This window comes from Euphorbia lathyris, chromosome 2 (genome assembly GCF_963576675.1).
Source record: "Euphorbia lathyris chromosome 2, ddEupLath1.1, whole genome shotgun sequence".
NCBI classification, from domain to species: domain Eukaryota; kingdom Viridiplantae; phylum Streptophyta; class Magnoliopsida; order Malpighiales; family Euphorbiaceae; genus Euphorbia; species Euphorbia lathyris.
In genome coordinates, this window is record NC_088911.1 from 123613757 (window position 1) to 123674704 (window position 60948).

Sequence of the window (60948 nt, forward strand, 5' to 3'; positions counted from 1 at the left end):
GAATGAAGATACAAACATGGACATGAATGCACCCGAGGGTTATGTTGCCGAGACCGTGAGCCACTTGGAAGACGTTCATCGGACGTCAATGCCACAACCGGACTTCAACGCATTTTTTGCGAGACAAGAGGCCCATATGCGCAACATGGAAAGGCTTGTAGCCGAGATGTCGTAAAATGTTAAAGCTCAAACTGAGATGATGCAAGCTTGGAGACAACCCAATTTGGAAAACATGATTAATAATCTCACCGATGAGATGAATAGAATCCCAGATAGGTGTGCTGAAATTTATGCTAAAAATTTGAATTCTCACAATGTTTCAGATAACACAAGGGAAGGCACTCCCCAAGGCAACCGATATAGGCCACCGTCTAGTCGGGAGGAAAACATGAGATTCAATGAGCGAGGTGATCGAAGAACCTCGGAACAATTTTCAATACCCCCAAATGCACCTCATTTCAGGTCAAACACCGGACCTAATACCCACTCGGAGCACTATGGTGACATCAACGCCCGTGGTTTGGGGGGCATGTGGAGAAATCAAGACCGTGATCATACTCGCGAATATACTCGTGAAAATATTCGTGAGAATTCTCGTGATAATAACAACATATCTCGTGTTTCAGGTGTGAGGAGCGAAATGTGTAATGAAGCGGAGGATAGGCAATGTATTCGGAATATCGTGCAAGAAATTTATGGAACTACAGTCCGTGAAGTATACCGTCCGGAGTTTCAGAAAGCTTACCCTAGGGAATACGACCATCGATACCCATTTCCTCACAATTTTAGAATTCCGGATTTTTCTTTATTTTCAGGTGAAGATGTACAATCTACCATCGAGCACGTTGCTCGATTTTCTTTCCAATGTAGCGAGATTAGTGCAGAGCGAGACTTCGATATGCTTCGTTTGCGTTTATTCCCTGGATCACTAACTGGACCGGCTTTCACATGGTATATGACATTACAACCTGAATCTATCAGAAGCTGGGGTCGCATGGAACAATTATTTCATGCTCAGTTCTATCGAACTGAGCCGAAGGTATGTGTCGCCGAACTATCTCGTATGGTTCAGCGCTCAGGTGAGTCCGTTGAAAGTTTTATTAATCGTTTCAAGAAAATGAGGCATAAATGTCGAGTTAATATTCCTGAAATAGAGTTTGTTAAAATTGCTCAACGTGGCTTACAGTTTGAAAATAGGAAGAAATTCCAGGGCATTGATTTTTGTGATTATTATGAACTTGTTGCTAAAGTGTCAGAATATGAAGAATTAATGCGCGAGGATAATCGTAGGAAGAAAAACTTTGTAGGTAGTTACCATTAGGATATAGAAACCAATGAGGCACATGAGGTAGCTATAGCCGAACTAACTAGAACAAGATCCCGCGTTTGTCCAATGTTAGCAAAAATTCCAAAAACCCCTGAAGTGGTTAAGCGGAATACAAATGTGCAATACACATTTGATGTTTCTAAAACTGGAGAATTGTTTGATTATTTGCTAAAAGAGGGTTTTATCACCTTACCACATGGACACATTATTCCATCGAGAGATGACACCAGTGGAAAAACTTATTGTAAATATCATGATAGTTGGAGCCACGACATACAATCTTGCTTTGTTTTTAAGAATGCGGTGCAGGATAGAATAAACAAAGGCGTGCTTAAATTTCCTGAAAAGAAAGAGAGCATGTTGATTGATGAGGATCCATTTCCAGCCGCTACAATGATAAATGCAACTTCCATCGAGATGCCACCTCCTAACCGTAATGTCCATAGCAACACGTCGAGTCAGAGAAAAGGGCGCTCCGACCATCCAAAGACAAAACAAATTTGGGTACCAAAAGGCACCTTTCAACCCGTCGAGGAGAAGGAAGAAAAGCCTTGGAGAAAACAAAAGCCGAAGGATAAAAATGGCACAAACCAAGGCCAGTCGCGTTTCGTCACTCCAACAGCGCAAGTTTCTCTCGAAAAATGGTTCGTCAACCGACATAAAAAATTTGCACAACCTCTCTCAAAAAATGCAAAAAGAAGAATAAGAAAGAGAGAGGCGGAAAAAAGAAGGAAAAGTGAAATGGAGTTGTCTAGTGTCGATTCTAGCAACGTTTCGAAAGAAAAAATAAAAGAAAAGAAAAATGTGAAAATTCGTGTTGGAGATTTCATTATCCAAGCTGGTTGTGCTGCTACTTCTTTAATTTTACCAATAAATTTTCGAAGTAAATATCCAAACGGGGAGGTACACGAGATTCAAGAATACCGACGAAGTGGCGTCACAATTAAAGCTTCATCGGAAGATCAGATGAAGCGGGTTTATTTTGATAAACCCACTTCAAAAATGACACAACACATCAAGCCATTGTACGTCAAAGCGCACGTTGATGGAAAGCCTTTGTCGAGGGTTCTCGTTGATAATGGATCAGCCGTTAATATTATACCATTAAAGATGACACTAGCTCTCGGGAAATCTGTAGGTGACATAATAACGTCAGAAATTTCTGTTTCAGCTTTTACCGGTGAAGTTGCTAAAACCTATGGGGTTTTAGCTGTGCAACTTACCATCGGTACCCAAACCACTACGGTGGAATTTTTTGTGGTGAACTCTACAGCAAGTTATCAAGCTTTGCTCGGTCGAGATTGGATTCACTCTAACTCATGCATTCCGTCATCTTTGCACCAACTTTTACTACTTTGGAAAGGGGATGACATTGAGGTGATTCGGGCAAATGAAAAACCATTTGAGACACATTTGGATATGGTGGAGTCTCGATTATACGAAGATAGCATTGGTCCAATCAAGATCAAAACCAAAGGCAAGAAAAAGTCAAACACTATTGTGCCTTATCGTAGGCCGATTGGCAATGAGCCTCTCGAGGTGCCTTTTATTTTTTTGTTTTGTTTCATTTTTGCATCAGTTTACATTTTAGTTTTTCTTTTAAGCTGTTAATTAGCATCATTGATATTTTTTAGCATGCTTAGAGATAATAAAGTATTCATAAAAAAAAAATTGAAGCGTAAAAAAAATGAAATGATAAAATACATAAATGAAAAGCAAAAAAAAAATAAAGAAAAACAATAAAAGTCCATTTACATGTTCCAAAAAAAATTAAAAAAGAATTAAAGAGCTGTGAGAAAAAAAAATCGCTACAAAGAAGCTCGGTGTAGCCTTTTCCACCTGATCCGTCGTCCACTCGCTCAGTTTTGTCCCCATCAAATTTGAGACAACAACAAGTGCAGCACCGATGGCATCCAAGCTCGAAGACGTTGGGGGGCAAGTTCCGTCATGTACGATATATCCATATCATCAAATGGATTCTCAACTCCAACCTCAAGAGGTTCAAGACGGATATTACCCAATCATGATTCTTGTGAAAAAGAAGTGACAATTCAATTTATTTCCGCCAGTTAGTAGCTCAAAGAAGTTTATTAACAACGGAAGTGAAGTCGCGACTTCATAGATGGAGTTAAACAAATTTCAGCTTCAACAAATCGGTACTGACGGGTAAAGAAAAATAAAAATAAATAAAAGACTTATTTTATGTGCAAAATTCATTTTCAAATCTTTTACACATAAAATAGGGGGCAATTGTTGGGGGCTAATTTAATTTTTGTATTTTTAGCATAGGTTATAATTTTACTCTATAGGTTTTTTTAAATTCATTTTGCAACAAAATAAAAATGTAATAAAAAATAGAAAATAATATCAAAAGATGATTATAAAAAAGAAAAGAAAAAGAAATAATAAAAATCAGGGGCAAATTTGTACCATTTTTTCAGTAACCCGTCCAGCAACTTCGACGATGAAAACGGACCCCGAAACAACAAGATATCTGATAGCTATTATTTTTTCAGAAAGCTCGGGATGTTAGCTTTCCGGAATGTCAAAAACGGAGCAAAATGGAGCTAAAACGAAGCCGGTAGAATTTTTCAAAGAGAAGTAGTGCAGAAAAACGGGTTTGAACTTGTCTTCACATCCCAGGACATATTCAACGACATTACCTCCATATTTCCAACTCCCCACTCACCCATTTTCTTTCTTTAACTCATAGGAAGGTAGTGGGATCATGTTTGAGAAAAATAAGGGCCACTAACATGGGATTTATTGCTCAAAATCCTATAAATAGAGCTCAAATCCTTCATTCCAATCCCCACTCAAAAATCAATCAAAATCAATCAAACACAGACAACTCAAATTTTTCTCTCAAATTCTCTGCCAAAATCGGCCTCTTTATCAATCCTTAGATTCGTAGAAATCGTTCTCTAGCATCTATTTAGTCTAAACAAGGTCTCAATTCCCAGAATTAGTTCTTTAATCTTCAGTTCCTCAAAAAAGCTTTCAATTTTCAGAAACTTCAAATCCGAAATTCTCTTAGTTTAATCAACCAATTCTCAAATCGTTTTTTGCAATCTCTTAGTTAAGTCAGTAAAATCATTACCCAATCCTCGGTTCAAGCTTTCTTAGTCTAAACCAAATTTCGCCATTGTTAAGTTCTTCAAAGCTTCAAGCATTTTCCGTGAAACCAAGATCACCGAAACCGCATTTTCGAGTCATTCTTAGTTTACACACCTATTCCAAATCATATTTGGGAACTTTTTATTGATCTCAATCAATTAAAAAGACCCAGAAATAAGCTTTTGAGTTTTTCATCATTGAAAAATTCATCAAACAATGGTGAGCCGTTTTCCAAATTTTATTTAGAGTTTGTTAGCTGATCATTTTAGCCCAAATTAATTTTAGTCTCTTTATTGACATCAATTCTAGAACTCTCAATTTTTATTTCGTAAGAAACGACATCCTATAGTCTTCTAAATCGCCCCTAAAGTACCCTCCACGAAACAGAATCAAGCTTTTGGTTTTTTTCGACCATCAAACAATTATTCTGTCGCCCAATTTTCAATAATTTATTCCGACTCATTTACTCGATCTTTTTCTGAAAGTCCCACTAAAGCATCAATTTAGTCCCATTTTGCTGTTGACTTGGTGGTAAATTTCTATTCAAGTCCCTGAACTCTCCGAATTACTTCAAATTCGCCCAGCTCTACCCGGACAACGCAACAGCACCCGAACCGATTTTCTGGAGGTCCAATCCTCAATTTCACGCATCCCAACGACATCAAAGAGATCGGTTAATTTTATTTCATCCTGTACATATTTGTTTTTGTGACTTATTTACATTTATAGAGTTAAAGTTGTTATTTCTTTTTAAGTTGTAATGTGCATGCTTTAATATTATTTGTAATACAAAAACATTGAGAAATATTTACAAAATCAATAAAAATATAAAAGAAAATTAAAAAATTTATATCTTTGTGTTGTTTTATTGCCTTATTTATTGGTACTTATCTTAAAAAATTGTTTTTCCGACCGACCTGTCAAGTAACGTCAGGGCCCAAGACCGTTGTTTTTATTTTCAGTCCTTGTAACGGTCGCCAATCGCTTTTCGTTTAGAATTCAAGTAATTTAGGCGCACTTTATTTATTTATTTTATTCAATTACCCTTTTACCCTTTGAGAACTAGCTTCTCTGGCACGCCCGCATTATTTTTACCATTTTTAATCCTCGCAAACGCGTATCAAGGTTGAAAATTGGGATATTTCGAAAATATCGCCAACAGTTTGTAAATGTCGTTATTTATCAATGAAAGATCTTAATTTATTTTATTTTGCTTCCAGCTTCCATCTAATGGTTTGATTTAGATAATAATTATTAACTCATTGGTCATTAAATAAGTTTGAAAATAAAATATATTCTGAACATGTAAAGGCTATGCTTACTTTGTTTTTAACAAAGTAAGCCTTACTTTGTATGTTTTCACCATTAGATTAATTTTATACTCCATCATCCAGGGTTAGGCTATGCTTACTTTGTTTTTGACAAAGTAAGCCTTACTTTGTTTTTTCCACCATTGGATGGTGATGAACTTTGTCAAAGTAAACTCATCCGATGGTGGAAAAAACAAAGTAAAACTTACTTTGTCAAAAACAAAGTAAGCATAGAAGGCACCCATCATCCAATGGTGAAAATACACCAAGTAATGATACTTTGTCAAAAACAAAGTAACGATAGAAGGCGCCATTCTGAACATAGTATATAATAAAAAAAATCATTCTTAAAGTTACATGGGTAACTTTAACAAATAATTTTGTAACTATAATTTACATTTAGACTATATACATTTCTAACATAATTTCACAACTAATGAATTAAAATTGGAAAATTAATCTAACCAATTAGATACAAGTTGAATTTAACTAATAAATTTGAAGCATAACAATTTCAAAGACTATATTTAGAATACAACATATTATATCCCAAATATAATTTATAACTTTGGAAAAATGTATTTTCAACTTCAATGAATTATACCTCTAATATAATTTGATAATTATATTGAGATATAATGAATCGGTATAAAAAAAATCTAATTTTCCTGATAAATTACATGTGTGATAGAAAGTTTGTATTTCTAATATAATTTACGGATTTGTTAGGATTTCAAACATAATCAGTTAAAGTTAAAAAAAATGTCCAGACAAAAATGAGTATCTACATATAAATTAAATCATAATGAATTAAATGACATTTCTGGGTTAATTCGAATCGTTTCTTTTTGCTATTTAAAATCTAGGATGACCTCCTCGATCAATTTATTTTTTTTAAGTAGGACATTCGCGTGTTACAAATTAATTTAATTTATTTGAATAAATTTTATTCCACTTATTTAACCTACGCGATAATAAAGAATTATAATGCATTATTTGTCGCTTGGATAATATCATCTTAATTAGATCCAAAATCACATCTCGGATTAATCAATTTTGTCATTCATATTATATGCGTACGATGTTATTTATTGACTAAATTCCCTTTAGGATTTGCGTACATGATATATATGCGAGATAGTGTAAAAAAGATTTTTATCTTAGAATTATTTACATGTATTATGGTATAAAACGACTATTAAATCTGAAATAAAATTTCAGATTAATTTTCGTTTCTTTTATTCAAAATCGCATGTAGAACATACGCTCAATATTATCTATTTACTGAAATTCTTAAGAATGATCGTATTTAGTACGTACATAGAAACTACGCTTGTATGTGGCAAAATTTGTTGCATAAGTGTATGTTTGCCCCGAAAAATAATATTTGTGACATAATTCATGGAATAGGTGTATGTTTTCCACCAAAAAAAAGTACTTGTATCATAATTATATCAGGTAACCATAATTTGTTGTAGAATATATTATTCCCGTGGCTAAATGGAAATGTGCCATGAATTTTGAATTTCATTCGCATGATTCGTGGCACAAGTGGTGACTTGTTACGGTGAAACATTTATTTTTTAAGTGATCTTCACGGGTTAACAAACAATGTCTCAATCTTTCATATATAATATTCAATGATATTTTCATGTGAAAAATGAGAAAGTGCCTGATGGAACGTTGTTCACTTTGAGCTGTTTGTTTTAAAAATTGATCATTTTGAGCTTTAATTTCTCATTTATTATTTATATGTTTTCAATTTATAACATACTGTTAGAAAGACCACATGGAGTAAACAAACAATTCACTCTTTATTTAAAGCTTCATCTATCCATTAAATGTTTAAGGTTCAAGTTAACAAAGAATAACAAATTAAATTGTCATTTTTTCCAACAAATATTTGTGTCTTATTCTTCTCTCTTTATATGGGTTATGAGAATATTTGTCCATACTAACTTGTTGATTGAGTTTGAATATTGATTCTCCACCAAGCTCATTACATTCGTGTCTTACAAATCAATGAATGAAAATTCACATTTGTTGATGATGATGTTGGCCCATATGGAAAAGAATAATAAAGGTAAAATTTTGACTTAGTTTGATGAACCCCATTAAGTATAGGATTTAAAGATGATGATCTATTAGAATGAAATTGATGATCAAAAGAGTGAAAATCTAATTGGTTAAATGATGATTGTGATGATTTTAACAGGAATCTCTCCTTCGTGGTTGAGGAATTGTGAGATGAAAATTGTAGAAAAATCGGTAATCAGGTCCAATTGCTCAAAACTGTAGATCATCATCAATAGTTTTCACGAATTGGATCCGAGTAACGATTTTTCTATCGTTTTCATCTAATAATTCGTCAACCATGAAAGAGGGATTCATGTACGGATCATCACCTTAATCATCAAAATCAATTAGAGATGTGATAGTAAAGAATTCTAATACATTATGCATCACTGGGATTATATCATCATAATTAAATCAACAATCACATCTCGTATTAATCAATTTTTCATTCATATTACATGCACGTGATGTTATTTATTCACTAAATTCACTTTAGGATCTGTGTATATGACATATATATATATATATATATATATATATATATATATATGCAATAAAGTATAAAAAGAATTTTTATTATAGAATCATTTACATGTATTATGGTATAAAACGATAATTAAATCTGAAATAAAATTTGAAATCAATTTTCGTGTCCTTTATTCAAAATTGTATGTAGAACATAGGCTCGATGTTATTTATTTACTGAAATTCTTAAGCATAATCATATTGAGAACGTATGTAGAAACTACGCTCGTACGTGGAAAAATTTGTGTTATACTTATATGTTTGCCCCGAAAAATAATATTCGCGACATAATTCATACCATAGGTGTACGTTTTCCATGAAAGAAAAGTACTTGTATCATAATTATATCATGTAACCATAATTTGTTATACAATATATTATTCATGTGGCTAAATGAAAATATGCCACGAATTTGATAGAATATATCAAACAATGTCTCAATCTGTCATATATAATAATCAATGATATTTTCATATGAAAAATTAGAAAGTACTTGATGGAACGGTTTCCCTTAATTAATTCAAATTTTATTTCACTTGATGGAAAATTGATCTTACAAAAGTTATTGGAGTCAATCACAATTAAGATCAGTATAACCACTAGAATGTTTTAAAGAATTAAGAATGAACAGTAATTCCATGTAATTCCAATAATGTGATTTAATTCTCTAGTAACCACTACTTAAAGTTGTTCACTTTGAGTTGTTTGTTTTAAAAATTGGTCACTTCGAGCTTTAATTTCTTATTTCTTATATATCTTTTTTGAATTTATAATATACTGACCTCATAGAGTAAACAAACACTTCATTTTTTTTATTTAAAGCTTCATCTATCTATTAAATGTTTAAGCTTCAAGTTAACAAAGAATAACAAATTAAATTGTCATTTTCCAACAAATATTTGTGTCTTCTTCTTCTCTCTTTATATGGGTTACGAGAACATCTATCTATACTAACTTGTTGATTGAGTTTGAATATTGATTCTCTACCAATCTCGCTACATTCGTGTCTTGCAGATCAAGGGATGAAAATTCACATTTGTTGATGACACATATGGAAAAGCATAATAAAGGTAAAAATTTGACCTAGTTTGATGAACCCCATTAAGCATGAGATTTAAAGATGATGATCCATTGGAATGAAATTGGTGATCAAAAGGGTGAAAATCTAATTGATTAAATAATGAGGGTGATGACTTATACATGAATCTCTCTTTTATGGTTGAGGAATTGTGAGATGAAAACTGTAGAAAAATCGGTACTCGGATCTAATTGCTCAAAACTGTAGATCATCATCAACAGTTTTCAAGAATTAGTTTCGAGTAATAATTTTTCTACAGTTTTCATCTAATAGTTCCCCAACTATGAAAGAGCGATTCATGTATGAATCATCACATTGATCATCCAATAAAGTAAGAGTTATGCTTACCCGATTATAGGGTTTGGGTGAAGTTACCGAGCACAAGACCTTGCTCTAAGTTAGGAAGATATGCTTGTAATAGATTTCCATCTCTTATGTTGGAGATATTCAAATTCCATTTCGACAAAAGGGTTGCATAATTGTCAATTAGCTGCTCAGTGGTTGGTACAGTGAAGGAACCTGTGCTATTTGTACAAGGCTGATTTTTGAATTGCTCAGCTACTTCCTCAGCGAAGCATTCTGCATTATCATTCTTTCTAAGGATAGTTCTTGTACTTGTTAATGCCTTCAAAAAGAGTTGTCAATTAATTCCCTCCACATCTATCTGATTCTAGAGTTTTACCAAACTTGCATGTCCAGAAATAAGAGTATTTTAGTTATGTTATGTAATGGTTCAAATGGCGTTCTCGGGTTAATTCGAATCGCTTCTTTTTGCTATTTAAAATCTAGGATGACATCCTCGATCATTTTTTTTAGTAGGACATTCACGTATTACAAATTAATTTTATTTATTTGAATGAATTTTATTTCACGTATTTAACCTACGCTATAATAAAGAATTCTAATGCATTATGTGTCTCTTGGATAATATCATCGTAATTAAATCCAAAATCACATCTCGGATTAATCAATTTTTTTATTCATATTACATGCGCATGATGTTATTTATTCACTAAATTCTCTTTAGGATCTGCTAATATGACATATATGCGAGATAGTATAAAAAGAATTTTTATCTTAGAATTATTTACATGTATTATGGTATAAAACGAATTAAATCTCAAATAAAATTTCAGATTAATTTTCTTTCCTTTATTCAAAATCGCATGTAGAACATTCGCTCAATATTATCTATTTACTGAAATTCTTAATAATAATCGCATTTAGAATGCACATAGAAACTACGTTTGTATGTGGCAAGATTTGTTGCATAAGTGTATGTTTGCCCCGAAAAATAATATTTGCGACATAATTCATGGAATATGTGTATGTTTTCCACCAAAGAAAAGTACTTGTATCATAATTATTATTTTCAGTTTTTACAGTATACAGAATATGTCAAGAACAAGTACCTCTTGATAATGTTGGCTCCATGGGAGTTTTCTCGAAGCCATCTCAATCACAGTACATCCAACATAACATATATCAGTAGAGCTAAGAAAATGAATGTCACAGTTAATCCATACCAACAAATAAAAAGTTTGTATCACCATATGAATTTACTTTAAGCTAAAGAAAGAGGTAAAACCATGCACTGCATGTACTTAAGGATTTTTCTTTCGAAATTCTTATGCTTTGAAACTTGTAAATGCAAACATGGACACTAAAACCAACAAGTTATAATGTATTGTTGATAGGCCACTAAAAATTATGACGTTACTTCCCATGTGCTTTATCCAAGGAATTTCATGCTACAAAATTTAGACTAATTCTAAACGAAAAATTGCAAATTATTGCCAATAGTATCCAAAAATCAAAGCAAGAACACAAGTCAATATGAAACCTGAATACTTCTCTATGTTTGAACTTAAAATGATATCCAAAAGCATATAACCTTCAGCATTTTATTAGTGTCATTATCAACTATAAACTCTAAGGCAATCAAACAACATCAATTTATTTGATGTTCAATCGTAATAGAACTAAAAACTTCACAAAATGTTTTGACAAGAAAAATATGAGTTAGAGTGAATATCAATGAGTAGAGACTATAAAATGCACTTACAAGCTTTGCCCAGTCTTGAGAATAACTTCAGGAGCCATCCAGTATGTAGTACCCTTCATTGACTTTGCATTATCTATAGTAGCCTGTAGAAACATAACAACCTCAATAATGAGGGAGACCCACCAAAAGAACCCGAAGAATACAAAACCTTTAAATGAAAAATAACGGTATGGATAATGCTCTACTACTTTCTTGGATGCTCCAAAGTCAGCAAGTTTAATTCATCCATTGTTATCAACAAGAATGTCTGCCCTCTATGGAGAAAGAAATACTGACAAATTTGAAAGAAGCGAACGATAATTTCTTAAATATATAAAACTTACTAAAACAAAGCAATATTTTGATGTCCCTGTGCATGATTCCATTTTTGTGTAGGTATTCTAATCCAAATAGCAATTGTTTTGTGTACATTCTTATAACCTTTTTGTTAAACAATTTTATGGAGTGAGATCAGTCTTTCAAATACTTGCATTCAAAACATTCAGAGTTAACTTTCACTTACTAACTTGGAGAAGGATCCAAATTTCCCCAGAAGTGATGATATGGATCCACCATGAACAAATTCCAATAGCATGTTTAAAGATTCATCTTCTCTAGCAGTTCCCAAATATCTCTAGCAATCAAAATGGGGGGGGGGGGAGTTTAATAATTCAGCAATACTCAACCGTAATCACTAACAACACAAACTTGAATATCATACTCATAACAATGTTTTTATGTGAAAGATTCTTAAGAAGTTTTACTTCTTCTTCAAGCTCCCTTATGTGAGTCTGTTCCAAATCCAAAGAGGTAAGTAAAATAGGAAACAACTATTTAGCTTCTCAAACTTAAAAGTGAAAGTAAATCAAATTATAAGCTAAAAATTTAGTTTTGGCATCAAATTAACCATTAATCAAACAAATAAAATGATCCAAAGTTCAATCCATACCTGCGTTTTCTCTTTCGAAGCACTATTGATAACAATCAAAACCTATAGAAAATAAAACGAAACAAAATTAGTGCATGTTCAACAGAAAATCAACATAAATTATAGGCATAAGGCATAAATTAGTCTCCAACCTATATTCAAAAAGTGAATTAAATCCTTATACTTCAAATATAGTTAATTAGATCTCTAACTTATTAAATAATCAGCAGTTGGCTCCCTTCTCCTAATATGCATATAACACCGTTAACTTTCTCCAACTCCTTTAATATTATTTTAAGAAATTCAAAGGTCCACAAGTTCAAAATTGATCAAATTTTAGGAAATGAACTTGATTTTTGGGTTACTAAGTAAATTAGTTGCACAAAAAAATGTCTATACATCTTTCTTTGCAAAGCTTTAACATCTTTTACTTTTGCTTATATCAATATATCAGGAAAAAAAAATCAAATTTATGACATTTTCTTTTACTTTCAGTTTCTCAAGTCTCTTATATTAGTCTTTAATAATAATAATAATAATAATACCAATTATAGTAGTACTAAAGAAATTAACCCTATTCTGTTGATGGCTAAATAATTTATTAGTCACTACATTTTTACCGTACACATTGTTGATTGTTTAGTTATATGTTTTGATAATACGCTATTAAGTCCTTAACTTTTGTTCTATTCTAAAGTTTAGTCCTTTAAATATTTGAACCATTAAACAATTAACCCCTCTATAAGGAACTATACTGTTGAATAGAATAAAAATTACGAACTAAACAGTATATTATTAAAATGTAATAACTAAAGAATGTATTAGATAAACATGTATGGACTAATAGATTATTTACCCTCCATTGGCTTCTAAATCTATATTAGATATATTTAGGGGATAAAGTGCAAAAATACTCATAACATTAATAGTTAGAAGTAATTTTACCTCTAACGTCTAGAATGATGCAATGTTACTTCTAACATTTGCAGCCAATAGCAAATTTACCCACATGTTGACAAGTTGGATCAATTTCAGACATCGGATATTATGTTCTTTATTCTCCATTAGTTGCCTTTCAATTGGTTCTAAAAAAAGGTTTCACATTTTTTGTGATTTAATAATAGAATTTGAGATTAATATTTTTAAATGTGAACTGTGGATAATATGATTGATTCGTGATAGAGAAGATAATTTGATGAATTATTTTTCAACTTATCAATGTTAAAGAGTAAATTTTCTCTTTACTGCAAACATTAAACGTAAAAGTACACAATTTTAAATGTTAGGGGTAAAATTGCCTAATGTTTGTCAAGGATAAGGGTATTCACCTTATCCCTATATTCAGCTATTGAGTATTTCCTTTTACTAGTATTTAATAAAACAAAACCTCTAACATTTGAATAGGCACAAGGAAGCAAATTAGCAACAACAGAGTTTGGAAAATGTTTAGTTACCGTGATAAGTGCGAACTGAGGTAATTGTAACATTTTCATTAACAGAATTCCAATATGATTTCTCTTTTCTATTTGTCTTATGTTTCTTATTTGTTTGAAACTGAACTCTCTCTTTCTCAACTCATTTTCTTTCCTTCCAAAGAAAATGTTCTTATAAATTATAATATTAAACTAACAATGTTTGTTGTAGACTTGAGAAATGGATCCAATTGGGGATTTCAATATAGATTGGGGACTTGATTGACAATTTTAGAAGGTTAGGGTTTTAATTCATTTTCAGGATATAGGTTAGGTGTTAATATGGGCTTTAAACCTAAATTATATAAGTAAATGTATAACGTAAAGTATTTCTCATAGCAATAATCACTAAACCTGCTTAACAGCAAGAAGCTCTCGAGAATCAAGATTCATCCCTATATAAACCTTACCAAACCTACCACACCCAATCAACTCTCCCTTTCGCCACCGGATTGGCGAAGTATCATCTTTTTTAAACATGGTTTCTCAAACTACAATGCCAATATTTTAACCAATTACGAATTTAAGACTAAACTTCCCAATCAAACACTCCCCCAGAAAAACTATCATTCCCAGTTAAATTAAACTATCTCTCTCATTAAAACTCTATTTATTATACTCACAATAGCTAATCAAGAAAGAAAGCAAAAAGAAATTGAAGAAAAGAAAGAAATTGAAGGACATAAGTGAGAAGAGAAGAGAAAGTACTACTATGCCATTTTCCCTTTAACATGACACAAAATACATGACAGACATTTGTTTTCGTGTCATCTGATTGTTTTTCGTGATAGTATATGTCATCTGAAAGCTTAAATGTAAATTAGTTCAATTCACATGTGACCTTTCGATGACACAATTCTATCATCTAAAGAAAACGCGTGTTGAAGTCAAAATTTACTTAATCATCAGATGACATATTATAAATTCATGCCATTGTATTCAGAAAACAAAAAAAGGGCAATGAAATTTCACTTATGTGGCCAACTAAAACTAATACCAAATTTAAGGCGCTCAATATGTTTGACCGAAATTTCAGCTCATATATAAACCATCTCTCTCATTGCAAATCCCTAACTAGGTTTCGCCTATAGCTCAGGCTTCATCTCTCTCACCCCTCTCTTTGGTTATCTCCGGTTTCTTTATACATGCAAATCACTGGGTTGAAACACGATAATGGTAAGCCATATTTACTTCGTTCATCAATGTATTGGAGTTTCATTGTTCCTTATCTTTTCCTCATCTGATTTACTCTTGCGTATGTGGATTTCAACAGTTGGAATAAGGATCTATCAATTTTCAGACTTATTTTTGAAAATGTTAGATCTCTCACTTAGATACACTGATTTTATTATATTCATTGTTAGATTCACTAATGAAAAGCTTGGGTCTTTATCTTTTTTAAGCTAGGGTAACATACTTTGTGAAGCTGTTGTGGGTGATGTTGAGATAGATAGATCTTGCTCTTTCTATTTGCAAATATTATTAACATTAGGGATTATGAACTCATCTCATTCCTTTTTATTTGAACATTATATTTGCAGGGATGGTAAGAATGCTTAAGTACATGACAGGCTGGTTGAAAAGATGGTCAATCAGTTCATGCCTATAACATATGAGAAGATTTCTTTTAACTTATTGAGTATATATATTGTTATGTTGGTTTGAATTGATTGGTTGCATGTATGATGTTGTTGTGGGTGATGTTGAGATAAGTATAAAGCATATATAGTTGTTTCACCCACATGTTAATTTAGGCCAATTTCATAATTAATCTACTTAATTTGGCCAAAATTAAAATAATTGATGGAGTTTGGGGCAATTAGGCAATTTAATTTGGCTTGGATTTGGTATTATTTTGCCAATTGTACATTTTTTCGTTAAAATGTGTGAGGAATTAGAAGTATTAGGCCTATTTGGTAATTTACCAATTATTCTGACTGAATTAGGTAATTAGCCCATTAAATAAATGATGGAGCTACTACAAATTCGTGGAAGTTGGGAAGTTGGGAAGTGGAGATAGTGGGGAGGTAGTGGAGCTGAAACATAGGTTAGTGGGGAAAAGCAGTTATGGAACTTCCTTGCTGAAACGTGGAACTTACTTGCTGAAACGTAAAACTTACTTGCTGAAACATGGAACTTTCTTGCTAGGTAGTTTCCAACATGTTTTTTACAGCAGCAAAATATAATTCAGTAGCAAAAAAAACAGTTAGTGGAGGAGAGCAGTTACGGAACTTATTGGAACTGTCTTGCTGAAACGTTGAACTTACTTGATGGACAATTACCAACTTATTTTTACAGTATAAATACAAGTTTTGGCAGCAGGAAGAGGGATCCAACTCAATCAACAATCAAAACAATCAACAAAACAATGACTCAAAAGTCTTAGCAAAATCTCTACAACAATCTTGTCAATCTCTTTTGATTTTCAATTTGCTTTAGTTCTACAAACTTTCTTGCAATTTTAAATTCCAAGTTCTTCCAATTCAATTCCTATATCTGTAATCCTTTCAATTTCAAAATCTCAATTCCAATTATTCAAGCATTTCCTTTTATTATCAATTTTAATTTCGGCATCGTTTGCTTCAATTAATCTCGATACCCGTAAGATATAATTGACAAACTTTAAGCTTTTTTATGTCCTTTAAGCTTTCGGCATCGTTTCCTTCAATTAATTCCGTTTTTTTTTTCAAATACAATTGATTTAAAAAGAGGTGGAAATTCAATTGATTTTAGAGAGAGAAATTAAACAAATAGGAGAGAGAAGAGAGAGAAAGAAAAATAAGAAAAATAAGAAATTAAAGAGAGATGAAGAAGATGGTGCATTTGATTTTTATTTTTTATTTTGGGGTTTGTTTGTAATAATTAGATAATAAAGAGGTTAATTTATAAAATAAATAAATATAAGGACCAAATGAACTCTTTTTCCTTTGACTTTTAACATCGTTAATCAATTTGGTATGCATTTGCTAACAGAATGAACCTCAAAGTACCGTTTTGTAAACTTTTAAACCACAAGGGTAAAACCGATGTAACCACAATGTTTATTTTTGTACTTTTCCCTTAAAATAATTGATGGAGTTTGGGGGCAATTTGGCAATTAGACAATTTAATTTGGCTTGGATTTGGTATTATTTTACCAATTGTACATTTTTTCATTAAAATGTGTGAGAAATTAGAAGCATTGGACCGATTTGGTAATTTACCAATTATTCTGGATGAACTGGGTAATTAGCCCATTAAATAAATGATGGAGCTACAAATTCGTGGAAGTTGGGAAGTGGAGATAGTGGGGAGGTAGTGGAGCTGAAACATGGGTTAGTGGGGGAAAGCAGTTATGAAACTTCCTTGCTGAGCAGTTATGGAACTTCCTAGCTGAGCATTTACAGAACTTCCTTCCTGAAACATGGAACTTACTTGCTAGAAACCTGGAACTTTCTTGCTGGGCAGTTTTCAACATATTTTTACAGCAGGAAAATATAATTCATCATCAAAAAACAGTTAGTGGAGGAGTGCAGTTACGGAACTTATTGGAACTGCCTTGCTGAAACGTGGAACTTACTTGATGGACAGTTACCAACTTATTTTTATTGTATAAAGTTTTGGCAGCAGGAAGAGGGATCCAACTCAATCAACAATCAAAACAATCAACAAAATAATGACTCAAAAGTCTTAGCAAAATCTCTACCACAATCTTGTCAATCTCTTTCGATTTTCAATTGCTTTAGTTCTACAAACTTTCTTGCAATTTTAAATTCCAAGTTCTTCCAATTCAATTCCTATATCTGTAATCCTTTCAATTTCAGAATCTCAATTCCAATTATTCAAGCATTTCCTTTTATTCTCAATTTTAATTTCGGAATCGTTTCCTTCAATTAATCTCGATACCCGTAGATATAATTGACGAACTTTAAGCTTTTTTTATGTCCTTTAAGCTTTCACACAATCTTTTGATTTAGAAGTCAGATTTCCAATTTTTGTAAGTTTTCAACAAACTTTCTGGCACACTCGCAATCCGATCCAATCCACACAAGAAAAGCAACAAATAATAGTAAAGGGATATATATGTTTCATTGACATATTTGTGAGTAATATTGCTCTGAACTGATCCTATTTATGGTTGATGTTCTGCTTAGGAAGCTAGAATTGACTATGAGTATGTGTATGAAGCATGATACTACGAGTTATACTGCTATGAACCGATCCTGTTTATGGTTGATGTTCTGTTTAGGAAGCTAGAACTGACTATGAGTATATGTATGAAGCATGATCATGTTTATGGTTGAATATGCATGAACTGATTTCGTTTGAATAATGATGTTGTAACTAAATAAAGAAGGGTTGTGTATTGTCTATAATGATTTTGTTTGTATTTACTATGTACCTTCCACTTGGCTTGTTATATTATAAAAGCAGCATGGTGATAGGTTTTTGCGATGCTATCAGCACAAGTTTTAAACTTATGGTGATAACATCGCAAACTTCATCACCGTGCTCACTTTTCAACGAGTACAATCCAAGTGGCAGGTACATAATAAAGGAGATTCGAGTTATGGAACTGCTTAGTGCTACTTGTATAAAGCATGTGGTCAAAGGTTGTGAACTTTTATGGTTCATTGAGCATGTATGAAGCATGTAGTAAAGGGTCATGAGTGAAATTGTAGACATATCTTGTTTCCCTCACTTGAATAATGATGTTGCAACTAAATAAAGAAGGGTTGTGTATGTGTATTGTTATGAACTGATTTCGTTTGAATAATGATGTTGCAACTAAATAAAAAAGGGTTATGTATGTGTATTGCTATGAACTGATTTTGCTTGTATATCGTAGTCAGATATGAGTATGTGATAAAGAAGGTTTGTGTATAGGAATTGTTATGAACTGATTTCGTTTGAATAGTGATGCTGCAACTAAGTAAAGAAGGGTTGTGTATGTGTATTGCTATGAACGGATTTCGTTTGTATACCATAGTCAGACATGAGTATGTGATAAAGAAGGGTTGTGTATAGGAATTGCTATGAAGTGATTTCGTTTGAATAATGATGATGCAACTAAATAAAGAAGGGTTGTGTATGTGTATTGCTATGAACCAATTTTGTTTGTATACCGTAATCAGACATGAGTATGTGGTAAAGAAGGGTTGTGTATGTGTATTGCTATGAATTGATTTCGTTTGAGTAATGATGCTGCAACTAAATAAAGAAGGGTTGTGTATGTGTATTGCTATGAACTGATTTCGTTTGTATACCGTAGTCAGACATGAGTATGTGATAAAGAAGGGTTGTGTATGTGTATTTCTATGAACTAATTTCGTTTGAATAATGATGCTGCAACTAAATAAAGAAGGGTTGTGTATGTGTATTGCTATGAACTAATTTCGTTTGAATAATGATGCTGCAACTAAATAAAGAAGGGTTGTGTATGTGTATTGCTATGAACTGATTTTTTCGGTAAACCGTAGTCAGACATGAGTATATGATAAAGAAGGGTTGTGATTGTGTATTGCTATGAAATGATTTCATTTGAATAATGATGCTATGAACTAATTTCGTTTGTATTTTCTAAATTATGCTACTTGTATATACCTTAATCAGATATCAGTATGTGTATGAACCATGATCATGTTTATGGTTGACGTTCTGTTTAGGACGGTAGAACTGACTAAGTATGGCCATGCTCTAAATTGGGTATGTATATGTAGCTTGCATCTATGACTAAGTATGGCCATAATGTTGTATTTTTACAAAAAAAAAAAGCAGTAACATTGCAAAAAATCAAGTTTTACGTAAAACATTTGAATTTTATATAAATCTTATATGTTTAGGTAAGATGACGTAACGTAACGTGACGTAAGCTCAATTTATAAATCTTTAGGATTATAAGCTCAATTTGTAAATCTTTCGGCTTTTATTTTTATTTTTTCAAACTTTTATTCATAAACAATCATTGAACTTACAATCCTTAATGCAACGTAATGTAACATAATGTAAGTAACGTAACATAACATAATAAATATAAGCTCAATTTATAAATCCTTAGGATTGGAAGCTGAATTTGTAAATCCTTAGATTTTTTTTATTTCTTTAAACTTTTATGGGATAAGGTACCAAAATAGGCCTAAGGTTTTTGGGGAAGTACCAATTTAGGTTCAACGTTCAAAATAGCACCAATATAGGTTTATCGTTTACAACATAATATCAATTTAACCTTAATGTTTACAATATAGCATCAATTTAGGCATCACGTACAAAATAGCACCAATATAAGCTTAACGTTTACAAAATAATACGAATTTAAGCTTAACGTTTACAAAATATATCTAATTTAAGCTAAACGTCACAATTAAATTAACCATATTATATTCTTTTCCTATTAACTTTATATGTTATCTTTTTATTTAGTTCTATTTTCTTATTTATTATAATACAATTTATTAGTTTTCTTGCCCATTAAAACCTTATATTTATTTTTCATCAACCATTCCATGACTCCGAAATTCCATGGCTCATGTAATATATGCAAACTAAAAGTAATTGAATATCCACAATATTTTGAACACTGACATGTATCAATATTGTGGATATTGTGGATATTCAATTACTTTTAGTTTGCATATATTACATGAGCAATGAAATTGTGGATATTGTGGATATTCAATTACTTTTAGTTTGCATGTATCAATATTGTGGATATTGTGGATATTCAATTACTTTTAGTTTGCATATATTACATGAGCAATGAAATTTAGTAGTCATGGAATCATTTATGAAAAACAAATATAAGATTTTAATGAACAAGAATACTAATTAATTGTATTATAATAAATAAGAATATAGAACTAAATAAAAGATAACATATAAAGTTAATATGGAAAGAATATAATATGATTAATTTAATTTTGATGTTTAGCTTAAATTGTATATATTTTGTAACACGTTAAGCTTAAATTCGTATTATTTTGTAAACGTTAAGCCTATATTGGTGCTATTTTGTACGTGAGGCCTAAATTGATGCTATATTGTAAACGTTAAACCTAAATTAATATTATGTTGTAAACGTTAAGCATATATTGGTGTTATTTTGAACGTTGAGCCTAAATTGGTACTTCCCCAAAAACCTTAGGCCTATTTTGGTACCTTATCCCAACTTTTATTTATAAACAATCATTGAGCTTACAATCCTTAACACATCGTAACCCAACGCAACGTAAGTAAAGTAACGTAATAAATATAAGCTCAATTTTGAAATCCTTAGAATTGTAAGCTTAATTAATAATTGAGAGGTCACCGATGTTAAAAAAGTGTAAAGTTCAGTGACCATATCGGAAAGAATTGAAGTTCAGTGGTCATAATGTGAAAATTGGTAAAGTTCAATGGCCATAGGTGTAATTTACCCAAATAAAATCATTCACCAAAGTTGGAGACAACGATTTTTTATTGATTTTATTTATTTATTGATTTTATTTATTTTTAATGTTTTATGAATTTATTATAGAAAGAGTAAGTATTTTTGGAAAATGTGGACAATCATTTATTATAGAGAGAGAAATATGCATTTAAGTAACCTGATAACTTATTGGTAACCTGCTATAGCAGGTCATTTATTTAGAATATAATAGTCGCCATGGATGGAGACTCACCATTGAGAACTCTTCCATATATATATATATATATATATATATATATATATACACACATAGGGGTGAGATCCAGTGTGACAAGGGCTTAAGTTGTGACAATGAGCTTATTGTGTGACATAACAAAACTACGTAGTTTTGATGATAATTAAAAGGGTAAATTCCAAAAAAAAAACCCTGTGGTTTCACCGATTTCCAAATAAACCCCTGTGGTTTGTTTTTACCAAAAAAAGGAGCGTGTTTACGCCGTTACCCGAAAAACGGAAAATCGGTTAACGGCGTTAAAAATGCTGACGTGGCGAAGGGTAAATTTGGAAAATTCAATTTTTTTTTATTTTCCTTTCTTCTTCTTCTTCTCTTCTTCTTCTTCTTCCCGATTTCTGGAATTTCCACTCTTCTTCTTCTTCCTGATTTCACTCTTCTTCTTCTTCCTGATTTCTGGAATTTCCAAGACAAATTAGTTAATAATTTCAATTTATTTTGTTTTCTGGAATTTCCATGGATTTCCAGATTCCTGGAATTTCGATTTCTAGAATTTCCATGGATTCCGTTTAACTCCACCGTCGATTTCGTTTTTAGCTTTCTTTTTCTTCTTCTTCTTCTTCCAGATTTCTGGAATTTCGATTTCAGGAATTTTCATTTCTGAAATTTCCATGGATTTCCAGATTTTTGGAATCGCCGATTCCGTTTAACTCCACCATCGATTCCGTTTTTAACTTTCTTCTTCTTCTTCTTCTTCTTCTTCCAGATTTCTGAAATTTCCATGGATTTCCAGATTTTTGGAATCGCCGATTCCGTTTAACTCTACCATCGATTCCGTTTTTAACTTTCTTCTTCTTCTTCTTCTTCTTCCAGATTTCTGGAATTTTAATTTCTGTCATCGCGGTTTCATGAAGAGAGGAGTAATGTTATAAGGAATCTGGAAATTGGAAATCTGGAATTTCCAGATTTCTGGATTCCAGAAATCTGGAGATTCCAGATTTCCGAAATCGGAAATCTGAGATTTCCGATTAAAAAAAACGAAGAAAGCGAGGAAGGAGAAGAGAGAGAGGAAGAAGAAGGAGAAAAGAAGAAGAAGAAGAAGAAGAAGAAGAAGGAAGGAAGGAAGGAAGAAGAAGAAGAAGAAGAAGGAAAGAAAAAAAGAAAAAAGAGAAAAGAGAAAATTAAAAAAATTCGGAATTTCCAATTTTACCCCTCATTTTTAACACTGTTAACTGATTTTCCGTTTTTCGGGTAACGGCGTAAACACGCTCCTTTTTTTTGGTAAAAACAAACCACAGGGGTTTATTTGGAAATCGGTGAAACCACATGGGTTTTTTTTGGAATTTACCCTAATTAAAAAGGGCAAGGTGGCAAATTGGTAAATAAAATGAAAGAGATGATAGAGAAAAATGTTTTATTTCTTTTCTTTAAAATATATTTTCCCGACATCTCTAACATTGTTTTTTGAAAATTTTTATACTATTAGACTCGTCTAAATTAGACGGTCATTTTAAGATCCCTGAAGCTCAAGTAAAAAAATTTCCGGTGAACGGAATCCGGGTGGGCGTTTTTCGGCAAGAAAAAAAGTACCCAGAAAATTCTCAAAAAATTCCAAAAAATGTAAAACATTATTCTAAGAAACTTTAATGCTTGAGTTGAAATAGTATTTCTTACGGTTTAGTCCCAATAAAACGTTTTCCTTAATTTTATCCATTTTACATGCTTTAACAATTTTTTGGGACTATACCGTAAGAAATCCTGCTTCGACCCAAGAATTAAAGTTTCTTAGAATAATGTTTTACATTTTCTGGAATTTTTTGAGAAATTTCTGGGTACTTTGTTTCTCGCCAGAAAACGTCCACCCGGATTCCGTTCACCGGAATTTTTTTTACTTGAGCTTCAGGGATCTTAAAATGATCGTCTAATTTAGACGAGTCTAATAGTATAAAAATTTTCGAATAACAAGGTTAGAAATGTCGGAAAAATGTATTTTAAAAAAAAGAAATAAAACATTTTTCTGTTGGAACAATGCAAGTATTATGTTGGAACAAATGGTACACTGATTTGGAACAAATGGTACACTGATTTGGAACAATGTAAGTAGGACAAAAAACGTGCCCAAAAAATTATCAAAAAATTCGAAAACATGTAAAACATCATTTTAAGAAACTTTAATTCTTGGCTCAAAGCAAAATTCCTTACAGTTTTGACCCAATAAATTATTGAAGCATGTAAAATGGATAAAATTAAGGAACAAGTTTTTATTGGGACTAAACCGTAAGAAATCCCGCTTCGACTCAAGAATTAAAGTTTCTTAGAATAATGTTTTACATTTTTTTAGAATTTTCAGGGCATTTTTTTTCTTGCCAGAAAACCCCCACTCGGATTCCGTTCACCAGAATTTTTTTTACTTGAGCTTCAGGGATCTTAAAATGACTGTCTAATTTAGACGAGTCTAATAGTATAAAAATTTTCGAAAAACGAGGTTAGAAATATCAGAAAAATGTATTTTAAAGAAAAAAAATAAAACAATTTTCTGTTGGAACAATATAAGTATTATGTTGGAACAAATGGTAAATTGATTTGGAACAACGTAAGTAGGACAAAAAAACGTGTCCAGAAAATTATCAAAAAATTTCCAAACATGTAAAACATTATTTTAAAAAACTTTAATTCTTGGCTCAAAGCGAGATTTCTTACAGTTTTTACCCAACAAATTGTTGAAGCATGTAAAATGGATAAAATTAAGGAAAAAGTTTTATTGGGACTAAACCGTAAGAAATCTCGCTTCGACCCAAGAATTAAAGTTTCTTAGAATAATGTTTTACATGTTCGAAAATGTTTTGAGAATTTTCTGGACACTTTTTTGCTTGCCGAAAAACGCCCACCCGGATTCCGTTCACCGAAATTTTTTTTACTTGAACTTCATGGATCTTAAAATGACCGTTTAATTAAGACGAGTCCAACGGTATAAAATTTTTTGAAAAACGAGGTTGGAAAAGTCAGAAAAATGTATTTTAAAGAAAAAAAATAAAACAATTTTCTCTTTCCTTTTATTTACAAATTTACCACCTCCTTTTGGTTAATTACAAAATTGGTCCTTGTCACACAATAAGGTTTGTCACACCAATAAGAGATGTGTCACACCTGATCTCTCCTCTCTATAAGAGTATTTTAGCTGTGTTATGAAATGGTTCAAATGACATTCTTGGGTTAATTCGAATCGTTTCCTTTTACCTTTTAAAATCTAGGATGACATCGTTGATCAGTTTGTTTTTTTACTTAGGAAATTTATGTATTAAGATTTAATTTAATTTATTACAATGCGTTTTATTCCACATCTTTGACCTATGTGATTATAAAGAATTCTAATACATTATGTGTCATTTGGATAATATTATTTTAATTAAATCTAAAATCACATCTTGGATTAATTAGATGGGTCAATATGTATCTCTCTCTTTATGTATTTTTTAATGTTGATGTGATATTGCCACTGTATTGACATTTTTTAGGTGATTTTTTACAGTGATAGCTTCGCTATTCAAAGAAAATTAAATAAACGAATAAAATTACTGAAATCTTCATCTTTTAGGAAGTTTGTGTCGACGTTATGGCGGAGTAGGATACAGGGCGGTGGGGACAAAAGAAAGAGAAGAAAGGAGAGGAGACAAAAGGTTCTTCAAGTGTGTAATTTATAATTTAAAATTAGCAAGAAAATATAAAAGAGTTAAGGAATAATAGTAGAGCAAAATCGGTGAGAAATTGAAAAATAGACATAAATAACGTAACGGGGGGAGACGGAGCTAAGCTAACATATGCAGGGTTTGTAATTGCGCATATCTTGTATACTCATCACACGTACAACACAGTTATAAGACGAAGGTTGATGAACTTACGACATAGTTTGTGATAATATTGAAAAAGAGAGAAACAGATGTGAGAAAGACAGAGAAACACAGAGAGACATATTAAAGGAAAGAGAAATATAATATTTTTTAAATTTATTTAAAGGTATGATAGTCTTTTTAGATTAGTAAGTTTATAGTAGGTTGGTTATTTGTGTAAAAATGGTCAAACATTCGTTGACCAATCATTTACCAGAGAAACGCACATAAAGGTCCATATGATGAAAACCGGATGAGAATATTTATCTATACTAATTTGTTGATTGAGTTTGAATATTGATTCACTACCAAGCTCACTACATTCATGTCTTACAGATCAAGGAATGAAAATTCACATTTGTTGATGCCGATGATGACCCATATGGAAAAGCGTAATAAAGGTAAAAATTTGACCTAGTTTGATGAACCCCATTAAGCATGAGATTTAAACATGATGATCTATTGGAATGAAATTGGTGACCAAAATAGTGAAAATCTAATTGATTAAATGATGAGGGTGATGACTTATACATGAATCCCTCTTTCATCGTTGATGAATTGTGAGATGAAAACTGTAAAGCAATATGCATATTTAGTAATCTCATGATTCGAATTTCGAGTGTTTTTATAATTGAACTTTACTTTAATGTTTCATTATATATATATATATATATAACCACATTTATTGATTTATAAATCGATTTTATTTTTCGTATATAACATACACAGAAATAAGATACGAATTTTAAATAAGAGTGTTTTAGATGTGCTATGAAATGGTTTAAATAACGTGTTCGGGTTAATTCGAATCGTTTCCTTTTGTTTTTCAAAACTACATCCTCGGTCAATTTGTTTTTTTTAATTAGGGCTTTCACCTATTACAATTTAATTTAATTTATTAGAATGAATTTTAGTCCACGTATATAACCTACGTGATAATAAAGAATTTTAATACATTATGTGTCATTCGGATAATATCATCGTAATTAATTTCAAAATCACATCTTAGATTAATCAATTTTTTCATTCAGATTACATGCGCGCATTTATTCGCTTTAGGATCTGCATATATGATATATATGCGAGAAAGTATAAAAAGGATTTTTATTATAAAATTATTTATATGTATTATCTATAAACTGATAATTAAATCTAAAACAAAATTTCGGATCAATTTTCGTTTCCTTTTTTCAAAATCGTATGTAGAACATACACTCGATGTTATTTATTTATTGAAACTCTTATGCATAATCATATTTATAACTTACATAGAAATTACGCTTGTATGTGGAAAAATTTGTTGCATAAGTGTATGATTGCCCCAAAAAAATATATTCGCAACATAATTAATGGCATAGGTGTATATTTTCCACGAAAGAAAAGTACTTGTAGCATAATTATATGAGATTATCATAATTTGTAGTAGAATATATTATTCTCGTGGCTAAATGAAAACATGTCATGAATTTTGAATTCATTTAGCATAATTCTTGACACGGGTGATGATTTGTTATAGTGAAATATTTATTTTTAAATCATCTTTTTGGATTATCAAACAATGTCTCATTATATCATATATAATAGTCAATGACATTTTTCATATGAAAAAAATGAGAAAGTACCTAATGGAACGTTTTTTCCTTTAATTAATTCAAATTTTAATTCACTTCATGAAAAATTAATCTTAGTGAACTTATTCGAGTCAATTACAATTATAACCAATGTAACCACTATAATGTTTTAAAGAATTAACAATGAACAACAATTTCATTTATTCCAATAATGCGATTTAATTCTCTAGTAACCATTATTTAATAAAGTTCTTCACTTTGAACTTTGCTTTAATGTGTCATTATATATATGACATATACATAACATAATTTATTGATTTAAAGTTCGGTTCTATTTTCGTATATCATATACGAAAATAAGATACATATTTTAAATAAGAGTATTTTAGTTGTGTTATGAAATGGTTAAAATGATATTCTCGGGTTAATTTGAATCGTTTTCTTTTGCCTTTTTAAAATCTAGGATGACATCCTTGATCAATTTGTTTTTTTAATTAGGAAATTTACGTATTACGATTTAATTTAATTTATTACAATGCATTTTATTCCATATATTTGACACTACAAAAAATTCCTAATATTGTGACTAATTATGTTGTGACGAAATTACTTTTGTCACAATAAATATGCTTATTGTGACAAAATGAAATATTTGTCCTCATAGTTTAATTAGATATAAAAGAGTGTAATTAAATACTTCTTTTGACTATTGTTTGTCACTATAAGTATATATACTGGGACAAAATCAGTTTGTCACTACTGTTCGTAGCTAGATATAAAGCAGAAAATTTTGACGCAAAAATGTAAACTTATGGAGACCAATATTTTGTCGCCAAAAGTTTAATTCTTTTGTGACCAATAATTTTGTCAAATAACATACTTTAATTTTTTTTAATTTTTTCATCATATATGGTAACAAATGATGTTAGTCGCAATAGACATCAAAATTATGACTAAATATTTTTATAATGATTGTTTGTCATTACAAAGTATTTATTGAGACAAAATGCGTGGTCACAAACTTTAATTATAAAAATATTTGTCTCAATAAATACTTTGTAAGGACAAACAATCATTATAAAAATATTTAGTCATAATTTTGATTTCTATTGTGACTAACATCATTTGTTACCATATATGATGACAAAATTAAAAATAATTAAAGTATGTTATTTTGACAAAATTATTGGTCACAAAAGAATTAAACTTTTGACGACAAAATATTGGTCTCTATAAGTTTACATTTTTGCGTCAAAATTTTCTGCTTTATATCTAGCTACGAACAGTAGTGACAAACTAATTTTGTCCCAGTATATATACTTATAGTGACAAACAATAGTCAAAAGAAGTATTTCATCACACTCTTTTATATCTAATTAAACTATGGGGACAAATATTTCATTTTGTCACAATAAGCATATTTATTATGACAAAAGTAATTTCGTCACAACATAATTAGTCACAATATTAAGAATTTTTTGTTGTGTATAAAGAATTCTAATACATTATATGTCGTTTGGATAACATTATCATAATTAAATCTAAAATCACATCTTGGATGAATTATATAGGTCAATATGTATCTCTCTCTTTATGTATCTGTTGGTGATGGTGATGTGATATTGCCAGCTGTATTGACGTTTTTAGGTGATCTTTTGCACTGTCAACTTCACTATTCTGATAACATTCAAAGAAATTTAAATAAATGATTAAACTAACTAAAATCTTCTTCTTTTTGGAAGTTTGTGTCGATGTTACGATGGAGTAGGATACAGGGCGGTGGGGACAGATAGAGAATAGAGGAGAGAAGACAAGATATGCTTCAAATGTGTAATTTATAATTTAAAATCAGCAAGAAAATATGAAAGAGTTAAGAAATAATAGCAGAGCAAAATTGGTGGGAAATTGAAAAATAGACATAAATAATGTAAGAGGGGAGAGGGAGCTAAGCTAATAGACACAGGGTGTGTAATTGTGCATATCTTGAATACTAATCACACGTACAACACAGCTATAAGAAGGTTGATGAACTTACGACATAGTTTGTGACAATATTGAAAGAGAGAAACAAATTTGAGAAAGAGAGAGAAACACAAAGAGACATATTAAAGGAGAGAGAAACATAATACTTTTCTAAATTTATTTAAGGGTATAATAGTCTTTTTAGATTAGTAAGTGTATAACTAGTCCTGGTTATTTGTGAAAAAATGGTCAAGCGGTCGTTGACCAGTCATTTACTGTTTTCATCTCATAATTCCTCAGCCATGAAAACAGAATTCGTGTACGAATCATCACATTGATCATCAAATCAATTAGATTTTCACTCTTTTAATAACCATACCCCGCTCAATAAATCGGTACTATTGATGATATTATGTGTGTTTTAATGTTATCTTATTATAAAGTTTGGTATTAAGAGCAAAATGCATGTGTTATTAATCTTATGATTCGAATTTCGAGTCTTTTTATAATTGAATTTTGCTTTAATGTGTCATTATATATATGACATATATATAACCACATTTATTGATTTAAAATTTGATTCTATTTTTCGTATATCATATATACGAAAATAAGATAGGAATTTTAAATAAGAGTATTTTAGTTATGTTATAAAATGGTTCAAATGACATTCTCGGGTTAATTCGAATCGTTTCTTTTTGCTATTTAAAATCTAGGATGACATCCTCGATCAACTTGTTTTTTTAAGTAGGATATTCGCGTATTACAAATTAATTTAATTTATTTAAATGAATTTTATTCCATGTATTTAACCTACGTGATAATAAAGAATTCTAATGCATTATGTGTCGCTTGGATAATATCATCGTAATTAAATCCAAAATTAAATCTCGGATTAATCTATTTTTTCATTCATATTACATGTGCGCGATGTTATTTATTCACTAAATTCCCTTTAGGATCTGCGTATACGACGTATATGCGAGATAGTATAAAAATGATTTTTATCTTAGAATTATTTACATGTATTATGGTATAAAACGACAATTAAATCTAAAATAAAATTTCAGATTAATTTTCGTTTCATTTATTCAAAATCGCATGTAGAAGAACGTACGCTCAATGTTATCTATTTACTGAAATTCTTAAGAATAATCGTATTTAGAACATACATAGAAACTACGGTTACATGTGGCAAAATTTGTTACATAAGTGTATGTTTGCCCCGAAAAATAATATTCTCGACATAATTCATGGAATAGGTCTATGTTTTCCACGAAAGAAAAGTACTTGTATCACAATTATTATTTTCAGTTTTTAAAGTTACATAAAATTTCAAGAACAAGTACCTCTTGATACTGTTGGCGTGGTAGTTTTCCCGTAGGCATCTCAATCATAGTACATCCAACACAATATCAACAGAGCTAAGAAAATGAATGTCACAGTCGATCAATACCAACAATAAAAAGTTTGTATAACCATATGAATTTACTTTAAGCTAAAAAAAAGAGGTAAAACCATGCACTGCATGTACATAAGGATTTTTCTTTCGAAATTCTTATGCTTTGAAACTTGTAAATGCAAACATGGACACTAAAACCAATAAGTTATAGTGTATTGTTGATAGGCCAATAAAAATTATGGCATTACTTCCCATGTGCTTTATCCAAGGAATTTTATGCTACAAAATTTATACTAATTCTGAACGAAAAATTGCAAATGATTGCCAATAGTATCCAGAAATCAAAGCAAGAAGACAAGTCAATATGAAACCTGGATACTTCCCTATTCTTGAACTTGAAATGATATCCAAAAGTATATAACCTTCAGCATTTTATTAGTGTCATTATAACCTATAAACTCTAAGGCAATCAAACCATTTCAATTTATCTGATGTTCAATCATAATAGAACTAAAAACTTCACAAAATGTTTTGACAAGAAAAATATGAGTAAGCACGAATATCTATTAGTAGAAACTATAAAATGCACTTGCAAGCTTTGCCAAGTCTTGAGAATAACTTCACGAGCCATCCAGTATGTAGTACCCTTCATTGACTTTTCATTATCGATAGTAGCTTGTAGAAACATAACAACTTCAATAATGAGGGAGACCTACCAAAAGAACCTGAAAAATACAAAACCTTTGAATGAAAAAGAACGGTATGGATAGTGCTCTACTACTTTCTTGGATGCTCCAAAGTCAGCAAGTTTAATTCATCCTTTGTTATCAACAAGAATGTTTGCCCTCTACGGAGAAAGAAGTAGTGATAAATTTGAAAGGAGAGAACGATAATTTCTTAAATATATAGAGCTTACTAAAACAAAGCAATACCTTGATGTCCCTGTGCATGATTCCATTCTTATGTAGGTATTCTAATCCCAATAGCAATTGTTTTGTGTACATTCTTATAACCTTTTTGTTAAACAATTTTATGGAGTGAGATCAGTCTTTCAAATACTTGCATTCAAACATTCAGAGTTAACTTTCACTTACTGACTCGGGGAAGGATCCAAATTTCCCCAGAAGTGATGATATGGATCCACTATGAACAAATTCCAATAGCATGTTTAAAGAGTCATCTTCTCTAGCAGTTCCTAAATATCTCTAGCAAGCAAGGGGGGAATGAGTTTAATAATTCAGCAATACTCAACCATAATCACTCACAATAATGTTTTGATGTGAAAGATTCTTGAGAAGTTTTACTTCTTCTTCAAGCTCTCTCATGTGAGTGTTCCAAATCCAAAAAGGTAAGTAAAATAAGAAACAACTATTTAGCTTCTCAAACTTAAAAGTGAAAGTAAATCAAATTATAAGCTAAAAATATAGTTTTGGCATCAAATTAACCATTAATCAAACATACAAAATGATCCAAAGTTCAATCCATACCTGCGTTTTCTCTTTTAAAGCACCATTGATAGCAATCAAAACCTATAGAAAATAAAACAAAACAAAATTAATTTATGTTCAACAGAAAATCAACTTAAATTATATGCATAAGGCACAAAAGTTGGTTTTTGTTCATCCACTTTTATGTTTTTGTCATTTTTATTTGATAGAAAAGAATTAATAATTAAAAGGTTCCTAGTTACATCTTAAAATCTTAAGCCTATAAATGAACCATTAACTATTATGAAAAAGAAAGTGCGATAGGATGAAATCAAATCATTAAGAAAACATTAAGATAGCGAACAGTTTATTATTTTTTTGATTCCAAAACTGAAGTTTATGTTATTTATCATGTAACAGCGAAAGGTTTGACAATGATTAAATTTCCGGGGTTCCTGATTTCTTTTTTGCTATTTTTGTTACATTATTTTGTATTTGTATTATCTGGAGCCTAAGTGAAAAAGCATAAACAATGAGAGTCTTGGAGGCAAAAGGTGAGGGTATAATAACGGCTACATTTCGTGATAATTCTAAACTGGACCTGTAAACAAAACTAAATGGGGGCTAACAATAACTATGTGATTCTCTATTTCATTATAGTAAATAAGTAGGAATTTACGTAATATAAAAGACTAATTAGTAAGCAGAACAACCATATATAAGAGAATAAAAGAAGACATTCAGAATAATCAAAAATTTAAGTAAATGTTATAAATTTTAAATTTTTAAATGAGACTTGTAATAAGGTAATATAAATAAATTGTATACCAACCTCACAAGAAAATCTGAACACCAAGCCTGAATTTTTTTGATATTTAATTGTTCTTTAATTACAATACAGTGAAATAACTGGAACAACTCAGCCCAAAATTTGATTTCTTTTCTAAAAGAGAAAAATAGCTCAATTGAAACTCTCTATTACAATTTTTTATGAATTTTTCTATCTTGATTTTCTGCTTGTTTCACTCAATCTGTTGTGTCCTCTTTTTGCTGGAGAAAGCCCATTTTTATAGATTGACTTCATCATGGGTGCAGCTGCCTTAGTATGGGTGTGACTGTTCCCTTGCCTCCAAATTGGGACACTTTTTCAATAATATATTTGTCTCTTGTGTTTTGAGAATGGATTTTTGCAGGATCTGCTCTATATAATTGAAAAGGGTCAGCTTGACTTTACTTCATAATTGAAAAAAATGTGCTTGACGGAGTGGTCTCTTTTGCAGCAGGATTGGAGAGCCCATAGTGCTGTCTAATTAGATGATTTCTCCTCCAGCAACTTCGACGATGAAAAGGATCCCGAAACAACAAGATATCAGATAGCTATTATTTTTTCAGAAAGTCGGGATGTTAGCTTTCCCGGAATGTAAAAAACGGAGCAAAATGGAGCTAAAATGAAGCCGGTAGAATTTTTCAAAGAGAAGTAGTGCAGAAAAATGGGTTTGAACTTGTCTTCACATCCCAGGACATATTCAACGGCATTACCTCCATATTTCCAACTCCCCACTCACACATTTTCTTTCTTTAACTCATGGGAAGGTAGTGAGATCATGTTTGAGAAAAATAACAGCCACTAATATGGGATTTGTTGCTCAAAATCCTATAAATAGAGCTCAAATCCTTCATTCCAATCCCCACTCAAAAATCAATCAAAATCAATCAAACACGGACAACTCAAATTTTTCTCTCAAATTCTCTGCCAAAATCGGCCTCTTTATCAATCCTTAGATTCGTAGAAATCGTTCTCTAGCATCTATTTAGTCTAAACAATGTCTCAATTCCCAGAATTAGTTCTTTAATCTTCAGTTCCTCAAAAAAGCTTTCAATTTTCAGAAACTTCAAATCCGAAATTCTCTTAGTTTAATCAACCAATTCTCAAATCGTTTTTTGCAATCTCTTAGTTAAGTCAGTAAAATCATTACCCAATCCTCGGTTCAAGCTTTCTTAGTCTAAACCAAATTTCGCCATTGTTAAGTTCTTCAAAGCTTCAAGCATTTTCCGTGAAACCAAGATCACCGAAACCCCATTTTCGAGTCATTCTTAGTTTACACACCTATTCCAAATCATATTTGGGAACTTTTTATTGATCTCAATCAATTAAAAAGCCCCAGAAACAAGCTTTTGAGTTTTTCATCATTGAAAAATTCATCAAACAACCTTTCTGGTGAGCCGTTTTCCAAATTTTATTTAGAGTTCCCCAATTTTCAATAATTTATTCCGACTCATTTACTCGATCTTTTTCTGAAATTCCAATTCTAAATCTTTCCTTCGCACACTAACCTTAAATATTAGCCTTCGTCTCGCTATAATCCGACCTCTACAGCTCCCGAAATTGAGTCTGAAAGTCCCACTAAAGCATCAATTTAGTCCCATTTTGCTGTTGTGTTGGTGGTAAATTTCTGTTCAAGTCCCTGAACTCTCCGAATTACTTCAAATTCGCCCAGCACTACCCGGACAACGCAACAGCCCCCGAACCGATTTTCTGGAGGTCCAATCCTCAATTTCACGCATCCCAACGACATCAAAGCGATCGGTTAATTTTATTTCATCCTGTACATATTTGTTTTTGTGACTTATTTACATTTATAGCTTTAAAGTTATTATTTCTTTTTAAGTTGTAATGTGCATGCTTTAATATTATTTGTAATACAAAAACATTGAGAAATATTTACAAAATCAATAAAAATATAAAAGAAAATTAAAAAAATTATATCTTTGTGTTGTTTTATTGCCTTTATTTTTGGTACTTATCTTAAAAAATTATTTTTCCGACCGACCTGTCAAGTAACGTCGGGGCCCAAGACCGTTGTTTTTATTTTCAGTCCTTGTAACGGTCGTCAATCGCTTTTCGTTTGGAATTCAAGTAATTTAGGCGCACTTTATTTATTTATTTTATTCAATTACCCTTTTACCCTTTGAGAACTAGCTTCTCTGGCACGCCCGCATTATTTTTACCATTTTTAATCCTCGCAAACGCGTATTGTCACGTCCGTGTCCTTAATCTTTATCTATTATATCCCGAACCTTATATTATATTATAGTCCATTTATAATCGTTGGATTGATTGGATGTTACGGGTATAGTTTAGAGGATAATTGCATATTTTTAAGAATAATTATAAGTTTAGGGAAAGTTTTAAGGAATTATAGATTAAAAGGGACTAATAGTTACATTTTACCAATTGAACCAAATATATATACATATATTCGGTCAACATAATGCAAAAGCATTTGACCTTGTTTTAATTATTATAATTATTATTATATAATATATATATATATATATATATATATATATAATTAATTAATAAATAAAAATCTTACCATGTGTCATTAGGGAGATGAGTTGTCCATACCATATTGAATGAGATGCTAGGTGTCCATCACACACTAAATTAGCATCTTAAGTAAGATGAGGTGTTGATCATATAGGAAAGCAACAATTAAAATAAGGGAGGTTGACATCTTTGAAAATAAAAGTGAATATAAAAGGGTATGTTTGATTTTCAAGGAATGATTGATGATATACAAAAAAAATTGGTTTTAGGTAATTAGAATGAGAAATGCATTCATTCTAATTTTCAATGGTGTAAAGTTAACAATTCAAAAGTTAGCTTCCAATTGTGTCATCTAGATTCTCTATAGTTGAGTTCGGTTCGGAAGTCTTTACCTCGTGTTCTCGTATTAGATGCGATAATACGCGTCAAGGTAAGTAACTATCAATTATTATTTTGATTTGATTTACATGTATATATATATATATATATATATAGGTATATCAATCTTTAAATTTTCATAAATTTGTTTCTTAAGCGTTTCTTAGAAATGATTTGGATTCTCGATAAATTCATAACGAATTTTAGTTCAATTGGCGTTTAATTGAATTTATTTACGTGTTGAATTGCTACTTTGATTCAGTCGGTGTTAAATTGAATTTCTTTACGTGTTGAATTGCTATTTTGGTTCAATCGGCGTTAAATTGAATTTCTTTACGTGTTGAATTGCTATTTTGGTTCAATCGGCGTTAAATTGAATTTCTTTACGTGTTGAATTACTATCTTGGTTCAGTCGGTGTTAAATTGAATTTTTGTACATGTTGAATTGCTATTTTGGTTCAATCGGCGTTAAATTGAAGTTCTTTACGTGTTGAATTGCTATTTTGGTTCAGTCGGCGTTAAATTGAATTTCCTTACGTGTTTAATTGCTATTTGGTTCAGTTAATGTCGGAATTTGACGATGTTAGTAAATTTTGGATCCATTTGATGAGAAAGTTTATACAGTCGAAATTAGGTTGGATTTTGGATAAATTTGATCTATTGGATGATTTAATAGAAAAATATTTGGTATCCATCGTGAGTAGTCCGGACGGGTGGTTTGATATTTGAAGACCATGTTCAGTGAGGAACATGGCCTGTGTACACAGTCTAAAGACCTAGTCGGGTATTGGCAGCGAAGTGTTGGGTAAGACCAATACGGGATTAGGCAAGGTTAAAGAGACGTCTCGAATATGTTTACATGTGATGGGTTGAATTACGAGGGGATACTCGGTGATGGATATGATATTGATTTTGATTTAAACTTGGTTTTTAGTAAATGCTTTGGTTACGTTTGTTTTGAGGATACTCGAATAAAAACGTTATTTACAAATTAAAAGTTAAGGTTTGATTTAGTTAAATGTTTTTACAATGTATACGTATATATATTTTAACTAAAACCCATTTTCTATAGTTGATAGTTGCTTACTGAGGTTTTCGTCTCATATTTTCAAATGTTTTAATGTTTTTAGGCGAAGAAGTACGAGGTATCGAGGGAAGTGTTCGACACTAGGGCGAGGATTGGATACGGCCACGATCGTACAAGTCGTCTTCTAGGGTATTGCATACCATTTTGTACATGTAGATATAGGCGTGTTTTTTGTGCTTGTGAATATTTAGGAACTTACGTGGCCCATTTTGAAACGAATATGAAGTTGTGTGATGAAGGATTTTAGTTTGAAATGTTCAATTATGGCGTTAATTTGTGAGGTTAGGCAGATTAAAAGCTAATAGATTAAATTGACATAACTTTCCACGTTTGAAATGTGTTTGGGGTAAAAAGCAAGAGAAAAAGATTCGTAATTGGATATTATAAGTGATTTTCGAACTATTCTAGAGGTAGAAGTATATTTTGAAAATGTTTCTTAAGTTTCAAACAGGATTTGAATTTCTTAAATTTTAATTGTGAGATGTTACTTTCGACTCGTACACGTCCGGGGTAATGTCTCACTGTCATATCCGATTCTATTTTGGGTCGGATATGACATTTTGGTATCAGAGCCATAGGTTGGTCCATAGGTATATGAATATAGGTATATATGTGTCAAGTATATAACTTACTAAAGTATATTGATAAGTCCAATAAATATTATTCATGCATAACACATATTAAAAATATAATTGTAATAGTTTGTTTATCATATAGATGCATCCAAGACGACGACGTGGCCGACCACCTCTAAATAGGGGTAGAGGTAGAAATGCAGAAGAGAGAGAATTATGATGGGGTCCGGAAAGCACAGAGGATAGTGTAGCCTCTGATGATAGAGTTCCACCTATTTCCCAACCTCAAAGACAACCACCAGAAAATCAACCTATAAATCCTCCACCAATACCACCTGAACCTGAACATCGTGTACCACATGTGGCTCCACAAGCTGCAATGCCGCAAGTTGCGCAAATTTTGCAGCTTGAACCCCGAACATTGGTTGAAGCTTTAGTAACTATGATGGAAACACGTGAGGCACGTCGAAGACCTAGTGAGTTAATTGAAGATGCCAAAAACTGTGGGGCATTTGATTTCAGGGGTACAATTGAACCCGAGGAAGCTGATAATTGGCTAAAAGCTACAGAAAAATCCTTTACTACTATGCAGTTAAGTACTGAAGATAAAGTAAAGACCGTGTTTGGTTTATTACTATGCAGTTAATCGGATATGATACGTATCAAGGTTGAAAATTGGGATATTTCGAAAATATCGCCAACAATTTTTGGCACGCCTAGTGGGACCAAAAAACATTTTTTAAAACTACCCAAAAATTGCATCTAGGCTTATTTTTTGATATCCATAATTTTTTTCCGCACTCCTTTTTATGCCCCACTTTACTATCACCAAAATTTGTTAGCTAACGCCAACAATTTTTGGCACGCCCAATGGGACCCGAAACATTTTTTTTCTAGTACCGAAAATTTTTCACCAAATTTTTTCTATTTTTAGGCTTAAATTTTTTTTTCAATTACTAAATTATTTAACAAAAAGTTAATTATTTTAGTAGTGTATTTATGTGGTATTTTATTGTCATGATATTCTACTTTAGTGTTTTATTTCCAAACTTTCCTAAATATTATTTGTTGTTTACAATGCCACCCAAGAAAAATACAAGTCGAGAATTACACGTTCCGGAGGCTGATGAAAATCAGAAGAGGAATGAAGATACAAACGTGGACATGAATGCACCCGAGGGTTATGTTGCCGAGACCGTGAGCCACTTGGAAGACGTTCATCGGACGTCAATGCCACAACCGGACTTCAACGCATTTTTTGCGAGACAAGAGGCCCATATGCGCAACATGGAAAGGCTTGTAGCCGAGATGTCGTAAAATGTTAAAGCTCAAACTGAGATGATGCAAGCTTGGAGACAACCCAATTTGGAAAACATGATTAATAATCTCACCGATGAGATGAATAGAATCCCAGATAGGTGTGCTGAAATTTATGCTAAAAATTTGAATTCTCACAATGTTTCAGATAACACAAGGGAAGGCACTCCCCAAGGCAACCGATATAGGCCACCGTCTAGTCGGGAGGAAAACATGAGATTCAATGAGCGAGGTGATCGAAGAACCTCGGAACAATTTTCAATACCCCCAAATGCACCTCATTTCAGGTCAAACACCGGACCTAATACCCACTCGGAGCACTATGGTGACATCAACGCCCGTGGTTTGGGGGGCACGTGGAGAAATCAAGACCGTGATCATACTCGCGAATATACTCGTGAAAATATTCGTGAGAATTCTCGTGATAATAACAACATATCTCGTGTTTCAGGTGTGAGGAGCGAAATGTGTAATGAAGCAGAGGATAGGCAACGTATTCGGAATATCGTGCAAGAAATTTATGGAACTACAGTCCGTGAAGTATACCGTCCGGAGTTTCAGAAAGCTTACCCTAGGGAATACGACCAGCGATACCCATTTCCTCACAATTTTAGAATTCCGGATTTTTCTTTATTTTCAGGTGAAGATGTACAATCTATCATCGAGCACGTTGCTCGATTTTCTTTCCAATGTAGCGAGATTAGTGCAGAGCGAGACTTCGATATGCTTCGTTTGCGTTTATTCCCTGGATCACTAACTGGACCGGCTTTCACATGGTATATGACATTACAACCTGAATCTATCAGAAGCTGGGGTCGCATGGAACAATTATTTCATGCTCAGTTCTATCGAACTAAGCCGGAGGTATGTGTCGCCGAACTATCTCGTATGGTTCAGCGCTCAGGTGAGTCCGTTGAAAGTTTTATTAATCGTTTCAAGAAAATGAGGCATAGATGTCGAGTTAATATTCCTGAAATAGAGTTTGTTAAAATTGCTCAACGTGGCTTACAGTTTGAAAATAGGAAGAAATTCCAGGGCATTGATTTTTGTGATTATTATGAACTTGTTGCTAAAGTGTCAGAATATGAAGAATTAATGCGCGAGGATAATCGTAGGAAGAAAAACTTTGTAGGTAGTTACCATTAGGATATAGAAACCAATGAGGCACATGAGGTAGCTATAGCCGAACTAACTAGAACAGGATCCCGCGTTTGTCCAATGTTAGCAAAAATTCCAAAAACCCCTGAAGTGGTTAAGCGGAATACAAATGTGCAATACACATTTGATGTTTCTAAAACTGGAGAATTGTTTGATTATTTGCTAAAAGAGGGTTTTATCACCTTACCACATGGACACATTATTCCATCGAGAGATGACACCAGTGGAAAAACTTATTGTAAATATCATGATAGTTGGAGCCACGGCATACAATCTTGCTTTGTTTTTAAGAATGCGGTGCAGGATAGAATAAACAAAGGCGTGCTTAAATTTCCTGAAAAGAAAGAGAGCATGTTGATTGATGAGGATCCATTTCCAGCCGCTACAATGATAAATGCAACTTCCATCGAGATGCCACCTCCTAACCGTAATGTCCATAGCAACACCTCGAGTCAGAGAAAAGGGCGCCCCGACCATCCAAAGACAAAACAAATTTGGGTACCAAAAGGCACCTTTCAACCCGTCGAGGAGAAGGAAGAAAAGCCTTGGAGAAAACAAAAGCCGAAGGATAAAAATGGCACAAACCAAGGCCAGTCGCGTTTCGTCACTCCAGCAGCGCAAGTTCCTCTCGAAAAATGGTTCGTCAACCGACATAAAAAATTTGCACAACCTCTCTCAAAAAATGCAAAAAGAAGAATAATAAAGAGAGAGGCGGAAAAAAGAAGGAAAAGTGAAATGGAGTTGTCTAGTGTCGATTCTAGCAACGTTTCGAAAGAAAAAATAAAAGAAAAGAAAAATGTGAAAATTCGTGTTGGAGATTTCATTATCCAAGCTGGTTGTGCTGCTACTTCTTTAATTTTACCAATAAATTTTCGAAGTAAATATCCAAACGGGGAGGTACACGAGATTCAAGAAGACCGACGAAGTGGCGTCACAATTAAAGCTTCATCGGAAGATCAGATGAAGCGGGTTTATTTTGATAAACCCACTTCAAAAATGACACAACACATCAAGCCATTGTACGTCAAAGCGCACGTTGATGGCAAGCCTTTGTCGAGGGTTCTCGTTGATAATGGATCAGCCGTTAATATTATACCATTAAAGATGACACTAGCTCTCGGGAAATCTGTAGGTGACATAATAACGTCAGAAATTTCTGTTTCAGCTTTTACCGGTGAAGTTGCTAAAACCTATGGGGTTTTAGCTGTGCAACTTACCATCGGTACCCAAACCACTACGGTGGAATTTTTTGTGGTGAACTCTACAGCAAGTTATCAAGCTTTGCTCGGTCGAGATTGGATTCACTCTAACTCATGCATTCCGTCATCTTTGCACCAACTTTTACTACTTTGGAAAGGGGATGACATTGAGGTGATTCGGGCAAATGAAAAACCATTTGAGACACATTTGGATATGGTGGAGTCTCGATTATACGAAGATAGCATTGGTCCAATCAAGATCAAAACCAAAGGCAAGAAAAAGTCAAACACTATTGTGCCTTATCGTAGGCCGATTGGCAATGAGCCTCTCGAGGTGCCTTTTATTTTTTTGTTTTGTTTCATTTTTGCATCATTTTACATTTTAGTTTTTCTTTTAAGTTGTTAATTAGCATCATTGATATTTTTTAGCATGCTTAGAGATAATAAAGTATTCATAAAAAAAAATTGAAGCGTAAAAAAAATGAAATGATAAAATACATAAATGAAAAGCAAAAAAAAAATAAAGAAAAACAATAAAAGTCCATTTACATGTTCCAAAAAAAATTAAAAAAGAATTAAAGAGCTGTGAGAAAAAAAAACAATCGCTACAAAGAAGCTCGGTGTAGCCTTTTCCACCTGATCCGTCGTCCACTCGCTCAGTTTTGTCCCCATCAAATTTGAGACAACAACAAGTGCAGCACCGATGGCATCCAAGCTCGAAGACGTTGGGGGGCAAGTTCCGTCATGTACGATATATCCATATCATCAAATGGATTCTCAACTCCAACCTCAAGAGGTTCAAGACGGATATTACCCAATCATGATTCTTGTGAAAAAGAAGTGACAATTCAATTTATTTCCGCCAGTCAGTAGCTCAAAGAAGTTTATTAACAACGGAAGTGAAGTCGCGAATTCATAGATGGAGTTAAACAAATTTCAGCTTCAACAAATCGGTACTGACGGGTAAAGAAAAATAAAAATAAATAAAAGACTTATTTTATGTGCAAAATTCATTTTCAAATCTTTTACACATAAAATAGGGGGGCAATTGTTGGGGGCTAATTTAATTTTTGTATTTTTAGCATAGGTTATAATTTTACTCTATAGTTTTTTTTAAATTCATTTTGCAACAAAATAAAAATGTAATAAAAAATAGAAAATAATATCAAAAGATGATTATAAAAAAGAAAAGAAAAAGAAATAATAAAAATCATGGGCAAATTTGCACCATTTTTTCAATAACCCGTCCAGCAACTTCGACGATGAAAACGGACCCCGAAACAGCAAGATATCAGATAGCTATTATTTTTTTCAGAAAGCTCGGGATGTTAGCTTTCCGGAATGTCAAAAACAGAGCAAAATGGAGCTAAAACGAAGCCGGTAGAATTTTTCAAAGAGAAGTAGTGCAGAAAAACGGGTTTGAACTTGTCTTCACATCCCAGGACATATTCAACGACATTACCTCCATATTTCCAACTCCCCACTCACCCATTTTCTTTCTTTAACTCATAGGAAGGTAGTGGGATCATGTTTGAGAAAAATAAGGGCCACTAACATGGGATTTGTTGCTCAAAATCCTATAAATAGAGCTCAAATCCTTCATTCCAATCCCCACTCAAAAATCAATCAAAATCAATCAAACACAGACAACTCAAATTTTTCTCACAAATTCTCTGCCAAAATCGGCCTCTTTATCAATCCTTAGATTCGTAGAAATCGTTCTCTAGCATCTATTTAGTCTAAACAAGGTCTCAATTCCCAGAATTAGTTCTTTAATCTTCAGTTCCTCAAAAAAGCTTTCAATTTTCAGAAACTTCAAATCCGAAATTCTCTTAGTTTAATCAACCAATTCTCAAATCGTTTTTTGCAATCTCTTAGTTAAGTCAGTAAAATCATTACCCAATCCTCGGTTCAAGCTTTCTTAGTCTAAACCAAATTTCGCCATTGTTAAGTTCTTCAAAGCTTCAAGCATTTTCCGTGAAACCAAGATCACCGAAACCCCATTTTCGAGTCATTCTTAGTTTACACACCTATTCCAAATCATATTTGGGAACTTTTTATTGATCTCAATCAATTAAAAAGACCCAGAAATAAGCTTTTGAGTTTTTCATCATTGAAAAATTCATCAAACAACCTTTCTGGTGAGCCGTTTTCCAAATTTTATTTAGAGTTCGTTAGCTGATCATTTTAGCCCAAATTAATGTTAGTCTCTTTATTGACATCAATTCTAGAACTCTCAATTTTTATTTCGTAAGAAACGACATCCTATAGTCTTCTAAATCGCCCCTAAATTACCCTCCACGAAACAGAATCAAGCTTTTGGTTTTTTTCGACCATCAAACAATTATTCTGTCGCCCAATTTTCAATAATTTATTCCGACTCATTTACTCGATCTTTTTCTGAAATTCCAATTCTAAATCTTTCCTTCGCACACTAACCTTAAATATTAGCCTTCGTCTCGCTATAATCCGACATTTACAGCTCCCGAAATTGAGCCCGCAAGTCCCACTAAAGCATCAATTTAGTCCCATTTTGCTGTTGACTTGGTGGTAAATTTCTATTCAAGTCCCTGAACTCTACGAATTATTTCAAATTCGCCCAGCACTACCCGGACAACGCAACAGCACCCGAACCGATTTTCTGGAGGTCCAATCCTCAATTTCACGCATCCCAACGACATCAAAGAGATCGGTTAATTTTATTTCATCCCGTACATATTTGTTTTTGTGACTTATTTACATTTATAGAGTTAAAGTTGTTATTTCTTTTTAAGTTGTAATGTGCATGCTTTAATATTATTTGTAATACAAAAACATTGAGAAATATTTACAAAATCAATAAAAATATAAAAGAAAATTAAAAAATTTATATCTTTGTGTTGTTTTATTGCCTTTATTTTTGGTACTTATCTTAAAAAATTATTTTTCCGACCGACCTGTCAAGTAACGTCGGGGCCCAAGACCGTTGTTTTTATTTTCAGTCCTTGTAACGGTCGCCAATCGCTTTTCGTTTAGAATTCAAGTAATTTAGGCGCACTTTATTTATTTATTTTATTCAATTACCCTTTTACCCTTTGAGAACTAGCTTCTCTGGCACGCCCGCATTATTTTTACCATTTTTAATCCTCGCAAACGCGTATCAAGGTTGAAAATTGGGATATTTCGAAAATATCGCCAACAGTTTGTAAATGTCATTATTTATCAATGAAAGATCTTAATTTATTTTATTTTGCTTCCAACTTCCATCTAATGGTTTGATTTAGATAATAATTATTAACTCATTGGTCATTAAATAAGTTTGAAAATAAAATATATTCTGAACATGTAAAGGCTATGCTTACTTTGTTTTTAACAAAGTAAGCCTTACTTTGTATGTTTTCACCATTAGATTAATTTTATACTCCATCATCCAGGGTTAGGCTATGCTTACTTTGTTTTTGACAAAGTAAGCCTTACTTTGTTTTTTCCACCATTGGATGGTGATGCACTTTGTCAAAGTAAACTCATCCGATGGTGGAAAAAACAAAGTAAAACTTACTTTGTCAAAAACAAAGTGAGCATAGAAGGCACTCATCATTCAATGGTGAAAATACACCAAGTAATGATACTTTGTCAAAAACAAAGTAACGATAGAAGGCGCCATTCTGAACATAGTATATAATAAAAAAAATCATTCTTAAAGTTACATGGGTAACTTTAACAAATAATTTTGTAACTATAATTTACATTTAGACTATATACATTTCTAACATAATTTCACAACTAATGAATTAAAATTGGAAAATTAATCTAACCAATTAGATACAAGTTGAATTTAATTAATAAATTTGAAGCATAACAATTTCAAAGACTATATTTAGAATACAACATATTATATCCCAAATATAATTTATAACTTTGAAAAAATGTATTTTCAACTTCAATGAATTATACCTCTAATATAATTTGATAATTATATTGAGATATAATGAATCGGTATAAAAAAAATCTAATTTTCCTGATAAATTACATGTGTGATAGAAAGTTTGTATTTCTAATATAATTTACGAATTTGTTAGGATTTCAAACATAATCAGTTAAAGTTAAAAAAAAATGTCCAGACAAAAATGAGTATCTACATATAAATTAAATCAGAATGAATTAAATGACATTTCTGGGTTAATTCGAATCGTTTCTTTTTGCTATTTAAAATCTAGAATGACATCCTCGATCAATTTATTTTTTTTAAGTAGGACATTCGCGTGTTACAAATTAATTTAATTTATTTGAATAAATTTTATTCCACTTATTTAACCTACGCGATAATAAAGAATTATAATGCATTATTTGTCGCTTGGATAATATCATCTTAATTAGATCCAAAATCACATCTCGGATTAATCAATTTTGTCATTCATATTATATGCGTACGATGTTATTTATTGACTAAATTCCCTTTAGGATTTGCGTACATGATATATATGCGAGATAGTGTAAAAAAGATTTTTATCTTAGAATTATTTACATGTATTATGGTATAAAACGACTATTAAATCTGAAATAAAATTTCAGATTAATTTTCGTTTCTTTTATTCAAAATCGCATGTAGAACATACGCTCAATATTATCTATTTACTGAAATTCTTAAAAATGATCGTATTTAGAACGTACATAGAAACTACGCTTGTATGTGGCAAAATTTGTTGCATAAGTGTATGTTTGCCCCGAAAAATAATATTTGTGACATAATTCATGGAATAGGTGTATGTTTTCCACCAAAAAAAAGTACTTGTATCATAATTATATCAGGTAACCATAATTTGTTGTAGAATATATTATTCCCGTGACTAAATGGAAATGTGCCATGAATTTTGAATTTCATTCGCATGATTCGTGGCACAAGTGGTGACTTGTTACGGTGAAACATTTATTTTTTAAGTGATCTTCACGGGTTAACAAACAATGTCTCAATCTTTCATATATAATATTCAATGATATTTTCATGTGAAAAATGAGAAAGTGTCTGATGGAACGTTGTTCACTTTGAGCTGTTTGTTTTAAAAATTGATCATTTTGAGCTTTAATTTCTCATTTATTATTTATATGTTTTCAATTTATAACATACTGTTAGAAAGACCACATGGAGTAAACAAACAATTCACTCTTTATTTAAAGCTTCATCTATCCATTAAATGTTTAAGCTTCAAGTTAACAAAGAATAACAAATTAAATTGTCATTTTTTCCAACAAATATTTGTGTCTTATTCTTCTCTCTTTATATGGGTTATGAGAATATTTGTCCATACTAACTTGTTGATTGAGTTTGAATATTGATTCTCCACCAAGCTCATTACATTCGTGTCTTACAAATCAATGAATGAAAATTCACATTTGTTGATGATGATGTTGGCCCATATGGAAAAGAATAATAAAGGTAAAATTTTGACTTAGTTTGATGAACCCCATTAAGTATAGGATTTAAAGATGATGATCTATTAGAATGAAATTGATGATCAAAAGAGTGAAAATCTAATTGGTTAAATGATGATTGTGATGATTTTAACAGGAATATCTCCTTCGTGGTTGAGGAATTGTGAGATGAAAATTGTAGAAAAATCGGTAATCAGGTCCAATTGCTCAAAACTGTAGATCATCATCAATAGTTTTCACGAATTGGATCCGAGTAACGATTTTTCTATCGTTTTCATCTAATAATTCGTCAACCATGAAAGAGGGATTCATGTACGGATCATCACCTTAATCATCAAAATCAATTAGAGATGTGATAGTAAAGAATTCTAATACATTATGCATCACTGGGATTATATCATCATAATTAAATCAACAATCACATCTCGTATTAATCAATTTTTCATTCATATTACATGCACGTGATGTTATTTATTCACTAAATTCACTTTAGGATCTGTGTATATGACATATATATATATATATATATATATATATATATATATATATATATATATATATGCAATAAAGTATAAAAAGAATTTTTATTATAGAATCATTTACATGTATTATGGTATAAAACGATAATTAAATCTGAAATAAAATTTGAAATCAATTTTCGTGTCCTTTATTCAAAATTGTATGTAGAACATAGGCTCGATGTTATTTATTTACTGAAATTCTTAAGCATAATCATATTGAGAACGTATGTAGAAACTACGCTCGTACGTGGAAAAATTTGTGTTATACTTATATGTTTGCCCCGAAAAATAATATTCGCGACATAATTCATACCATAGGTGTACGTTTTCCATGAAAGAAAAGTACTTGTATCATAATTATATCATGTAACCATAATTTGTTATACAATATATTATTCATGTGGCTAAATGAAAATATGCCACGAATTTGATAGAATATATCAAACAATGTCTCAATCTGTCATATATAATAATCAATGATATTTTCATATGAAAAATTAGAAAGTACTTGATGGAACGGTTTCCCTTAATTAATTCAAATTTTATTTCACTTGATGGAAAATTGATCTTACAAAAGTTATTAGAGTCAATCACAATTAAGATCAGTATAACCACTAGAATGTTTTAAAGAATTAAGAATGAACAGTAATTCCATGTAATTCCAATAATGTGATTTAATTCTCTAGTAACCACTACTTAAAGTTGTTCACTTTGAGTTGTTTGTTTTAAAAATTGGTCACTTCGAGCTTTAATTTCTTATTTCTTATATATCTTTTTTGAATTTATAATATACTGACCTCATAGAGTAAACAAACACTTCATTTTTTTTATTTAAAGCTTCATCTATCTATTAAATGTTTAAGCTTCAAGTTAACAAAGAATAACAAATTAAATTGTCATTTTCCAACAAATATTTGTGTCTTCTTCTTCTCTCTTTATATGGGTTACGAGAACATCTATCTATACTAACTTGTTGATTGAGTTTGAATATTGATTCTCTACCAATCTTGCTACATTCGTGTCTTGCAGATCAAGGGATGAAAATTCACATTTGTTGATGACACATATGGAAAAGCATAATAAAGGTAAAAATTTGACCTAGTTTGATGAACCCCATTAAGCATGAGATTTAAAGATGATGATCCATTGGAATGAAATTGGTGATCAAAAGGGTGAAAATCTAATTGATTAAATAATGAGGGTGATGACTTATACATGAATCTCTCTTTTATGGTTGAGGAATTGTGAGATGAAAACTGTAGAAAAATCGGTACTCGGATCTAATTGCTCAAAACTGTAGATCATCATCAACAGTTTTCAAGAATTAGTTTCGAGTAATAATTTTTCTACAGTTTTCATCTAATAGTTCCCCAACTATGAAAGAGCGATTCATGTATGAATCATCACATTGATCATCCAATAAAGTAAGAGTTATGCTTACCCGATTATAGGGTTTGGGTGAAGTTACCGAGCACAAGACCTTGCTCTAAGTTAGGAAGATATGCTTGTAATAGATTTCCATCTCTTATGTTGGAGATATTCAAATTCCATTTCGACAAAAGGGTTGCATAATTGTCAATTAGCTGCTCAGTGGTTGGTACAGTGAAGGAACCTGTGCTATTTGTACAAGGCTGATTTTTGAATTGCTCAGCTACTTCCTCAGCGAAGCATTCTGCATTATCATTCTTTCTAAGGATAGTTCTTGTACTTGTTAATGCCTTCAAAAAGAGTTGTCAATTAATTCCCTCCACATCTATCTGATTCTAGAGTTTTACCAAACTTGCATGTCCAGAAATAAGAGTATTTTAGTTATGTTATGAAATGGTTCAAATGGCGTTCTCGGGTTAATTCGAATCGCTTCTTTTTGCTATTTAAAATCTAGGATGACATCCTCGATCATTTTTTTTAGTAGGACATTCACGTATTACAAATTAATTTTATTTATTTGAATGAATTTTATTTCACATATTTAACCTACGCTATAATAAAGAATTCTAATGCATTATATGTCTCTTGGATAATATCATCGTAATTAAATCCAAAATCACATCTCGGATTAATCAATTTTTTTATTCATATTACATGCGCATGATGTTATTTATTCACTAAATTCTCTTTAGGATCTGCTAATATGACATATATGCGAGATAGTATAAAAAGAATTTTTATCTTAGAATTATTTGCATGTATTATGGTATAAAACGAATTAAATCTCAAATAAAATTTCAGATTAATTTTCTTTCCTTTATTCAAAATCGCATGTAGAACATTCGCTCAATATTATCTATTTACTGAAATTCTTAATAATAATCGCATTTAGAATGCACATAGAAACTACGTTTGTATGTGGCAAGATTTGTTGCATAAGTGTATGTTTGCCCCGAAAAATAATATTTGCGACATAATTCATGGAATAGGCGTATGTTTTCCACCAAAGAAAAGTACTTGTATCATAATTATTATTTTCAGTTTTTACAGTATACAGAATATGTCAAGAACAAGTACCTCTTGATAATGTTGGCTCCATGGGAGTTTTCTCGAAGCCATCTCAATCACAGTACATCCAACATAACATATATCAGTAGAGCTAAGAAAATGAATGTCACAGTTAATCCATACCAACAAATAAAAAGTTTGTATCACCATATGAATTTACTTTAAGCTAAAGAAAGAGGTAAAACCATGCACTGCATGTACTTAAGGATTTTTCTTTCGAAATTCTTATGCTTTGAAACTTGTAAATGCAAACATGGACACTAAAACCAACAAGTTATAATGTATTGTTGATAGGCCACTAAAAATTATGATGTTACTTCCCATGTGCTTTATCCAAGGAATTTCATGCTACAAAATTTAGACTAATTCTAAACGAAAAATTGCAAATTATTGCCAATAGTATCCAAAAATCAAAGCAAGAACACAAGTCAATATGAAACCTGAATACTTCTCTATGTTTGAACTTAAAATGATATCCAAAAGCATATAACCTTCAGCATTTTATTAGTGTCATTATCAACTATAAACTCTAAGGCAATCAAACAACATCAATTTATTTGATGTTCAATCGTAATAGAACTAAAAACTTCACAAAATGTTTTGACAAGAAAAATATGAGTTAGAGTGAATATCAATGAGTAGAGACTATAAAATGCACTTACAAGCTTTGCCCAGTCTTGAGAATAACTTCAGGAGCCATCCAGTATGTAGTACCCTTCATTGACTTTGCATTATCTATAGTAGCCTGTAGAAACATAACAACCTCAATAATGAGGGAGACCCACCAAAAGAACCCGAAGAATACAAAACCTTTAAATGAAAAATAACGGTATGGATAATGCTCTACTACTTTCTTGGATGCTCCAAAGTCAGCAAGTTTAATTCATCCATTGTTATCAACAAGAATGTATGCCCTCTATGGAGAAAGAAATACTGACAAATTTGAAAGAAGCGAACGATAATTTCTTAAATATATAAAACTTACTAAAACAAAGCAATATTTTGATGTCCCTGTGCATGATTCCATTTTTGTGTAGGTATTCTAATCCAAATAGCAATTGTTTTGTGTACATTCTTATAACCTTTTTGTTAAACAATTTTATGGAGTGAGATCAGTCTTTCAAATACTTGCATTCAAAACATTCAGAGTTAACTTTCACTTACTAACTTGGAGAAGGATCCAAATTTCCCCAGAAGTGATGATATGGATCCACCATGAACAAATTCCAATAGCATGTTTAAAGATTCATCTTCTCTAGCAGTTCCCAAATATCTCTAGCAATCAAAATGGGGGGGGGAGTTTAATAATTCAGCAATACTCAACCGTAATCACTAACAACACAAACTTGAATATCATACTCATAACAATGTTTTGATGTGAAAGATTCTTAAGAAGTTTTACTTCTTCTTCAAGCTCCCTTATGTGAGTCTGTTCCAAATCCAAAGAGGTAAGTAAAATAGGAAACAACTATTTAGCTTCTCAAACTTAAAAGTGAAAGTAAATCAAATTATAAGCTAAAAATTTAGTTTTGGCATCAAATTAACCATTAATCAAACAAATAAAATGATCCAAAGTTCAATCCATACCTGCGTTTTCTCTTTCGAAGCACTATTGATAACAATCAAAACCTATAGAAAATAAAACGAAACAAAATTAGTGCATGTTCAACAGAAAATCAACATAAATTATAGGCATAAGGCATAAATTAGTCTCCAACCTATATTCAAAAAGTGAATTAAATCCTTATACTTCAAATATAGTTAATTAGATCTCTAACTTATTAAATAATCAGCAGTTGGCTCCCTTCTCCTAATGTGCATATAACACCGTTAACTTTCTCCAACTCCTTTAATATTATTTTAAGAAATTCAAAGGTCCACAAGTTCAAAATTGATCAAATTTTAGGAAATGAACTTGATTTTTGGGTTACTAAGTAAATTAGTTGCACAAAAAAATGTCTATACATCTTTCTTTGCAAAGCTTTAACATCTTTTACTTTTGCTTATATCAATATATCAGGAAAAAAAAATCAAATTTATGACATTTTCTTTTACTTTCAGTTTCTCAAGTCTCTTATATTAGTCTTTAATAATAATAATAATAATAATAATACCAATTATAGTAGTACTAAAGAAATTAACCCTATTCTGTTGATGGCTAAATAATTTATTAGTCACTACATTTTTACCTTACACATTGTTGATTGTTTAGTTATATGTTTTGATAATACGCTATTAAGTCCTTAACTTTTGTTCTATTCTAAAGTTTAGTCCTTTAAATATTTGAATCATTAAACAATTAACCCCTCTATAAGGAACTATACTGTTGAATAGAATAAAAATTACGAACTAAACAGTATATTATTAAAATGTAATAACTAAAGAATGTATTAGATAAACATGTATGGACTAATAGATTATTTACCCTCCATTGGCTTCTAAATCTATATTAGATATATTTAGGGGATAAAGTGCAAAAATACTCATAACATTAATAGTTAGAAGTAATTTTACCTCTAACGTCTAGAATGATGCAATGTTACTTCTAACATTTGCAGCCAATAGCAAATTTACCCACATGTTGACAAGTTGGATCAATTTCAGACATCGTTATAAAAAAGCAGATATTATGTTCTTTATTCTCCATTAGTTGCCTTTCAATTGGTTCTAAAAAAAGGTTTCACATTTTTTGTGATTTAATAATAGAATTTGAGATTAATATTTTTAAATGTGAACTGTGGATAATATGATTGATTCGTGATAGAGAAGATAATTTGATGAATTATTTTTCAACTTATCAATGTTAAAGAGTAAATTTTCTCTTTACTGCAAACATTAAACGTAAAAGTACACAATTTTAAATGTTAGGGGTAAAATTGCCTAATGTTTGTCAAGGATAAGGGTATTCACCTTATCCCTATATTCAGCTATTGAGTATTTCCTTTTACTAGTATTTAATAAAAAAAAACCTCTAACATTTGAATAGGCACAAGGAAGCAAATTAGCAACAACAGAGTTTGGAAAATGTTTAGTTACCGTGATAAGTGCGAACTGAGGTAATTGTAACATTTTCATTAACAGAATTCCAATATGATTTCTCTTTTCTATTTGTCTTATGTTTCTTATTTGTTTGAAACTGAACTCTCTCTTTCTCAACTCATTTTCTTTCCTTCCAAAGAAAATGTTCTTATAAATTATAATATTAAACTAACAATGTTTGTTGTAGACTTGAGAAATGGATCCAATTGGGGATTTCAATATAGATTGGGGACTTGATTGACAATTTTAGAAGGTTAGGGTTTTAATTCATTTTCAGGATATAGGTTAGGTGTTAATATGGGCTTTAAACCTAAATTATATAAGTAAATGTATAACGTAAAGTATTTCTCATAGCAATAATCACTAAACCTGCTTAACAGCAAGAAGCTCTCGAGAATCAAGATTCATCCCTATATAAACCTTACCAAACCTACCACACCCAATCAACTCTCCCTTTCGCCACCGGATTGGCGAAGTATCATCTTTTTTAAACATGGTTTCTCAAACTACAATGCCAATATTTTAACCAATTACGAATTTAAGACTAAACTTCCCAATCAAACACTCCCCCAGAAAAACTATCATTCTCAGTTAAATTAAACTATCTCTCTCATTAAAACTCTATTTATTATACTCACAACAGCTAATCAAGAAAGAAAGCAAAAAGAAATTGAAGAAAAGAAAGAAATTGAAGGACATAAGTGAGAAGAGAAGAGAAAGTACTACTATGCCATTTTCCCTTTAACATGACACAAAATAGATGACAGACATTTGTTTTCGTGTCATCTGATTGTTTTTCGTGATAGTATATGTCATCTGAAAGCTTAAATGTAAATTAGTTCAATTCACATGTGACCTTTCGATGACACAATTCTATCATCTAAAGAAAACGCGTGTTGAAGTCAAAATTTACTTAATCATCAGATGACATATTATAAATTCATGCCATTGTATTCAGAAAACAAAAAAAGGGCAATGAAATTTCACTTATGTGGCCAACTAAAACTAATACCAAATTTAAGGCGCTCAATATGTTTGACCGAAATTTCAGCTCATATATAAACCATCTCTCTCATTGCAAATCCCTAACTAGGTTTCGCCTATAGCTCAGGCTTCATCTCTCTCACCCCTCTCTTTGGTTATCTCCGGTTTCTTTATACATGCAAATCATTGGGTTGAAACACGATAATGGTAAGCCATATTTACTTCGTTCATCAATGTATTGGAGTTTCATTGTTCCTTATCTTTTCCTCATCTGATTTACTCTTGCGTATGTGGATTTCAACAGTTGGAATAAGGATCTATCAATTTTCAGACTTATTTTTGAAAATGTTAGATCTCTCACTTAGATACACTGATTTTATTATATTCATTGTTAGATTCACTAATGAAAAGCTTGGGTCTTTATCTTTTTTAAGCTAGGGTAACATACTTTGTGAAGCTGTTGTGGGTGATGTTGAGATAGATAGATCTTGCTCTTTCTATTTGCAAATATTATTAACATTAGGGATTATGAACTCATCTCATTCCTTTTTATTTGAACATAATATTTGCAGGGATGGTAAGAATGCTTAAGTACATGACAGGCTGGTTGAAAAGATGGTCAATCAGTTCATGCCTATAACATATGGGAAGATTTCTTTTAACTTATTGAGTATATATATTGTTATGTTGGTTTGAATTGATTGGTTGCATGTATGATGTTGTTGTGGGTGATGTTGAGATAAGTATAAAGCATATATAGTTGTTTCACCCACATGTTAATTTAGGCCAATTTCATAATTAATCTACTTAATTTGGCCAAAACTAAAATAATTGATGGAGTTTGGGGCAATTAGGCAATTTAATTTGGCTTGGATTTGGTATTATTTTGCCAATTGTACATTTTTTCGTTAAAATGTGTGAGGAATTAGAAGTATTAGGCCTATTTGGTAATTTACCAATTATTCTGACTGAATTAGGTAATTAGCCCATTAAATAAATGATGGAGCTACTACAAATTCGTGGAAGTTGGGAAGTTGGGAAGTGGAGATAGTGGGGAGGTAGTGGAGCTGAAACATGGGTTAGTGGGGAAAAGCAGTTATGGAACTTCCTTGCTGAAACGTGGAACTTACTTGCTGAAACGTAAAACTTACTTGCTGAAACATGGAACTTTCTTGCTAGGTAGTTTCCAACATGTTTTTTACAGCAGCAAAATATAATTCAGTAGCAAAAAAAAACAGTTAGTGGAGGAGAGCAGTTACGGAACTTATTGGAACTGTCTTGCTGAAACGTTGAACTTACTTGATGGACAATTACCAACTTATTTTTACAGTATAAATACAAGTTTTGGCAGCAGGAAGAGGGATCCAACTCAATCAACAATCAAAACAATCAACAAAACAATGACTCAAAAGTCTTAGCAAAATCTCTACAACAATCTTGTCAATCTCTTTTGATTTTCAATTTGCTTTAGTTCTACAAACTTTCTTGCAATTTTAAATTGCAAGTTCTTCCAATTCAATTCCTATATCTGTAATCCTTTCAATTTCAAAATCTCAATTCCAATTATTCAAGCATTTCCTTTTATTCTCAATTTCAATTTCGGCATCGTTTCCTTCAATTAATCTCGATACCCGTAAGATATAATTGACAAACTTTAAGCTTTTTTATGTCCTTTAAGCTTTCACACAATCTTTTGATTTAGAAGTCAGATTTCCAATTTTTGTAAGTTTTCAATAAACTTTCTGGCACGCTCGCAATCCGATCCAATCCACACAATAAAGGCACCAAACAATATGGCATGCTTGGTGGGACTAAATTACAATGCCAACACTCAATTATGGATTCAATGGTGAATCCCAGTTTTACTGTGTCTCAGGATGCATAATTTTTACCTGGTAATACAGGACAAAGATTTGATTCAATGGAGAGTTCTTTGGAGATTCTCACCGCTTTGCGCAGTATGTAGAAAACGGTGGACAACATGACTAATACTCATTGATGGTTTTGCACATCAGCAGATAAGGGTGGCTCCAATAGGAACCAGGAGGGTTCAAGCTGAGCCAAATATGGCTATTTCTCCTGCAAATGGGAAGGAAGATATGATGTTGCTTAACCCACCACAACAAAGGAAATGGGCTACAGAAATTCATAGCAGTTCCTCATTGGAACGCTATCCCACTCCTTTACCAAGGAAATAGCCAGACAATACAGACACAAGCCACGTAGGAGAAAGTAGGCTTAGGGTATTAGTCCTTGTGCAAAAAGCTGAACAGAAATTGCCCACAAAAAATCTCCCTAAGAAGAAGCCAAAAGATCCCAACAAGAAAAGGCCTAAGGGTTTAATCGATTCGGGGGGCATTCTTGAACCATTTGAAGAGAGGTGCATATTTTTGGTTCTAAGGTACTTCATTTACATCTCTGCTTATGATTCTGTATCCATTTTGACTAAGCAAAGACCAATGGATATTTTATTATTTGAGGAGATCACTTAGAATTGTTGTTGGGGAAGAAAGAAATAAAGGGCTAATAGTCCCTCTGTTAGTTCTGTTAGCCCTATGCTTTTATTTCTTTGTTTTTTTTCCCTAAATAGAAAAGAGTTATAGAAAAGAGAGGGAAATTGAAGATTGATGAGATTTAATGGAGTTTGTTTTGGGTGGAAGAGAAGCACAAGGTAAGAAAGAAGAAGAAGAAGCTGCATATGTGTTTGAGCCATTTTATGGTAAAAATGTGAATCATCCACTTAAATTTGTAATTTTTTTTGCATTTGATCAACATGTGTTTATTAATTTCATTAACGAAACACATTGGGGGGCAATTGTTTCATCCATATTTTAATTTAGGCCAATTTCATAATTAATCTACTTAATTTGGCCCAAATTAAAATAAGGGAAAAGTACAAAAATAAACCTTTTTGTTACACATGTTTTCGATCGGCACCCTTGTGGTTTAAAAGTTTACAAAATGGTACCTTAAGGTTCATTCCGTTAGCAAACACATACCAAATTGACTAACGGTGTTAAAAGTCAAAGGGAAAAGAGTTAATTTGGTCCTTATATTTATTTATTTTATAAATTAACCTTGTTTATTATCTAATTATCACAAACAAACCTCAAAATAAAAAAATAAAAATCAAATACAACATTTTTTCTCTCTTTAATTTCTTATTTTTCTTCTACTTTCTCTTTGTTCTCTCTCTCCTTTTTATTTAATTTCTCTCTCTAAAATCAATTGAATTTCCATCTCTAATTTTGGTCTTTTTGGTGAAGCCAAGCAAATTTTGCTCTTTCTTCCTGCTTCAACAGAGTTATCGTCTATGGGAAAATTCTCTAAAATCAACTCCTCTATCACACCACCACAGAACCAAAACCCCCAGACTCATTCCAAGAAAAGGAAGCTCAGTAGTGCCGACCTCCAGATTTCCTCCTCCTTCAAAATTCGAGCACTTGTTCGACAACTTAGTCCTCTATTTATCCAGGTTTTCTTTTTTCGACTTTTACTATATCTGAATTTGTTTGTTGTGCTTTCCTCTTTAAATGAAGTTAAGCTTTCCTCTTTAATTGAATCCTTTGGTTTGCTGTTTCTAATAAGGATTATAGAGTTCATATGAAATTCAAACATCACTTTTCTTTTGGCGAGCTAAAGAAATTTAGTGATTAATTCCGTTTTTTTTTTCAAATACAATTGATTTAAAAAGAGGTGGAAATTCAATTGATTTTAGAGAGAGAAATTAAACAAATAGGAGAGAGAAGAGAGAGAAAGAAAAAGAAGAAAAATAAGAAATTAAAGAGAGATGGAGAAGATGGTGCATTTGATTTTTATTTTTTATTTTGGGGTTTGTTTGTAATAATTAGATAATAAAGAGGTTAATTTATAAAATAAATAAATATAAGGACCAAATGAACTCTTTTTCCTTTGACTTTTAACATCGTTAATCAATTTGGTATGCATTTGCTAACAGAATGAACCTCAAAGTACCGTTTTGTAAACTTTTAAACCACAAGGGTAAAACCGATGTAACCACAATGTTTATTTTTGTACTTTTCCCTTAAAATAATTGATGGAGTTTGGGGGCAATTTGGCAATTAGGCAATTTAATTTGGCTTGGATTTGGTATTATTTTGCCAATTGTACATTTTTTCATTAAAATGTGTGAGAAATTAGAAGCATTGGACCGATTTGGTAATTTACCAATTATTCTGGATGAACTGGGTAATTAGCCCATTAAATAAATGATGGAGCTACAAATTCGTGGAAGTTGGGAAGTGGAGATAGTGGGGAGGTAGTGGAGCTGAAACATGGGTTAGTGGGGGAAAGCAGTTATGAAACTTCCTTGCTGAGCAGTTATGGAACTTCCTAGCTGAGCATTTACAGAACTTCCTTCCTGAAACATGGAACTTACTTGCTAAAAACCTGGAACTTTCTTGCTGGGCAGTTTTCAACATATTTTTACAGCAGGAAAATATAATTCATCATCAAAAAACAGTTAGTGGAGGAGTGCAGTTACGGAACTTATTGGAACTGCCTTGCTGAAACGTGGAACTTACTTGATGGACAGTTACCAACTTATTTTTATTGTATAAAGTTTTGGCAGCAGGAAGAGGGATCCAACTCAATCAACAATCAAAACAATCAACAAAATAATGACTCAAAAGTCTTAGCAAAATCTCTACCACAATCTTGTCAATCTCTTTCGATTTTCAATTGCTTTAGTTCTACAAACTTTCTTGCAATTTTAAATTCCAAGTTCTTCCAATTCAATTCCTATATCTGTAATCCTTTCAATTTCAGAATCTCAATTCCAATTATTCAAGCATTTCCTTTTATTCTCAATTTCAATTTCGGAATCGTTTCCTTCAATTAATCTCGATACCCGTAGATATAATTGACGAACTTTAAGCTTTTTTTATGTCCTTTAAGCTTTCACACAATCTTTTGATTTAGAAGTCAGATTTCCAATTTTTGTAAGTTTTCAACAAACTTTATGGCACACTCGCAATCCGATCTGATCCGATCCAATCCACACAAGAAAGGCAACAAATAATAGTAAAGGGATATATATGTTTCATTGACATATTTGTGAGTAATATTGCTCTGAACTGATCCTGTTTATGGTTGATGTTTTGCTTAGGAAGCTAGAATTGACTATGAGTATGTGTATGAAGCATGATACTACGAGTTATACTGCTATGAACCGATCCTGTTTATGGTTGATGTTCTGTTTAGGAAGCTAGAACTGACTATGAGTATATGTATGAAGCATGATCATGTTTATGGTTGAATATGCATGAACTGATTTCGTTTGAATAATGATGTTGTAACTAAATAAAGAAGGGTTGTGTATTGTCTATAATGATTTTGTTTGTATTTACTATGTACCTTCCACTTGGCTTGTTATATTATAAAAGCATTCAGCATGGTGATAGGTTTTTGCGATGCTATCAGCACAAGTTTTAAACTTATGGTGATAACATCGCAAACTTCATCACCGTGCTCACTTTTCAACAAGTACAATCCAAGTGGCAGGTACATAATAAAGGAGATTCGAGTTATGGAACTGCTTAGTGCTACTTGTATAAAGCATGTGGTCAAAGGTTGTGAACTTTTATGGTTCATTGAGCATGTATGAAGCATGTAGTAAAGGGTCATGAGTGAAATTGTAGACATATCTGTTTCCCTCACTTGAATAATGATGTTGCAACTAAATAAAGAAGGGTTGTGTATGTGTATTGTTATGAACTGATTTCGTTTGAATAATGATGTTGCAACTAAATAAAAAAGGGTTATGTATGTGTATTGCTATGAACTGATTTCGCTTGTATATCGTAGTCAGATATGAGTATGTGATAAAGAAGGTTTGTGTATAGGAATTGTTATGAACTGATTTCGTTTGAATAGTGATGCTGCAACTAAATAAAGAAGGGTTGTGTATGTGTATTGCTATGAACGGATTTCGTTTTTATACCATAGTCAGACATGAGTATGTGATAAAGAAGGGTTGTGTATAGGAATTGCTATGAAGTGATTTCGTTTGAATAATGATGATGCAACTAAATAAAGAAGGGTTGTGTATGTGTATTGCTATGAACCAATTTTGTTTGTATACCGTAATCAGACATGAGTATGTGGTAAAGAAGGGTTGTGTATGTGTATTGCTATGAATTGATTTCGTTTGAGTAATGATGCTGCAACTAAATAAAGAAGGGTTGTGTATGTGTATTGCTATGAACTGATTTCGTTTGTATACCGTAGTCAGACATGAGTATGTGATAAAGAAGGGTTGTGTATGTGTATTTCTATGAACTAATTTCGTTTGAATAATGATGTTGCAACTAAATAAAGAAGGGTTGTGTATGTGTATTGCTATGAACTGATTTTTTCGGTAAACCGTAGTCAGACATGAGTATATGATAAAGAAGGGTTGTGATTGTGTATTGCTATGAAATGATTTCGTTTGAATAATGATGCTATGAACTAATTTCGTTTGTATTTTCTAAATTATGCTACTTGTATATACCTTAATCAGATATCAGTATGTGTATGAACCATGATCATGTTTATGGTTGACGTTCTGTTTAGGACGGTAGAACTGACTAAGTATGGCCATGCTCTAAATTGGGTATGTATATGTAGCTTGCATCTATGAAACATAGTCATTTAGTGAATCATAGTCATATAGTCAACTAAATCTCATTTGCTATGTACCTTATACTTGGCTTGTTATCTTATAGAAAAACATTAAGCATGGTGATAGATTTATGGTGCTATCAGCACAAGTTTTAAACTTATGGTGACAGCATCGTAAACTTCATCACCATGCTCACTTTTCAATGAGTACAATCCAAGTGCAAGGTACAGAGATTCGAGTTGTGGAACTGTTTAGTGCTACTTTTATGAAGCATGTGGTCAAGGGTTATGAACTTTTATATCAATTTAGGAATTACTTATATATAGGAATAAGTTGTCTACTTGAATAGCATGTTTTGTGTCATTTGAATATACATATATATAGGAATAAGTTATCTACTTTGTATTACAAAAAAAGCAAATGATGCAAGGGGGGCATGATGTGTGAATAGCATCCAAGGAGGGCTGCATGCTAAACAAACATTGGAGTTGGATGGTGTGGATTACTCGAGAGGCATAAAAGGCAAATTGAAAATCAAATTGATTACCAAGTAGACTAGTAATCAATTTGTTCTTCGATTTGCCTTTCATGCCTCTCTAGTACTTCACACCATCCAACTCTAATGTTTGTTTAACATGCAACCCCCCTTGCATGTTATTCGCACGTCATGCCCTATTGTCTGCTCTTGAGTCCATCTCCTAACAGTTGAAACATAACCTGCCATATTGCTGACATATTGCTCAGCAATTTGTTCTTGCCCAGGAAATGGCCCCTCAACGAAGGCTCTATCAGCATTCCATAAATATGTCACAACAGCTAGAAAATGCATAGATAAATTAGACCTCAAACATGCATAGATAGATTAGACCCCAAATATAGACAAATGCATTAATAAATAACAGCATCTTACCATGGCAGCAGGAAAGGAAGGGCGAGCAAGTAGATAGGGAAGAGATATGACCCCCAAAGGACTGATATTAGGATGATAAATCCTAGTCCTGAAGCAAAACTGAGAATAAGAATAATTTCATGAGTGTATATGCATATATATGAACTGATTACAATATATTAAAAAGTTTGTGTCCTT

The 60948-nt window shown here is 31.8% G+C and overlaps 2 pseudogenes; both read right to left on the reverse strand.

Moving 5' to 3' along the window:
* Positions 1–9785: 9785 nt before the first annotated feature.
* Positions 9786–14357, reverse strand: LOC136217430 (mitogen-activated protein kinase kinase kinase NPK1-like; annotated as a pseudogene).
* A 33805-nt stretch (positions 14358–48162) lies between these two features.
* LOC136217431 (mitogen-activated protein kinase kinase kinase NPK1-like) lies at positions 48163–52747 on the reverse strand (annotated as a pseudogene).
* Positions 52748–60948: the final 8201 nt, after the last annotated feature.